The 72,089-nt window shown below is 39.2% G+C and overlaps 4 protein-coding genes and 1 long non-coding RNA gene across 5 annotated transcripts; all 5 read left to right on the forward strand.

Annotated features, from left to right (window-relative positions):
- The first annotated feature begins 18,336 nt into the window (after positions 1 to 18,336).
- LOC110910867 (cytochrome P450 716B1) lies at positions 18,337 to 29,099 on the forward strand. The gene is made up of 5 exons (XM_022155447.2): positions 18,337 to 19,411; positions 27,219 to 27,712; positions 27,789 to 28,236; positions 28,442 to 28,629; positions 28,722 to 29,099. The coding sequence occupies exons 1-5, from the start codon at positions 18,337 to 18,339 to the stop codon at positions 29,046 to 29,048; spliced, it is 2,532 nt and encodes an 843-aa protein (XP_022011139.2). The 3' UTR covers positions 29,049 to 29,099.
- A 1,736-nt stretch (positions 29,100 to 30,835) lies between these two features.
- Positions 30,836 to 32,255, forward strand: LOC110910868. Its single transcript, XR_002576535.1, has 2 exons — positions 30,836 to 31,332; positions 31,816 to 32,255. It is a non-coding gene; the product is annotated as an uncharacterized LOC110910868 (long non-coding RNA).
- A 2,118-nt stretch (positions 32,256 to 34,373) lies between these two features.
- LOC110914837 (cytochrome P450 716B1) lies at positions 34,374 to 36,247 on the forward strand. The gene is made up of 4 exons (XM_022159526.2): positions 34,374 to 34,860; positions 34,940 to 35,387; positions 35,533 to 35,720; positions 35,811 to 36,247. Exons 1-4 carry the CDS (start codon positions 34,711 to 34,713, stop codon positions 36,132 to 36,134), a joined length of 1,110 nt encoding a protein of 369 aa, XP_022015218.2. The 5' UTR covers positions 34,374 to 34,710; the 3' UTR covers positions 36,135 to 36,247.
- A 5,033-nt stretch (positions 36,248 to 41,280) lies between these two features.
- LOC110913351 (cytochrome P450 716B1) lies at positions 41,281 to 43,530 on the forward strand. The gene is made up of 4 exons (XM_022158187.2): positions 41,281 to 41,749; positions 41,834 to 42,281; positions 42,659 to 42,846; positions 42,942 to 43,530. Exons 1-4 carry the CDS (start codon positions 41,372 to 41,374, stop codon positions 43,272 to 43,274), a joined length of 1,347 nt encoding a protein of 448 aa, XP_022013879.2. The 5' UTR covers positions 41,281 to 41,371; the 3' UTR covers positions 43,275 to 43,530.
- Positions 43,531 to 46,107: 2,577 nt separating this feature from the next.
- Positions 46,108 to 51,945, forward strand: LOC110910869 (taxadiene 5-alpha hydroxylase). Its single transcript, XM_022155449.2, has 4 exons — positions 46,108 to 46,597; positions 46,673 to 47,120; positions 47,254 to 47,441; positions 51,506 to 51,945. The coding sequence occupies exons 1-4, from the start codon at positions 46,115 to 46,117 to the stop codon at positions 51,830 to 51,832; spliced, it is 1,446 nt and encodes a 481-aa protein (XP_022011141.2). The 5' UTR covers positions 46,108 to 46,114; the 3' UTR covers positions 51,833 to 51,945.
- Positions 51,946 to 72,089: the final 20,144 nt, after the last annotated feature.

A 72,089-nucleotide genomic window follows, 5' to 3' on the forward strand; every position in this document is an offset into this window, starting at 1 on the left:
CTGTTTCCTAAGAGCGTCCACTATAGTCTCGCAAGCTCGGACGACAAATAAACTGTTGAACAATATATCTTATTTTATTTGATCCGCCTGTGGATCCGTTTCAACTACTTGTGATATTTATTATTGCATTTTAATTAAAGTTGAAATGAATCTATTTCTGCTTCTGCTGTGCATTATTATATTGTGTTGTTTGTCTATGACGATGCCAACCACGTCACTGTACCCCACACCGGGCCCACCGGTGACACGTGGAGATCGGGGTGTGACAGGTTGGTATCAGAGCCAACGCTGAGTGAATTAAACACTAGTCTTTTGCGTTTAATCTCAGTTACACAATTGCACATTCCTCGATTTTCGAGTCTAGACAAAGAACTTAGGAAATGTTCAAAATTTCGTTTATTTTTATTTTCATTTTCTAACTTTGTCTCATATATATATTTTTGTTGTGCAACTTGTTTGATTTTTGACAGGTTCAACATGCCGCCACGAGTTCGAGGAAGGGGACGAGGAGGATTCGCCACCTCACATGACCACGAGGCAGGGCCTTCGCATAGGCGGACCCCATCAGCATCCCACAACACTGCTGCCCACGATCTTTGGAGATCATTTGCTGAACCAGCCAGGCACTCGGTATCACTGAGTACCTCACCATCCCTACCTCACTCCTTTGGGCCACATTCTGAAAATGGGCCCCATGACTCCCATGGATCTTTCATACCTCTTCACCAGTCACCTCACAACTACCCAGCACCCGTTCATCAGGGCATGTAGAACCCTGATGCCTACTTGGATGAACCAGTGGGTCATAACCCACTAGGACCTGAAGACCACTTCTCTGGTGGCAACGAGATGGAGGTCGACGAGGACACCGATCCCTCCATGCCACCGTCCGGCACTCCCAACCATCCCATTGAGATATCGGATGGGTCACCATACAGGGGATCACCTTTCAATGGCGTTGACAGCTACGAGGAGAGGTTTAAGCAGCACGACTGGGTCTATACCCCCAGCTACCATAACTCCCCCATGCACCAGTCTTACCACGGTTCTCCCGTGCACTCTCAGCACCACTCCCAGCAGTAGCAGCTTCAGCAGCAGCCTCAGCAGCAGGACCCATCTGAGGCCTTCTGGCGCGACGTGGTCACTCCGTCGCCACCACCACCACCGGTTTTGCCTCCTCCGCCTCAGAGGCCAAGGAGGAACGCGCGTATGTCTACGCGAGGAGGGATTCGCATTGGCACCCCTCCGCATGTTGGTAGCAGTCGCTACTCGCCGCTCCACGAGGAGTCAGAGATGGGAGAGTCCCCGCATCCCGTCTCAGAGGTTTCTTCTGCACCTATTGCGCCACCGCCACCACAGAACTTTGGAGAGCCAATCCCTGCGTATGTTAGCGCAGCACAGTTCAACCCTTTCGAGCCGACTTTTCCTCCCGGTTATGATTATACGGGAGATCCCTACTGGTTAGCTTCAGGCTACAACCCTCTCAACCAGGAGAGTGCTTTTGGAGGTCCCTGGGCTACGGGACAATCAGCTTTTGGGTACTTACCGCAAGGGTACCAGCAGCCGCAGCCTCCACAGCCACCGCAGTATCAGCCACCGCCGCCGGCGCCGATGATGTCGCCACCGCAAGTCCAAGAAATCCTGCAAGGGATACACGACGTGCGACGGGAATTGCAACAGGAAATGTGACATGATCGCCGACACAACCGCGGTATGTTCAAGAAGATGGTTGACTTGATTAAGGGTAAGAGTAAGAAGGATTATTAAATCCTTTGGTTGTTAGCTCATTTACTCATGTCCCTGCGAGGACATTTATTCCTGTACTCTACCCCTGCGTGGGTATATTTCTCTTATTCTACCCCTGTGTGGGTATGTTAGTTCTGTTTTACCCCTGCGTGGGTTTGTTTTGTTTTAATTGTTTGTTATTTGGTTTAGCCCCTGCGTGGGTATGCTATTTGAGAAAAGTCCCGTTTAGGGCAAAGTTGTACTAGTTTACTTTATTTAAAATGGTTAATTTAAGTTTTTCATTTTATCTATGTGCATGAATTTAATATTCAAATAAATGGAAAATATCAATTTTTATTTGATTTGCCATTTAATAAGGATCTTATTAAGGTAAAACCTAGCTTGAATGTCTTATTAACAGGCCTGGCCAATATGGTAAAACCTGGTTGAAAAGATTCAAATCTCTGTTAACATCTGTAAACATGTTAACATTCCTGGCTAAGCGTGATCTGCAAAAATCACACAAGCCACCCTTTTAATAAATTATCTACAGACTATATCTGTATACAAGTCTGATTATGACTTGATACCTACGGGTTATGACTATGTCATATAAAGCAAAAAGGCAGTTGTGGTTTATAAATCCCTGCCGAGTAAAGGATTATTTGTTTAACTATACAATTTTTAATCCTATAAAAATCTAAATTTAAAAATTTAGAAGTTGTCCGAAGTGACTAGGCTTATTGTGCCAATATATATATTTCATTCCATTATAGTTGCTAATAAGAGCCCTGAATGAAATTAATTAAATTAACTATTATGGTTATTAATACCATGGTTAATAAATCGTCTAGAACGATAATACTGTTAGGTTCTAAATAGACCTTGTCCTTACTTTTATGTAGCTTAAAGCTACATGGCCAAATCGGAAGAAACCAACAGTCATTCTGGGGAGCACCCAGATAATACAAGGATTCACGTCACTGGTGCGGAACTGCAAGCACTGGTAGAAAACGCTGTTGCCAAGGCTATGGATAGGCAATTCAGAGAATCTAGCGGGACTCGGAGTAGGACCCGAACCGTATCGCATGTCAAGCCCAAGACTCATTCAGAGGCTCATAGTAAGTCGCCTTCTAAAAAGAATGAGCCGAAGAAGGATGAGGAGGATAATCACTCCTCCAACCACAGCAGCATCCCAAAGCAAGAAGTCAAGCTGAAGCATGATACGCACAGCAAGTCCTGTACGTACAAGTATTTCGTTTCTTGCAAACCCAGAGATTTTACTGGGGAAAAAGGAGCAGTTGATTGCATGACGTGGATTGATGAGATGGATACAGTGGTTGATATCAGCGGGTGTGCTGATAGGGACGTTGTGAAGTACGTGTCCCAGTCATTTAAAGGAGATGCTCTAGCATGGTGGAAATCACTCCTTCAAGCTGCCGGTAAGGCCACTTTGTACAGCATGACATGGGATCAGTTTGTAGCCCTGATCAAGGAAAATTTCTGTCCGCAACACGAAGTCGAAAGGATCGAATCGGATTTCGTATCCCTGGTAATGAAGAACCTCGATTGTCAGGCATATCTTACCACCTTCAACACCTTATCTCGATTAGTGCCATATCTGGTGACCCCGGAGCCGCGAAGGATCGCCCGTTTCATTGGGGGACTGGCACCAGATATCAAGGCGAGCGTCAAGGCATCAAGGCCTACGACGTTCAGATCAGTAGCTGATCTATCCCTCTCCCTCACTCAAGATGTGGTCAGATTGAGAGCTATTAAGAGCTCGGAGGAAAACAAAAGGAAACGTGAGGACGACACCTCGCGAAGATCGGAGAAACGACACAGAGGGAACAACGACCATAGGAAAGGGTCGGGATCCAGGAAAGGAGATCATCAGTCAGGTGAGAAACCCAGATGCAAGACCTGCAAGAGACACCATTTTGGGAAATGTCGTTTGGAAGCGAAATCCCAGTCTCACGAAAAACGATGTGGAATCTGCAAGTCCACAGACCATAAAGCCTTAGATTGCAAGAAGATTAAGGATGCAACTTGTTTTGGTTGCAACGAGAAAGGGCACATCCTGCCAAACTGCCCAAAGAATGCAAAGAAAGCTGATGAGGGAAAGAAGACTAATGCGAGAGTCTTCAGAATGGACGCCAAGGAGGCAGTTCTTGACGACAACGTCATTACAGGTACGTTTCTTGTAAATGATGTTTTTGCTAGAGTCTTGTTTGATTCAGGAGCTGATAAGTCATTTGTAGATGATAAGTTTTGTAAGTTGTTAAACCTTCCTGTTAAAACCTTAAGTGTGAAATATGAGGTGGAATTAGCCGATGGAACCATAGAAACCGCCTCAACTGTTCTAGATGGATGTGTTATATCCATTAGGAATCATTCTTTCCCATTATCCTTGCTTCCCTTTAAGCTAGCTGGATTCGATATAGTGATAGGCATGGATTGGTTATCGCATAACCAAGCCCAGATTGTGTGCAACAGAAAGCAAGTGGTAGTGAAGACTCCGTCTTGTGAGTCACTCACTATCCAGGGAGATACCTAACATGGATTGCCGGAGCAAGTGTCCATGCTCAAGGCATCCAGATGCCTGCAGAAGGGATGTGTCATCTATATGGCACAAGTCACTATTGATGAACCGAAGCCGAAGATCGAAGATATCCCTGTTATCTCAGAATATCCTGAAGTATTCCCTGAAGAACTACCCGGTTTACCACCGGATAGGCAAGTGGAGTTTCGAATAGACATCATTCCAGGTGCAGCGCCTATAGCAAGAGCACCATATAGATTGGCACCAACGGAGATGAAGGAGTTGAGGACGTAATTGGATGACCTGTTAGCTAAAGGTTTTATTAGACCTAGTTCGTCTCCTTGGGGAGCGCCAATCTTGTTCGTTAAAAAGAAGGATGGGTCGATGCGTCTGTGCATCGATTACCGTGAGCTTAATAAAGTCACTATCAAGAATAGATATCTGTTACCCAGGATCGACGATCTGTTCGATCAGTTGCAAGGAGCAAGCTATTTCTCAATGATCGACCTGAGGTCAGGTTATCATCAGTTGAGGGTCAAGGATGAAGACGTGCACAAGACAGCGTTTAGGACTCGTTATGGACATTACGAGTTCCTAGTGATGCCATTTGGGCTCACTAACGCACCGGCCGCATTCATGGATCTCATGAATCGTGTCTGCAAGCCTTATTTAGATAAATTCGTCATCGTCTTTATTGACGACATCCTTATCTACTCGAAAGAGCCAAGCTGACCACGAGAAACACCTTCGTTGTATTCTCAAACTTCTGCATCAGGAGAAACTTTATGCCAAATTTTCGAAGTGCGAATTTTGGCTTCGAGAAGTCCAATTCCTTGGACATGTGGTAAGCGAGCGTGGTATCCAAGTAGATCCCGCTAAAGTAGAAGCAGTCATGAATTGGCAGGAGCCGAAGACGCCTACTGAGATTCGCAGTTTCCTTGGATTGGCAGGATATTATAGGCGATTTATCGAGAACTTTTCGACGATTGCTGCGCCCCTAACTTCGTTGACCCGTAAGAAGATTAAGTTCGATTGGGGCCCTAAGCAGCAGGAATCCTTCGACATCCTGAAAAAGAAGTTAAGCAATGCTCCAGTGTTGACATTGCCTGATGGAATAGAAGAATTTGTAGTGTATTGCGATGCATCTCACACTGGTATGGGCTGTGTACTCATGCAGAAAGGCAAAGTCATTGCCTACGCTTCTCGTCAGTTAAAGGTGCACGAGAAGAACTACACCACCCACGATTTGGAATTGGGTGCTGTTGTGTTTGCTTTGAAGCTATGGAGACATTACTTGTACGGAACCAAGTGTATAATTTATTCGGATCACAAGAGTCTTCAACATTTGTTCAATTAGAAGGAATTGAACATGCGACAAAGGCGTTGGATGGAAACTCTCAATGATTACGACTGCGAGATACGATATCATCCAGGCAAGGCAAATGTAGTTGCCGACACCTTAAGCAGAAAGGAAAAGGTGAAACCAATCAGAATCAATGCCAAGCGCATTGAGATAAGGAATAATTTGAATGAAAGGGTGTTAGCCGCACAGAAGGAAGCTGTGCTGGAAGCTAACTATCCTGACGAGAAGTTAGGAGTAACTGAGGAGCAGTTATCCTACGACAAAGATGGAATGCTACGACTAAACGGACGAATATGGGTTCCAGTTTATGGAGGACTTCGGGATGTTATCCTCCAGGAAGCCCACAGCTCTAAATATTCCGTTCACCCTGGAGCTGATAAGATGTACCAGGATCTAAAAGCAAACTACTGGTGGATTGGTTTGAAAAAGTCAGTAGCTGAGCACGTAGCTAAATGTTTGACTTGTGCGCAAGTCAAGGCTGAGCATCAGAAGCCGTCAGGTTTGCTTCAGCAACCTGAAATTCCCAAGTGGAAATGGGAAATGGTGACAATGGATTTCATCACCAAATTTCCGAAGACGAAAAAGGGAAATGATACCATATGGGTCATAGTAGATAGACTGACGAAGTCAGCTCATTTTCTACCCATCAAGGAGACGTATAGCTCCGATATGTTAGCTCAATTATACGTTGATAAGATTGTAGCACTACATGGTATACCTATATCTATTATCTCCGATAGAGATACTAGATATACGTCGCATTTTTGGAAGAGTTTCCAACAATCATTGGGCACTCGTTTGAATTTTAGTACGGCTTATCATCCTCAGACCGATGGTCAGAGTGAGCGTACTATTCAAACTTTGGAAGACATGCTGCGTGCATGTGCGATCGACTTGGGTGGTAGTTGGGATAAGAACCTACCACTGATTGAATTCTCCTACAACAATAGCTACCATTCCAGCATAAAAACTGCGCCTTTTGAGGCCTTATACGGTAGAAAGTGTAGATCGCCCATCTGTTGGGCAGAAGTTGGAGAAGTCCAACTGTCAGGACCAGATATCGTCTTTGAGACGACAGACAAGATCGTTCAGATTCGCGATCGTTTGAAAGCTGCCAGGGATAGGCAGAAAAGTTATGCGGATGCTAAGCGCAAGGATTTTCACTTCGATGTGGGTGATAAGGTATTGCTTAAAGTATCGCCCTGGAAGGGGGTGATGCGATTTGGTAAGAAAGGCAAGCTAAGCCCAAGATACATAGGACCTTTCGAGATTATCGAACGTGTCGGGTCAGTCGCTTACAAGTTAAACTTGCCTGAAGAACATAGCGCTATTCATAATGTGTTCCACATCTGTAATTTGAAGAAGTGTTTCGCTGACGATTCACTGGTTATACCGCATACGGATATACACATAGATGAGAGTTTGAAGTTCGTGGAAAAACCATTGTCGATTGAGGATCGACAGGTTAAGAAGCTTCGAAGGAAGCATGTACCTATTGTTAAGGTCAAATGGGATGCCCGTAGAGGTCCCGAATATACGTGGGAAGTGGAATCCACGATGAAAGAGAAATATCCTCATTTGTTTCAGTAAATCTCGAGGACGAGATTTCTTTTAAGGGGATGAGGATGTAACACCTCGAAAAAATTTCGTCCATTAATGTATTGACACGTGTCATAAGGTTCCGGTATGTGAAAACAAACTTTAGAGGGACTAAAGTTGACAAACAGTGAAAACTATGGAACGTAAGGGTCCAAAGTGTCAACAATGGATAAATAGACTCTATGATAACCCTACATAATGTTCATAACCTTAAACGGATGGTTCATGGATCATACGAAGCGGAAATTGCACAAAAGTGAGGAATTACAAACTATAGGGGCCAAAAGTGTCAACATGTTGAATTTATACCTCTGAGTGAACTTTTGGCAGACCCGAAGCTTGGTAATGCTAAAATATACTCACTAGAATGTGTGGTAAAAATTTCATGAAGTTTCGATAACGTATGAGAAAGTTATGGCCAAAACCGTACTTGAGGGGTTAAAAGCGTCAACGTCGAAATTCATGGCTTTTCGGTTGAGCGCAAAGTTATCCGAGGACATTACCATGTTGGTAAATGTCCCAAGGTTCTTAGAAACCAAGTTTGGGGGTTTACGAGTCAAGATAAGTAGCCGAAACCTTGTTTGTGAAGACAAGGACCAAAACTGCCAATGTTTGGCAAAGTTTGACAGCAGCAGAAGCCAGGCGGCCCGCCTGGGCTGCCTAATGCAGGCCGCGACCCAAGCCCAGTAACAGTAAATCGCGAACTGATGTGTTTTGGGTCCGAATTTGAGTGGGAAACAGCTGCTATCACCTCCCTTTTGCACCAATTGAAGGCCTTGCATGCCTAGGACTACTGTGAGCTCTCTACAACCTCTGAATTCACCATAAAACAGATCATTCCTTCATTCTTGAGCACTTGTGTTAGTAACAAGAACTCTCTCAACTTGCAAGAACTCTCAAGGCAACTTCTGGAGCATTTCTGAACGACAAGGCAGCCTCCTAGTGTTAACTAAGCTTCATTAGGACCTTGGTAAGCCTTCATATCATTCTATAATTCGTTCTTGCTTTGATTATTAGTTAAAAGTCAAACCGTTGTTCATATAATTTGACTTTTCGATTAAACGAGTTTGGCTCTGTCATTTCTCAAATTGAAACCACTTATAAGTTGGTATTTATGTGGGGAACAAACCCTCAAAAGGGTATTCTCTGATTCCCACTTTATGCATGCTATTTGTCGAGTCAAAGATGTTCTTAAAAAGTCAACAGAAATGGTTTTTGCGAAATATAGCTTAAATGGTAATGTAGATGACATGCAATCAGTTTGATCATCAAAAATAGCTTTATAATGAATATAAGAATATGTTTTACCATGATCAACTCGACAATCTTTAGTATAAACCCGGATTGGAACCGAAAGTCTTATAAAACGACTTTTTCGTAGACTATCGATTCGGATCCGTACATGCATGTTTGAGATCTGTATTAGAGACTATTTTTGACCATTTTTATTTAGTTTAACTTTCTGGAATTTTTACATCTTGAGTCTATGCTTAACCGATTCATATGCATGTTTCCGATTATGCTTAAAAGTTGACTATTTTGCCCTTTTTGATATAAAACGTGATTTTTGGAAAAGTGAAAGAGTAGAAATCTTTATTATTAATTTATAAACTTGCACCGAAAATTTGAGATCAATTGGTGGTCCAGATTTTGAGTTATGGCCGATAGCGTAAAACTATATCTTTATGTTAAATAAACGGCGCATTTCGCGTATAACCTATTTCAGGCCACGTTTTGATATAAAACTTTTTACCCACTGATGTTATATAATATTCTGGGATTTTTGAAGATTTTTATTTAATTTTTGGTTGATCGGATCATACGTCGCTAAGTCGATTCGGTTAATGCCGGTTTTGACCGTTTAAGCCATAAAATGAGTTTCATACATTCTTTTGACCCCAAACCTTTTTCTACTGATTTTATTTGTTAAATAAATTATTTTGAGCATTCTGGAAATATAAAAATCTCAGCTTTCTTTTAAAAACCCGGAAACGGCTCTAAATCGCATTTTTAGCGTTTTTAGCGCATAGTAAGCGTTATACTCATTTTAAACATATAAGACTCATACCTACATACCTACTGATGTATTTAGTATATTTTCATATAATAACAGTAAGTATAAATGTTTTAACTCAGATTTCCAGTTTTGGCATTTTTAGCCCTTGTGAAATTACTGAAATACCCCTACGGTGCATAGTTTGATTTTAAATGATAAGTTTTGTATATGGGTCATACCCTACTGTTATAATATGTTAAATGAAGTATATTTGCTGTATAATTCAGACCTGTAACTCAGATTTCCAATTTAACCCTTTTATAACATTTTAAATGACCAAAATGCCCTTCTAAGGCATAAATTGAGTTTAAAATTATTCGGGGCATAATAGAACATAACTTGCTGATATTATATCATATTTAAAGCATATTATCTCAGGGAACTTGCATATGACTCTTTTGGTTACCCGTGACGCCCTTTTTGCGTTCGGTTCGGTTTACGTAACTAGTTTGCGTAAATTGACCGAAACGGGTCAAACGTTATTATTTTTATCTCAAAATCCAGAATGTATTTAGTATACCCATATTATACAAGTATTCAAACTTGCCGGGTCTAAATCACATTCTATCCGGTCTTTCGCTTAATCGTGCGCTTGTACCGTATCGTCCTTAAAACTAACCGGTCTAAGCTAAAGCTTAAATAAAGACCCGTTAGGAATCTAATAGGTTATTATAAACCTTTGTTCCAGAATAGGAGGCCCAGTAAAAGCTATCTACACTTACCAATTGTGATTCATACTTACTCAGGTAAATACATTTTGACTTATTTTCCCTATACGGGCTTGGGGTACGGTATATAGAATACCGCTTGATCGAGCGCACAAATCCTGCGCCCTTGGGTGTCCAGTCTTGAATAGTTTGTGCGACTCGTTTAAACAGTCTTGTTTTACTTTAAGGGTTTGGGGGGTTATTGACCGTGTCCCGGATATCCTTGGCATTATCTTACGAGATGGCCACGACCAGAGCACGGGGTGTAGGCGTACACCCGACGTGTATAACTCTTTAATGTGGTGTGTCATTTAATCTTTAGCCCGGACAGCAGATCCCGGGCCACCAAATGTACGAGTAGCATGTAATTCGTTCACAAGTTTATATTGCATAATTATCCCAAGTTAATAAAAATATTTATGCCTTGTGCATTTAAATCAATTTTCAATCATTTTCAAAATGAGTCGGTTGATTTGTATTTACCAGTGTAAACTGACGTATTTTTCCCAAAAGGTTAAGTGCAGGTACTATACGAATTAGGCTGGCTGTTTCCTAAGAGCGTCCACTATAGTCTCGCAAGCTCGGACGACAAATAAACTGTTGAACAATATATCTTATTTTATTTGATCCGCCTGTGGATCCGTTTCAACTACTTGTGATATTTATTATTGCATTTTAATTAAAGTTGAAATGAATCTATTTCTGCTTCCGCTGTGCATTATTATATTGTGTTGTTTGTCTATGACGATGCCAACCACGTCACTGTACCCCACACCGGGCCCACCGGTGACACGTGGAGATCGGGGTGTGACAGACAAGCTAGAAGGAGACTTGGACAAGGAACGGGTCAAACGGTTCGTGTATGGGAAAAAGAGCATAACCGGAGGCAAGGTAAGCGACGCTTACATCCTTTTTGTAGAATATGCATTATTTTGTAACTTACTAATGCGATAAGTGTAATATCCGAATTAAGGGTTCCGACGCTATTAACATGAGTCGGAACAAACAAAAATGATAAAAACCATGTATTATGGTAAAAAGAGGCGAAACGGTAATTTAGTCATGTAATGACTAATAACTAAGAAGTTTTCGTTAAGATTATTTTAAATGCAACTAATAACGAGAAAATGAGTAAGAATGGAAATTTAGTCAAGTATTGGCTAAAGTAAATTAGAGTTAAAAAGGGGCACCCGTGGCGTAAGCCGAATGGGTGAAAACATAAGAAAGGAGTTTAAGAGAAAAAGGGGTCTAGTAGCAAAAATCCGAAATGGGTCGGATGAACAAATTGGCAATTAATAACCATGTTTTGCTACTTATGAAAATGCCTAGTCTTATAGGCCAAACGGGTCAAATGGTGTGATAACACCATTTGACAACATCGACTAATATGGTTGTCAAGTCTTATGCTAACAGGACCGATTAGCAAATTGGATAATTTCGTCACTATTGATTGTGTGATAATGAAAACAAGGTATAAAACGGGTCTACTTGTTGATCCGGGCCAGGTACGCATATTCATGTTGTAGTTTAAATTGCTATTTTGGTCGAATAAAGGGGAGAGAGAGTCTTTCGTTGTAAAAAAGAACAAAATCGACCAAAACGCCCTTGTTGGCTAATTCGAACAAACAACCTTTAAAAGTTGTTTGGAAACGAGTTCTATGATTAGGTAAATACTTAGAATAAGTATAGGAGCTGAAAGAGGTATTATTTTTAGTCAAATGGCACTATTAGAGTTTTGCCGTAAAATATGGATTCAAGAGGTAAAATTTGGGTTATATAAGATCACCACAAGAAATCCACCTTAATATAGTCGAGGTGGGATATTATAGGGTAAGAAATGTGGTGATGGAATACTAGAAGCAATCGAAAGCGTTTTTAGGCTCGAAAGTGCTTAAATACCCTTAACGGGTCAAAATAAACATTTGAGTAATAACGGGTTCAAGAATGTATGTAAACCGGGATTTTGAACCTCTTATGATAAATAACAATGAATTTATGGAATTTATAAGAAATCGGAGTCAAATAAATATGATTGTTTGACAAATACAAGAATGGTCAAAATTGGGTAAAAGGGCGATAAGCCGAAGACTTAAAAGTCTGAATTTTTTTGTTAAACCGAATGTTGGATTTTAACCTCTTAAGGTGAGGAATCAAATTACAATCACGTAGGAAGAAACGGTAGGTCAAACGGACAAGCGGTTTGAAAGATACGAAAGTTTTCGTGTTAAAAAGCGGCAAAATGGAAAGGATGGATGCAGGGGCCACTGTAACTTACGGTGCCACCGTAAGTTACGGTGGAGCCAAAAATGCTACGGTAGGATACCCCTGATTTACGGTAGGGGAAAATGAACATTCAGGGGCCACCGTAACTTACGGTGCCAGCGTATGTTACGGTGGAGGCCAGAAATCAATTGTTTGTTGTGGATCAAGATTTAAATGTTGGATTTTCTTGATTTCCTTGTTATATTGGTTATTTAACTATCAAAACTGACATTTAAGTTAGTTTTGATCACAGGTGAATGTCGAGAGTCCTGGATGAAGATCAAGCATCAAGCAAGAACCGAACACACGTTAAACAAAGCTTCCGCAACGTTGTTTTGTCGTTATTCTAAACGGAAAATTAAATCACATTATGAATATCACTTAAATTGTAAAAGTTTTGACAAACCCGTATTTCCGATGTATATGTAATCATCAATTACACTATCATCTTCGCAAAATAGGCGTTAAACTTTGATTTATAAGAATGGGTGTTACAAATATTGCCAGAATAGGACCGCCATTGACCGCCTAGTGAATAATCCGCCATTAATCAGTGAACCTCCGATTAGTGATTAATCGGCGACTAATCGGAGACTAGGCAGGATTTTTACAACCATGAGTATGAATAAGTTTACCTTTTCTTTTAAGACCATTCATAACTATCCGTGTAGACTTTGCGATCATCGAAGTCGTAATCCCGAACTCCTTCGAGCTAAATTTCTTCCATTCCTTATGTTTATATAATGTTTTTTATGACGCCAAAAGATGACACACAAAAACAGTTTCATAAATTTATTAAATTTTGTATAACCATGACATTTTTTTCTTGATACGTATTTAAACGTCATAAAATAAGCGTGTGTCATTAATCGGATGTCAAGATTGATCTTGTTTTTTTATGACGCTAAAAGGATGACAAACAAAAAAGTGTGTAATAAACGTATTGAATTTTGTAAAACCATGACATTTTTTTCTTGACAGGCACTTTCGAATGTCATAAAATGAGTGTGTGTCATTATTTGCATGTCAAGATAAATCTTGTTTTCTTTGTGACACTAAAAACATGACACACAAAAAAGAATGTCATAGATTTATTAAATTTTGTAAACCATGACATTTTTTTCTTGACATACACTTTTGAATGTCATAAAATATGCGCGTGTCATTGTTCGCGTGTCAAGAGAAGTGTATTTTCTAGTAGTGTGAGAAGTACACTACCTACGTCAGAATCCTACACATGTATGATAACTTCTATCGGTTATGGAACTAATTGTGGAAACCGGGATCTTAAGATGCTAAACTTAAAGGATAACCGAACAGAACCCTCGACCCTTCTCGAGAAGACACCTATGACAACCTATTAAGCTGTTCTACTACCGGTTTAAAGGAATCCCCCGCGGCTTTCCTAATGTAATGATAAAGTTCCCTTATTATACAGTCTACCTCGCAGCACAAAAGTCAAGGGTAACTATGGTTTTATGATTAGACTCGATAAGCAAATAGTGAAATGGCAACTTAGGGGATCTTCTCTCAGAGTATCTAACCCTAGCAATCTAACACTAAAGACAGACCGACAACCTCTCACCTCTTAGCTATCAAGATTGGTAGAATACTTAAACCTATTCAAAATACAATTATATCCCTATGGTTCACTACATCTAGCAAACCATCTAACAGTCAAAGACATACAGTAATTGACCTAGCATGCAACTATTATTTGAAAGACATTCAACTAGCAACATGAGGGATAATAATTATTCAATGAACCAAATTAAATATGCATATACGTCAAACCATAGAAACCAAGCCTTTACTTTAATTATTAAATACATAAAATAGAATCCGTAAACCGAATAAAAATAATATGTCAAAACATGGTGTTCATCATAATCTAGGCAGTATAAAAGAACTAGCCAAGAAACATAAGCACTAAAAAGAAACAAGTTTCATACGACAAACAAAACGTAGTATCAAATCTGAAACACAAAGTCTTAACAAAACTGAACATTGATAAATTACAAACCCAGACTTAAATCTTGATCGCGACTTAAACCTTCAAACCAACTTTTTTCTTTCCTTCTTGAGCGCACCCTTTTTCTTCTCTTTTTTTATGTTCTCCCTGGTTCAAAATATAATATTCTCTTTATTTTTTTCTTTTTGTTTGGTTGCGTCCCAAAACATGATGGTAATAATAATTCAAAGTCAGCAGCCTCAAAACAAAATAGGATAATGTAGCAGCCCACTACGTCACATGATGTGCATAAAACAAATTTGTTTGATCAAAGTTTCATGCCTTCGTCAAACTTTTAAAACCCAAGAATTAGTCCATGCGTAAGCCTGTGAATTTGGTTGCACCATTCAACTCAATTAGTTAATTAAATTTAATTATAATGTAAGCACACTTATTTTATAGAAATCTATAGAAACTAACCCATGAACTAAATTAATTAGGCTTGTAAGCGCGGGCGGAACCAGAGGGGGGTCAAGAGGGTCCGTTGACCCTTCGGTTACCGGAACTTTTTGAATTTTTATTTATAAATTTTGAGTTTTTGAAGAACAAACTTAGAGATGGACCCCTAATTTGAACCAGTATATAATATAAGTTTATGATGACCCCCTAACTAAATCGTTCTAGTTCCGCCACTGCTTGTAAGTAACAACCATGATTGATAGAATTTTGCACCAGCTCTGACTGTTAACATCTTATTTATTTTCTTTTAACTACATCTTATCGGTTTAACTCCTTTTAGCTCATTTCCTCTTTAAACTTTTAAAATCCAACTATGAACCAACTAGGAGTCAAATTTAACAAAAACAACATAAAAGCTATACAAAAATTACACAATTTACACGTGACAAATATGTATATTTTACCACACATGAAATATCCCCACACTTAACCTTTTTTCGTCCCTGAAAAAGACTTATGCAAACAGCATCAGAATCAAAATCAGAAAGATATTCGGGGTTCAAAAGCTAGATTACTTATTAAAACTGAAACTTGTGTTAACCGCGATTGCAAGTATATGTGTCCACTTAAACCCAAACCCGGTTTCAAGCCCTTATCATGCAATTTAAGTTCAAGTTCGGTCAATTTACCTAGGGTCTGACACTAAAAACCATAGTTTCACCTAATCCCGCCTCAAGCTTATAGAATAAAAGGAACAGTCACTGGACTATTTCCTAACCGTTTTATACCAAAATTAAAAGAATTTAACATCAATTTCTTTCTTTCTTTTTTTTTCTTTTCTTTTGAGCACTAGACTATGCATACCTAACCCAGATGCTCTATCAACCAGAGTCATCATCCCCGAGAGGCGAGAGCGACAACATGAACGTCGGTAATTTTGCATTTTTTTTTCTAACTTAACCTAGAGGCAATCTAAATCAGAGTCACCATCCTCAATAGAGATTACATATTTTTTTTTCAATCTAGCTCTTTTTTTAATATTTTTTTCTTTTGATAAAAAATTCTAACAATTTTAACTTATAACGGCATTTCTTACACTATTTTTGGTGGTTTCGGCTATCTACTTTTCCTAGATGAGAACCCACTAGCAAACTAACAATTAGGTATTTTTATATCCAAGGAACCTAGAAACCGGATCGGGCCTACTCACATATCCCAAATTAGACACAAGTTCAACTTTTATTCTCATATTATTATTATTTGAAACCCGAACATAACTGATTTTTTTTATTTTGCAAATTTCTAAAACAAGAGACATTTTCTATTTTTTCAATTTTTTTGGATTTTTAAAATTTGTACTTTTTTGTATTTTTTTTTAAAATTTATGACTCAAACGACTCACTAACTAGACACAAAACGATAGTTTTCCATCCCCACACTTAAACTCTACATTGCCCTCAATGTAAGATGGAAATCGACTCAAAAGACTAAAATAAATAAGAAATAAAAGACAAAGGGCAAATCAGAAAGGACTTAGCTGGTTCAATTATCGTGTATGCTCCAAAACTCTCATCCAATCCAGCTCGATCGTATAGCATTTCGGTCCGATCGACTCTGACACTGACTGGTATACTTGGAAAATGCCTTGAAATTTGATTAGTAGCTCCAAAATCACCCGAATGGAGATTGAGTACGGGTGGTACATATTCAAACCTGCATAACAAAAACAATCAAAAACCAAAGCAGTACCGACTCGACAAAATAACGACTCAGAAATTACTAACTTAGACTCATAGTACAAAATAAACGACTCAATAAGCAAGTACCATAAATACTGAAAATACACCGAATATATAAATTTAACAAACTCTACAAAATCTCCCCACACTTGAACTTAATCAGGAGGTTTTTCTTTGATCTGGATCTTATCTAAACCGCTTAATTCCACCCGGTCCTCATAAACATTTAAAAATTTTGTAGTGGAATTATAAAAGAATGTTAAATATTTAACCGGGTTGAAACACCAAATTTTGAACTTACCTGGCAGGAGCCGCTGAAACACGATCCCAGGTGTTCTTCTCATTGCCTTCTCCCGTGGTTTTGAACTTTTACTTGCATTCGTTATCAATACCACGGATCAGCCGTGGTGTTCTTCCTCTTCCACCACCACTTCTTCTTGTTTGATGTCCGTAATTGGGTTTCATGTAAGTAAAGCTTCTAAGTATGCAAGGTCCCCCTCCGGATCAAACGTACCTACTTCTTCATCTTCCGGCAAACCCTCTAACTCATCCGCAAATTCTCCCTCCCAAAATAGCTCATCTTCACTTTCCTTATCCTCTTCATCTGACAAATCCCACATTGGTTCGGTGGGATAAGACTCATCATCAGAGATATCTAGTGTAACACCCCGAAAATATAAAACTTTATATTAGAATTATATAAAGTATAAATAAATGAGAATTTACCAACTAGAAATTTTAACCTAGTTGGTTAATAGTTTAGAAATAACCTATAGTAGGGTTAAAAGCCACTAAATTAAATGTTGATCAAAATGGAGGGATCTAGGTTGTCAAAATTTGAAACTTGTATTACTAAGTTAGTAAAACAAAACCAAACACCCCATTTTGAGGTGTTGGTCGATCAGGAGCAAGAAAAGGGGGCGATCCCCACTCTCAAACCCTAACTTCACCAAATTGATCAATTGAAGGTTAATCCTTGCCCCAAATCGAAATCTGAATAGAGATTTGTGATCCTCATCACAAGGGGATTACAAGGTATGTGAAATTTCATGAAATCTCTCAACTTGAAATTCTCATATAATTGGGATAATCTGAAATTAGGGTTGCATGCATATGTTATGATGAATTAGGAACAACTATAGTGTCTAGGAACAAATCCTAGACAAACACAAGCTGAAATTATGTAGAATTTTGATGGAAACTATGATCACCATTGTAGGTGATTAGTGGGTTATGTGTATTTGGAATGAACACTAGGAAATAGATTGTTAATCTAGTGTAATTTGGCAATTTTGAAATGATTCCAGAAATTAGAAGCTTACAATCATGTAAAATGGTGGATTTATGTGAAATTATGGCTAAATTATAAACTAAAGATGTGATGTATAATCATGTAAAAATCTGCTCATGAAGTGTTTGTTGAAATGCCTCTATGAAGGCTTAAAACTGAAATTTCAAGTTTAAACGCATAATCACGATGTTTGGTGTAATATGCGAATTATAATTTCAAAAGAGAGTTCTAAACATATGATAAATGAACTCTATAGGAACGGGCGCAGGAGCGTCAAGCGGACAAGCGGGCGGCGAACCACGTTTAAAAGGCCTACTTTGGTAATCAGAGCTTAAGGTTGTCAACAAAGTGTTCGTTTCAAGCTTGATCGACCGCCCGGTAAGAATTAACTTATTATGTTAATGAATCATGTCTTATGTAAGGAATGAGAAACGAGTTGATATGCATGGGAAGAGCGTGTTAACACACTCAAACCCGGAAAGTGCATTAAATGTGAACGGTTAAAGCAAGTTGAGAACTTGGCTAAACCGAAACAAACGAAGCAAGGTTATAAATGAAATGTTTAACGTTTAAATGTAAACATTTCAGTTTCAAGATGTCTGATGGGAATGATGATAATCTGGTGCAAACAAACACCGAAAAATGAAAGAAATAATTGCTGAAGAGGTAGGAAAGTCAATTGAAGGCAGTCTATCCGGGTTTATAGACAAGATTCAAAGCACGGTGTTATCGCTCGTAGAAGAACGAGTTAAAAGGTTGGAGGATACTGTCAACCTTATGAAAGACAAAACTGGAGAACGCAAAGGGTGTTCGTACAAGGAATTTATGGCGTGTAAACCGCCAATCTACAACGGGGAGGTTGACCCGATAATTTGTCAAAGATGGATAAGTGATATTGAAGGGGTGTTTGAACGGACCCATTGTGAAGTAGGCGACTTTGTCGCCTACGGAACGGGTCAATTGAGGAACCAAGCTAAAGATTGGTGGGATAACAAAAAGAAGGAAATGGGAGCCGAAGCGGCGAGGGTTATGACTTGGGACGAGTTTAAAGTACCATTCCTTAAACACCACAGTCCCAAAGCGGTTATCAATAGAATCAAAGAAGAATTCATCCAGCTGAGACAAAAGGGTGAAACAATCGATAAGATCACGGGCATCTTTATGGATAAGCTCAGATTTTGTGACGAGTTAGTCACCACTGAAGAACAAAAGATATATTACTATTACAACATGCTGAGTGCTGAGTACCGGGAATTTATGACTCCGTTAAAATACGAAACCCTCACGGAGATTATCAACACCGCCCGGGAACGGGAAATCGAGTTAAAGAAACAAGTGGAAAGAGGTGAGCGAAGGGCACATGATGTGAATCCAAGCCCTACAAAGAAAGCCCGAACGGGAGAATCGGGAAAGAAGGTGGTTGTTAAAGGTGGGTCGCCAAGTTGCAAAATCTGCGGGAAGGGACACAAGGGGGAGTGTCGATTCAAAGACAAGCCATGCCCCATATGTAATAAGACGGGGCACACGGCCTCGCTATGCCCGGGAAAAGTATCAGTGTGCTACAATTGCTATCAACCCGGCCACAAAAAGTCCGAATGCCCGGACTTAGTTGGAAAGAGAGATGCTAAGGAGTCTCCAGCAGAAGCCCCCAAAGCGAAGGCTAGGTCCTTCCAACTTACTGCAGCTGAAGCAAAAACAGAACCCGATGTGGTTTCAGGTATATTCACAATTAACTCAATTCCAGCATGTGTATTTTTTGATACGGGTGCGAATAAATCCTTCATTTCGCATGGGTTTATTCGACATCCTTCATTTGTATTGACGAAATTGCCTGTGCCCTTAGAAGTTGAAATAGGGGATAACAAAAGCTTTATAGTTTGTGATGTTTGTCGAGGCTGCAAATTAAACATCGACGATGAGGAATACTTGATAGACCTAATTCCGATGTCAATGGGGGAATTTCAAGTAATCGTCGGGATGGATTGGCTAGCCCAACACCACGCAAAAGTTGTGTGTTTTTGTAAGGAGATAAAACTAATATCTCCGAGCGGGAAACACGTCACCATTTATGGTGAAAAAGGAGGTAACCCCATAGTGTGCTCAATGTTGAAAGCTCACAAGCTTATGAAGCGAGGATGCAAGGCGTTCATGATATACGCAAATGAGCCCGAGAGAGAACCACGGAAGATTGAAGATGTACCTGTAGTACGAGATTTTGGAGATGTGTTTCCGGAGGATTTACCGGGAATACCGCCTGAACGGGAAGTAGAGTTCGGAATCGAATTGATTCCGGGCGCAAAACCCGTAGCCAAAGCTCCGTACCGACTCGCACCGTCGGAATTACAAGAGTTGATGTCCCAAATCCAAGACTTGCTTGATAAAGGGTTCATTAGGCCGAGTGTGTCTCCTTAGGGCGCACCGGTGTTGTTCGTCAGAAAGAAAGACCGAAGCATGCGTATGTGTATCGATTACCGGGAGTTAAACAAACTCACGGTAAAGAACCGATACCCGCTTCCGAGGATAGATGATTTGTTCCACCAATTACAAGGTGCGAACTGGTTTTCAAAGATTGACCTTAGATCTGGGTATCACCAACTAAGGGTCAAAGAAGAAGACGTACCGAAAACGGCTTTCCGCACAAGATACGGACATTATGAATTCCTCGTAATGTCATTTGGGCTAACAAATGCACCCGCGGCTTTCATGGACCTCATGAACCGGGTTTGCAAGCCAATGTTGGACAAGTCGGTCATCGTGTTTATCGATGATATCTTGGTGTATTCAAAAAGTGAAGCTGAACACGCAAACCACTTACGAGAAGTGTTAGAGACACTTAGACGAGAAAGGCTGTATGCGAAGTTCTCTAAGTGTGCCTTTTGGTTACGAGAGGTACAATTTCTTGGCCACGTCATAAGTGCCGACGGAGTATTGGTGGATCCGTCCAAGATTGAGGCTGTGTCAAAATGGAATCCCCCGAAGAACCCTTTGGAAATTAGAAGCTTTTTGGGGCTTGCGGGATACTATAGGAGATTCATTCAAGATTTCTCCAAGATTGCGTTACCGCTAACAAAGCTAACCCAAAAGAAAGAGAAGTTTATTTGGGGTGTCGATCAAGAAAGAGCGTTTCAGACGCTAAAAGAGAAGTTAACACAAGCTCCGGTACTGACATTGCCGGACGGGGTCGAAGATATGGTAGTTTATTCGGATGCTTCACTGTCGGGGCTCGGATGCGTTTTGATGCAACGGGGCAAAGTTATAGCTTATGCCTCGAGACAATTGAAAATACATGAGAAGAAATATCCTACACACGACCTTGAATTGGCTGCGGTGGTATTTGCCTTAAAAATATGGAGGCACTACCTATACGGGGTAAAGTGCACCATATACACGGATCAGAAGAGTTTAAAATACTTTTTCGATCAGAAAGAGTTAAATATGCGACAAAGGCGATGGCTGGAAACGGTGAAAGACTACGATTGTGAAATACATTATCACCCCGGAAAGGCTAATGTGGTGGCGGATGCTCTGAGCAGAAAAGCGGACTATGTCCCAATACGAGTAAGGTCGATGCAACTCGTGGTGACCTCGGGTATACTTGAACGTATTCGAGAGGCGCAATTAGAAGCAATGAAAGAAGAGAATTGGAAGAAAGAAAGAATAATAGGTCAGTTGAAAGATTTGTCAGATGGGAATAACGGGTTGAAGACTCGATCCGGAAGGATATGGGTCCCACATACTTGTGGAGTGAAAGCGCTTCTACTTAATGAGGCTCATAAATCCCGTTATTCAATTCATCCGGGTGCGACCAAGATGTACAATGATTTGAAACAAAATTATTGGTGGCCCGGAATGAAGAGGGATGTGGCGAAGCATGTGAAAAAATGTTTGACATGTTTACAAGTTAAGGCGGAGCACCAGAAACCATACGGCAAACTCCAACCGTTAGAAATTCCGGTTTGGAAATGGGAACATATTACAATGGACCTATTAACCAAGTTGCCTAAAACGAACCGTGGTTTCGATGCCATATGGGTAGTGGTAGATAGATTGACGAAGAGTGCTCACTTCATTCCGATCCGTGAGACTTATACGTCAGAAAAGATGTCAGAGGTTTACACGAATGAAATAATAGCACGTCATGGGGTGCCGGTATCCATTGTGTCTGATAGGGATACCCGGTTTACTTCGAAATTTTGGCGGGAATTCCAAGAACAAATGGGGACTAAATTGTTCATTAGCACTGCTTATCATCCACAAACGGATGGGCAGAGTAAAAGAACAATACAAACGTTGGGAGATATGCTGCGGGCGTGCATTATTGACTTCGGAGGTAGTTGGGATGTCCATCTACCCTTGGTCGAATTTGCATATAACAATAGCTATCACACGAGCATTAAAATGGCCTCGTATGAACTGTTATATGGCCGAAAATGTCGAACCCCGGTATGTTGGGGAGAAGTGTGTCCACGAGGGATAGCACCTACTGATATAATCCGAACTACAAATAAGAAAATCGACATAGTTCGGGCACACTTGAAAGCGGCTCAAGACAGGCAAAAGGCGTATGCGGATAAAAGGAATAAGCCAATTGAATTTCAGGTTGGAGACATGGTTATGCTGAAAGTTTCCCCATGGAAAGGCATTATTAGATTCCGAAAAAGGGGGAAACTAAGCCCGAGATTTATTGGGCCATTCAGGATCACTGAACGGGTTGGTAAAGTAGCTTATCGTCTCGAATTACCCGAGGAGTTGAGTGGGATTCATAGCACGTTCCACGTGTCGCACCTCCAAAAATGTTTGGCCGACGAAACTACTCATATCCACTATGATGATATCGAGGTGGATAACAGCCTCAACTATGCAGTAAAACCAATTGCGGTTTCAGATCGTAAAGAGAAAAGTTTGAGGAACAAGGTGATTAACCAAGTCAGGGTCAAATGGGAGCACAAGAAAGGTTCGGACACCACGTGGGAGCCCGAAGAGGAGATGCGACGTCTCCACCCAACATTATTTGGTACGTACTTCGGTTTCGGGGACGAAACCCTTTTAAGGGGGTGGACTTGTAACACCCCGAAAATATAAAACTTTATATTAGAATTATATAAAGTATAAATAAATGAGAATTTACCAACTAGAAATTTTAACCTAGTTGGTTAATAGTTTAGAAATAACCTATAGTAGGGTTAAAAGCCACTAAATTAAATGTTGATCAAAATGGAGGGACCTAGGTTGTCAAAATTTGAAACTTGTATTACTAAGTTAGTAAAACAAAACCAAACACCCCATTTTGAGGTGTTGGTCGATCAGGAGCAAGAAAAGGGGGCGATCCCTACTCTCAAACCCTAACTTCACCAAATTGATCAATTGAAGGTTAATCCTTGCCCCAAATCGAAATCTGAATAGAGATTTGTGATCCTCATCACAAGGGGATTACAAGGTATGTGAAATTTCATGAAATCTCTCAACTTGAAATTCTCATATAATTGGGATAATCTGAAATTAGGGTTGCATGCATATGTTATGATGAATTAGGAACAACTATAGTGTCTAGGAACAAATCCTAGACAAACACAAGCTGAAATTATGTAGAATTTTGATGGAAACTATGATCACCATTGTAGGTGATTAGTGGGTTATGTGTATTTGGAATGAACACTAGGAAATAGATTGTTAATCTAGTGTAATTTGGCAATTTTGAAGTGATTCCAGAAATTAGAAGCTTACAATCATGTAAAATGGTGGATTTATGTGAAATTATGGCTAAATGATAAACTAAAGATGTGATGTATAATCATGTAAAAATCTGCTCATGAAGTGTTTGTTGAAATGCCTCTATGAAGGCTTAAAACTGAAATTTCAAGTTTAAACGCATAATCACGATGTTTGGTGTAATATGCGAATTATAATTTCAAAAGAGAGTTCTAAACATATGATAAATGAACTCTATAGGAACGGGCGCAGGAGCGTCAAGCGGACAAGCGGGCGGCGAACCACGTTTAAAAGGCCTACTTTGAAGGTATGTAACTTGACCCGTTACATTAAGTAGATTTTGATAATCATATGATGCGTAATAGAAATTTTAGAATAAGAGTTGTTTGAATTAAAGCGAAGATGACGCTACATTGAATAATAGGTCAAAGTTGGTTAGAACTCGTTGGTAGTCGTTACAAAAGGAGGATTCCTTAGACGAGCCAAACGGGTCGAATAATCAAAATAAGGCATGGTTGATGTCTCGGAATATAATGGATTGATCTTTGATATTGGTTGATTGATAACATATTAGAAATACAAGAATTTAGAATATTAGTATGCTAGAAAAGCGAAACCCGAAATTTGGGGTTGAGCATAAAGAACAATTTAAACAAGATATGGATGCCCAGGGACTACCGTAAGTTACGGTAGTACCGTAACTTATGGTAGAGGTCAGATGCTTACGGTGGTTTGCCCCTGTCTTACGGTAGACCAAAAAATTTACAGGACCTACCGTAACTTACGGTGACATCGTAAGTTACGGTGGAACCTGCAAACTTGTAATTTATTATTCGTAATCAGAAGTTAGTTCTCGTGTTTATATATTATTTAATAATGTCAAAACTAATGTTTTAATGGTTTTGACCATAGGTGACGTAATGGATCTTACGGATGGCGGTCGAGCGAATAATGAAGAACCGAACACTACATTTTGATGCTTCCGCAATGTTTTAATCTTTAGTAGTCCTTGTGTATGGGTTGTAAACACTTGTTAAACTACTTTTGAAATGTTTTAACTTAGTCTTTAGTTGACTAAGGTTGACGTACTTATGAACTCTGTTAATGAATTGTCATGTTACTAAAACAATATTTTAATATAAATGGTGTATTTTATTATTATAAACAAGTGAAAAATTTAGGATGTTACATCTAGGTCAACAGGATCACCTGCCATTAAGAGAGTAGAAAGAGCAGAACAATGTAGATAGAATAAAAGAATACTAACTAAAAAAAATTACACAACTATACAAGTAGCACAAATTTTCAATTAAGTCTAATCAAAGCTAATAACGCAATCGCCAAGAGTCCCTGGCAACGGCGCCAAAAACTTGATGTGCTAAATGTTGTCACTTAAAACTAACTACTCTTAACCCTAAACTAGACACTCTAAGTTTTAAATTTATAAACTAAGACTCTCTAAAACCTAGATCACACAACCTGCAAGTGTACCGATCAATGCAGTATAGCCTAAGTAAGTCCGAGTATTGAACCCACGAGACTCTACTGACTACGTTTACTAGACTCTGACTAGACTTACTCTAACCTAACTGTACTTAACTGTTTTGTTGGTTTGTGGGGGGGGGGGGTTTCTAACAAATTACTAAATTAACTAAAATAACTAAAGCTAAAGGAAACACAAACTAAGACTGTGGACTTAAGAAACAACCAAAGATGAGAAGTACACTACCTACGTCAGAATCGTACACATGTATGACAACTTCTATCGGTTATGGAACTAATTGTGGAAACCGGGATCTTAAGATGCTAAACTTAAAGGATAACCGAACAGGACCCTCGACTCTTCTCGAGAAGACACCTATGGCAACCTATTAAGCTGTTCTAATACCGGTTTAAAGGAATCCCCCGCGGTTTTCCTAATGTAATAATAAAGTTCCCTTATTATACAGTCTACCTCGCAGCACAAAAGTCAAGGGTAACTGTGGTTTTATGATTAGATTCGATAACCCTAGCAATCTAACACTAAAGACAGACCGACAACCTCTCAGCTATCAAGATTGGTAGAGTACTTAACCCTATTCAAATTACAATTATATCCCTATGGTTCACTACGTCTATCAAACCATCTAACAGTCAAAGACACACAATAATTGACCTAGCATGCAACTATTATTTGAAAGACATTTAACTAGCAACATGAGGGATACTAATTATTCAATGAACATGATTAAACACGCATATATGTCAAACCATAAAAACCAAGTCTTTACTTTAATTATTAAACCCACAAAATAGAATCCATAAACTGAATAAAAATAACATGTCAAAATATGGTGTTCATCATAATCTAGGCAGTATAAAAGAACTAGCCAAGAAACATAACCACTAAAAAGAAACAAGTTTTATATGATAAACAAAACATAGTATGAAATCTGAAAACAGAAAGTCTTAACAAAACTGAATACGAATAAATTGCAAACCCAAACTTGAATCTTGATCGCGGCTTAAACTCTCGAACCAACTCTTTTTTTTCCTTCTTGAGCGCACCCTTTTCCTCTCTCTCTCTCTCTCTTTTTTTTCTTCTTTCTGTTCTCCCTGGTTAAAATATAATATTCTCTTTATTTTTTTCTTTTTTTTGGTTTCGTCCCACAACAACAATAATAAGGCAGATTCCTTTTATGTATTATATTTTCGTCCAGTGTAGTAACATCACGTCCAAGAATATATATGTGCGCATAGGTCTCCTTAGGGTTTAATTAAATATGCATATACATATTCAAAAATCCCCAAAACATGTAATTTACATAATATAGCTGGGCTTTTACCCTTTTGCGGCCGGTGATGGCAATAATAATTCAAAGTCAGCAGCCTCAAACAAAATAGGATAATGTAGCAGGCTAGCAGCCCACTACGTCACATGATGTGCATAAAACAAATTTGTTTGATCAAAGTATCATGCCTTGGTCAAACTTTTAAAACCCAAGAATTAGTCCATGCGTAAGCCGCCTGTGAATTTGGGAGCACCATTCAACTCAATTAGTTAACTAAATTTAATTATAATGTAAGCCCACTTATTTTATAGAAATCTATTGAAACTAACCCATGAACTAAATTAATTAGGCTTGTAAGTAACAACCGTGATTGATAAAATTTTGCACCAACTCTGACTATTAACTATCTTATTTTTTTCTTTTAACTACATCTTATCGGTTTAACTCCTTTTAGCTCATTTCCTCTTTAAACTTTTAAAATCCAACTATGAACCAACTAGGAGTTAAATTTAACAAAAACAACATAAAAGCTATAAAAAAAATTATACACTTTCCACGGGACAAATATGTGTTTTTTTAATATTTTTTTATATATCTTTTACCGGACATGCACATACTCTCTAATCCTACGTCTAAAATTACACTTTTGTTCACCATGAGGTAGAACCATCGGCCTCCTGAGGTAAAACACCTTCATATCACTTTGGAAAATGAACACAATCAAGTAGGTAGCCTCGTTGTCCCGCATCCGCCTAAATTAAATCCGAAGTCTCACATCTTATGTAAATGATTTAAAAATGTTGTCTGTTAGTAGTTGAACTTATGCACCAGAAAACGACACCATAACAGAGATGCTTAGTTGTTAGTAGTTGAACTTGTTTTGGGCATTAAACTAGATTTTGTTATGTAATTGTCAATCAATTAAATTCGTCATCAAATGATGGGGTCATTTGGAGTCATTCCCATACAACGACAACCTACCAACATTGTATAAAGTGCCAGGAGTGCATAAGGTTTTTTCTCGTACTACCTTGACTTTTCTAGCCATGGTTATAATGATTTTGTTGTTATTGCTGATTTTGGTTACAACTTATTTCCTTTTCCATCATAAGAAGTATAACAGTCAACTACCACCTGGTTCGTTGGGACCGCCGGTGATAGGGCAAAGCCTCAGCCTTTTAAAGGCCTTGAAGGCTGACAGGATCGAAAAATGGTTTCAAGAAAGAATAACAACCCATGGTCCGGCTTGGAAAGCAAGTCTTTTTGGATACCCGACGGTTGTTTTGCATGGTCCAAGTGCAAATAAGTTCATATACACTTGTGATGGGAACCTACTCTCCAACACACAACCACCATCACTCTCTAGGATCTTTGGTTCCAAAAATATATTGGAGTTGTCCGGAAATGATCACAAACGAGTCAGAGCGGCCATAGTTTCATTTCCTAAGGTTGAAGTGTTGAAGCAATATGTTGCCAAAGTAGATGAAGAAATCCGACACCATCTACAAACTCATTGGCATGGTAAACATGAGGTCCAGGTAAATAAACATTTATACGTCTTATAAACGTCTCGTTTTACCTTCACAAGTTGCATTCTAAAATACCACTGTATAGGTACAACCCTTGATGAAGACCTTAACGTTCAATATGATTTGCTCTCTTCTTTTTGGGATTGAAAGAGGACCCCAAAGAGAAAAAATGTTACCACTTTTCCAGTATATGATGGGAGGTGTGTTATCAATTCCAATCAATTTGCCTTTCACCAAATACAATCGTGCGATTATGGCAAGGAAGAAACTTGTGCCGATGATTTTGCATCTTATACACGAGAAGAGGGATGCACTTAAGGAACAAACTAAACAAGGCGATCCTCATAAAGATCTAATCACTTCGTTGCTTAGCATTCGTGATGATGATGGATCAAAAATGATGTCTGAAGAGGAGATCATAGACAACGCTATTACTGTGATGATTGCAGGACATGACACGACCTCCGTCCTTCTTACCTTCTTTGTTAGGCTTTTAGCAAACAACAAATCTATCTACTCTACTATTTTTCGAGGTAACACAATTTTGCACCCATTTATATTGTATTTTTTTTTTTTTTGGTAAAGGGTTACCCCGGTGATTTCCAATTTATATTGTAATTAATCACAAAAAACATATATTAAAATGTATGCACTAAAGTCATATATTGTTGAACCCCTTACAGCTTACTTACATGCTGTCAATACCATTATATTAATTTTTTGTATTTGAGGTCATAGAACATCAAGAAATTTCTAGTAATAAAGCATCTGAAGAGGCTTTAACATGGGAAGACCTGACTAAGATGAAGTACACGTGGAGAGTTGCAACTGAGATACTACGGATAAACCCTCCTGCGTCCTTAACCTTCCGACGAACTAATCAAGATATTGAGTATGGAGGATTCATAATTCCAAAAGGATGGCAAGTAAGGCACCAAAATAAGCAGTCAACAAAGAGTTACACAATACCATATAATTAATTTAATTACTTAATCACATTTCTATGATATGTTTACAGGTGTTGATAGCAATGTCCATGACACACATGGATGATAGTCTTTTCCAAAATCCAACCATGTTCGACCCTACTCGTTTTGAGAAACATGTACCATCACCACCACCTTTTAGTTATGTGCCATTTGGTGGTGGGCCGCGAATGTGTCCTGGTAACGAGTTTGTAAAAACGGAAACTTTGGTCCTGATTCATCGTTTGGTGACAACATTCACTTGGGAGCTACTTAAGAAAGACGAGTCCTTCAAGAGAGTTCCAATGCCAGAATTTGATCAAGGGTTGTTAGTTAAGGTCAAACCGTTAAGTGAAACCACATTGTCGTGTGAAGCATGATTGCTGTGATAATTTCTTTCATCTTAAAATAAAGAAAATATATCTTTTGAATGTCGGACAACACACAACTTAATTAAAATTCTAAGTTGAGATATTTAAGATTGTTCATGTTTTGATTAATGTTAGACTGTTAGTAAAATATAAGACCAAAATGGAGCTCATAAAGTTAATTAATGACTAAATCCATGCATACATAAAATATGTATGCCTTAGATTAAATTTGTCGTTAGAAGTTCAAGTGCAGTTGTAAATGTTAAAGCTGATGGCTTGCTTAATATATCCCATTATTCTTCATTCATCAAACAATTCTATAGATTGAATGTGTGCAACAAATGCTTCTGAGTTGTAATCTATCTTAACCATTGGTTATCATTTTATAAGATGTGACAACTAAAAACAGCAACAAACACTTCAGAGATGGAATCTATTATAATTATTGGTTATTCATGTACAGCAGAAGCACGAAAATATAAACGAGAACTTTTGAAAGAAAACCATATATAATTTAGTGAGAACGACGTTATATCTAGCACCTTTTGAAGGAATCTCTAAATTGGTAGGTAATTTCAAAACTTCGAAATAAAAAGTTGACAACTAAAGTAATTAGGGAATTTAAAGACTTACGCTTTTTACATTAAGGGCTTGTTTGGCTAAGCTTATTTAACTAAAAAAAAAACTTTTTGTTAAAAGTACTTATTAACTTATGATTTTTTGAATATTTTTAAAAAATTGTTTGGATTAGCTTATAGGGTGGGAAAAGCCAATAAGTTGTTTTTTAAAAAGTGTTTGACTTAGCTTATTCATGTAAAATTACTAAAAGGGATATTCTTTTAAAAAGTGTAGGGCATTATGTGAGATAATTTGGTAATTTTGTTTTTGAAAAGTTATAAGCAACTCAAAAAGCTACAATACCCCGACTTTTCAAAACTAACTTTTTCTTCCTATACAAAAAGTCATTTTAAAAAGTCATTTTGGGTTTGCCAAACACCTTTTCTCCTTATTAGCTTTTTGTAAAAGTCAATAAGTTATAAGTAGGTGTGAAAAAGCTTAGCCAAACACCCCCTAAAATGCTTGATTTAGAAATGGCTATAAATGGATGAAGATCTTTGATTTTGGTATGTGACATGCTTTTGCAATTTGAGACTAATATTAGTTATACCCGACCTATTACCATCCATTCTTGTATAAATCTATTCTTGTTAAGGTCACGTTTAATCACAAATGAAATTAAAACTAACATCGTAAAATATATCTTTGCTTGGTTAGTGGCAAAACTAAAACTAGTAGGCTAAACCCATGCGTTGCAGCGTGCGTGTTAAAAACTTGTAACATTCGGTTTTGACAATTTGTACATTAGTACTCCTCCCACTAAAACAATCACGGGGAAACATTAACAAAAATAATCACGCTACAACGTCAAATCCAGAATTTTATGAAACATCGTATTTTAAACGTTGTAAGAGGAAAAATGTAAAAAAAAAATGTAACTTTCAAGCAACTTTGACGAATTGTACGTTTGTGTTTCGATGACTTATACATTATCATACACAACTTAATTTTGAATAAAACTTACAAACATAGATAAAAACAAAAAGATTGCAATGGTATATTTGAAACTTTATAAAACATCAAATATTATAAGTTATAAGAGAAATATTAAACCCTATATAAAGAAGCAACATGGTTATGTATTGGTGGGTTGTAACTTGTGCTTGGGGAGTGTTTCAAAAAAAACCTTGATGTTTCTGCTATGTGGTCTTGTACATTATGGTTATGTATTGGTGGGTTGTAACGTGTCTTCCACCTGTCTTCATTCTCAACTCCTTCCACGCACAATAGAGAGAGAAAAGCTTTCACCAACCCTTGCTACACAAAGCAGATCTGTCATATGAAAGAGGGGGAGATATGGAAGTCGATTAAAAAGGATCTGAAACAAATTTTAGGCTTCCAATGAAGACGACATCTTTCCACTGCCACCACAACCCCTTTCTTTTCTCTCTGTTCGTCCAACAACATGTCATTAGTAAGGAATAGAGAGAGACTAAGAGAGAGAAAGGGTGCGCAAAGAGAGATAGAGAGGTCGGAGACGAGAATTAGAGGGACTACGCGACGGCAACAACGGTGGTTGATGGTTAGTATTCGGGGTTCAGCCACACGTGTTGGCGGAGATGGTGGAATCGGCGGCGATTTGGGAATTCTTGGAGTGGATCTTGCGGCGGCTGTGACTCAACCAGCAGCGACAACGAATTTTTGTGGTGTAATTCTGAAGTAAAATTACCCTCGAGTAAGTTTATTAGCTCGATTACAAAATGATATGTTACTTACATTTTTGGTTTGTTGTTAAATTTCTTGTAAAAGTCAAGCGTGCGTTGTTGTTGATATGAAACCGAAGCTTGATTATTTCTAAAGGTAGGGAGTTTTGTACTTTGATAGTTTGATTCGTTGCAATCCTTGCTTGGTATTTGTCGATTCTGATCAATTAATAATACCGATTTAAAGTACAAATAGCAAATCAAAGTTCTTCAAATCGTTAAGTAACTTCATTCTCCTTCTTTCTTTGCTGAATGATTTTGCCCTATCATCTGCAGGTAATTTGTGTTTTTAATCCTGCTATTTGAAATGAAAGCTTGCATGTGAAAAAATTTATTATGTAGCTGAATTTGTTGTTTGTTTGTCATTGAGTTTGATTCTATCAAACCCTAGCTGGACGAAATGATCTAGAAATGTAAATACTTGATGTATTGATCATCTGAAGTTGATAGTGCAGGACGATTCATTTTGAGAGACAAAAAGGCCTAAATCAACTCATTGCCTCATTTGAATGGTTGTATGGAAGTTATGTAAAGCATTGCTCATAGGTTTACTAGCTGAAGCCCACTGTCCTCATAGGTTTAGCATTTAGGAACACAGATCAGGGGAAAGGATTTTTATTTATTTATTTTGTTTTTGTAACTTCAAAAAACATGGTGGGAATTTAAAAAAAAATGGAAAAAGGAGGTGTTGTGTGGTGACCAAGAAGAAAGGAAAGAAAGATTACGATGGTGTTGGCAAAGTTTGATGCAACTGGAGTAGTGTGTTGCAAGTTATAAAAAATGTCATGGGAGTTGTCAGAGGACAACGTTTGTTGTTATAGAATGGATTTTATTATTATACAACTTAAAAAGTATTTGTGTTGAAAATGTTCGGTATAAAATAATATTATCGTCACGTCTCCGTTGTAACATATAGGTTGAAACATGTTCGCTAAGAAATCCCGGCCGCGTTTTGAAACATGTTCGCTAAGAAATCCCGGCCGCAACGCGGCGGGTGTTAAACCTAGTTAAAAAAAAAAAAAAAGATGATGAGTCAACTACGTGTCAAATTCTTGTTGAGCCAAAAGAAATATAACTTTTTTAAGAAGTATAGGTTTAAATGGTAAATCTACCTTTTTAGGGCCCAGATTTTAACTTCATGAGAGGGCATATGTAACTTTCATAAACTCATGCTTAAAAGGATTGTACAAATTTATGTAAACAAATTGTAGACAATAGTATGACATGGTCATCAATGAATTGTGTATATGCACTGACATCCTATTTGATGTAGACAATAGTATGACATGGTGATCAATGAATCGTGTATGTGCACTGACATCCTATTTGAGTATATATAATTTGTGTCATTAAACTCTCTCGATAAAAGTATTTTAACTTTCCCTCGTTCTCGTGAAAAAAAAATGTAAGCATATTAAGGGTGGATAAAGTGGAAGCCAGGGAGGGTCTGGTGACACTCGATCCGTCCAGGAACACCGTTTGGGAACACCGTTCCATATTCTGGGTTTTTCTTTTCACCAAAATTCTTTGAGCCAGCACAAATGACCGGGGAAGTGGGGATGTTCTCAAAATGTGATATGATCGTTGCAAATTAATTTTTTTAATATAAATACACAAATCACATAATATTTTGAGTTAATTGTTCGGATGGTCCCTGTGGTTTCACGTTTAGTCCCCACATTTTGAAAATAGCATGTATGCTCCCTATGGTTTGTCATTTTGTTACTCGGATAGTCCCCCAACATTTACTCTAACATTTACTTTGGGGACTATCCGAGTAACAAAATGACAAACCATAGGGAGCATACCTGCTATATTCAAACTAACTGACATCTACTCAGGGACTATCCGAGTAACAAAATGACAAACCATAGGGAGCATACCTGCTATTTTCAAAAGGTGGGGACTAAACATGAAAAAAGTTGAAACCACAGGGACCATCCGAGCAATTAACTCTAATATTTTTATCCTCACCACTCTCATTCTTTTCTCATACAAAAAAAATTAACCTCTCTTAAATGAGGAGGCTTTTGCATTGATTAAGAATATAGCCTTTGCTACGACTTTGGTGAATGTCATCGAGGAAATGCTGGTGCGTGGATCTATATCATTTTGGAATGCAATCTTTCACCAATTTCGTCAACATTTTGGTGATACCGATCACTCGTTAGAAAAAAATCATTCAAAGTTTTGGGATATCAACGCCAAGGCCCTTTGATTTAACCGACTCTTCAAAGAATTGATGAATGGTGATGACGGCCTAAAGTAGGAAGGAGGATCGACGCAGCCTATCGCGAGTACCAAACGCACGACACACACCGGTTTAGTCACATTTCGGCGTGGCAAATTCTAAGCAACTATCCTGAATGGGCACCAATGATTAGAATTTTAATTATGTAGTTTTTATTTAATTGTGTGGTTTTTTATTTTAATATGTAGTTTTTATTTTTTAGTTCAGCTTTTACTTTTCGTTATATTAATATGTTGATTTAAAATTAAAAATAAGTTAGTTTTGGAGAATCCTAGAAAAACTTGAGGTGACTCCATGCATTTTAGGGAAAACTAAAGAACGTGAAAGAAAAGTTGATGTAACACAGGGGAAAATCTGGAAAAAAATGAGATGACTCCTTCTACCCTAAGGTTATGTTTGGTTTGTGAAAAAATTCTTTTCGGAATTGAAATTTGTCACCAGGATTTAAAGTATAAATAAAGAACAATACAAAAAAGAAGTGTTTGTTTAAAAGCTGCTTTCTTAACGTTTTGTAGTGTTTTTTCAAGTTTATGTCTAATTTTTTATCGATATCATCTATTGGAATCTTTTAAAGTCAACCATCTATTTATCATCAACATTACCTATAATTTTGTTTTTTATGGTTATGCAAAACGGATCTTTTCGAATGATACCATTCCCATAAAATGACAACCAACTAACTTCCAACATTTATAAGGCAACAGGAATCCGTAAGGATTTTTCTCGTACCACCTTGTGTTTTCTAGCCATGGAACTGATGGTTTTAACGACATTATTGTTATTGTTAATTTTGGTCCCTATTTTTTACCTTTTCAATCATAAGAAGTATAACGGTCAACTACCACCTGGTTCGTTGGGACTGCCGGTGATAGGCCAAAGCCTCGGCCTTTTGAGGGCCTTGAAGGCTGACAAGGTCGAGAAATGGTTTCAAGAAAGAATAACAAACCATGGTCACGTCTGGAAAGCAAGTCTTTTTGGATATCCGACAGTAGTTTTGCATGGTCCAGCAGCAAATAAGTTTGTATACACTTGTGATGGGAATCTACTCGCCAATTCACAACCACCATCTCTCACTAGGATCGTTGGATGCAAAAATCTAATGGAGTTGTCGGCCAATGACCACAAACGAGTCAGAGCGGCCCTAGTCTCTTTCCTTAAGCTTGAAGTGTTGAAACAATATGTCGCGAAAGTAGATGTAGAAATCCAACACCATCTTCAAAGTCATTGGCATGGGAAGCATGAGGTCCAGGTAGTTAAATGTCTATGCATCTTATTTTGAACTTGTATACTAGAAATATTAATTAGCATTCTCTATTATAATTGTGTAGGTGCAACCCTTGATGAAGACCCTAACCTTCAACATAATTTGCTCGCTTCTTTTTGGGATTGAAAGAGGACCCCAAAGAGAGAAATTGCTACCGCTTTTCCATGCTATGATTGAAGGTGTGTTATCAGTTCCTATCAATTTGCCTTTCAGTAAATACAAGCGTGCAATCATAGCAAGGAAGAAACTTGTGCCGATGATTATACATCTTATACAAAAGAAAAAGGAGGCCCTTATGGAACAAAATCAAGGAGACATACCTCATAAAGATCTAATCACTTCATTGCTTAGCATTCGTCATGATGATAGCTCAACAATGACATCCGAAGAGGAGATCATTGACAACATCATCGTTGTGATGATAGCAGGATATGACACCACCTCCGTCCTTCTTACCTTCTTCGTTAGGCTTTTGGCTAGCAACAAATCTATCTACTCTACTATCGTTCAAGGTAACACAATTTAGCCCCTAATTATGTTGTAATCAATCAAAAACATATATTAAACTGTATGCATGTCTAAGCGTCGTAAGTCCACATGCCAATGGACCAATTTTGAATCGTCCATGAAATTGTGTTTTTATGATTGAGATCACAGAACAACAAGAAATTTCCAATAGTAAAGCGCCTGAAGAAGCTTTAACATGGGAAGACCTCACCAAGATGAAGTACACATGGAGAGTAGCAACTGAGTTAACGCGGATAAATCCTCCTGTGGCTTTGAGCTTCCGACGGGCTAAACAAGATATTGAGTATGGAGGATTCATAATTCCAAAAGGATGGCAAGTAAGGCACAAACAAACTAATTAATAAAGTGTCAGAGACAAAATACCATATAAAATAACCTCTTAATTGATTTTGTTTGATGTGTTTCAGGTGATGATATCTATGTCCATGACACATATGGATGAGAGCATTTTCCAAAATCCAACCATGTTCGACCCTACACGTTTTGAGAAACATGCACCATTACCACCACCTTTTAGTTACATGGCGTTTGGAGGTGGGCCGAGGATGTGTCCTGGCTTTGAGCTCGCAAAAATGGAAACTTTGGTCATGATTCATCGTTTGGTGACAACATTCACTTGGGAGCTACTTAAGAAAGACGAGTCCTTCAAGAGAGTTCCAATGCCAGAATTTGATCAAGGGTTGTTAGTTCGGGTCAAGCCCCTCAAATTAAGAAACCAGGGCGTCCTATGAAGCCTGGACGTTATGATAGATTTTGTAAGCATGTTAATTTATATAAGGGTACAAGTAAATTGTATGACCATCAATTGTGTCATAATAATAACATTTATCAATCGTTTATATAACTTTTTAATTGTGTCATAATAATAATATTCATGAATCGTTTATATAACTTTTTAATTAATAGTAAAATAACCTTATAAATGCAATTAAGAATTATAATTTTTCTAGGAATTTTAGATCTAACTTCTACTCTCATTTAAGTGATTTAGATCTAATCTCCTCGACAATAGAGAATTAAGAAGTTAATTATGATGAATTATTGTCTTTTTTTATTCTTCTTCTAAATGGCAATGCTTACCTACTTTAAAAATACACCAAATAAATCCTATAAAAAACTCTCTCTAGAATTCTAACAGTCACCGGAGATTTTGTACTTGTCGGAGGCTCGACGAAGAGGAGATTGTGGGGTTAGCGTGTGAGGTCGCCGATTATCTTGGCTGGACCTTCCATTCTAACTCGGCTATCAATCCTTCCATTTGCTGAAGGGAGTCTTTCGACGGAGACTTGCCATTCCTCTCTAGAATACCAACAGTCGCCGGTGAATTGAACTTGCCGGAGGCTCGACGAAGAGGAGACACTGGGGTTAGTGTGTGAGGTCGCCGATTATACTGGCTGGACCTTCCATCCCAACTCGGCTTTTCAATTCTTCCATTCGCCAACGGGGGTCTTTGCCGGAGACATAAGAACATGGCACGAGAGAGACTGGAGGATAAAGTGAATAAAGTATGGAGGGTGAAAGAAAGTAGAATGGAGGAAGATAAAGAAGAAGGACCTTGGATAGACGTACCTGAGAAGAAGTCAAAGCAGTACAATAACGAAAAAGCAACTACGTTTTACGTAGCAAATCTGCCGGAATGGACTGCAGGGAGAGATTTGTGGACTGAATGCCAGCCATGTGGGTGTATTTGCGACGCGGTGGTACCAAAAAGAAGGGACTATGCAGGCAGGGTTTTTGGTTTTGTCCGGTTTAAAAGGATCAGAGATCAGGCAAAGTTGTTGCAGGCCTTAAACGACGTCCGGTGTCGCAACCTCCGATCCCAAATCCCCGGGAACGGGCGGCCGCGAGCCAGTTTTGGTGGTATCGCGTATTGTCTAATTTGGCAGCGGAATTTTCATCAGGACCGTAGTTAGGAAATATTTGATCAGAGTAAAATACCATATTTTCATAATATTAAACACATGGGATAAAACCCAAGTTTGCAGTACACAGATTTTCATAGGAATAAATCCGATTTTATTTAATAAAAACATCTATTTTATTTTAGGTAACTTTATTGCCACTTTTTCAAGCCTTCACTGTTGTCCAGCTGGCTTCTATTTGGCTTTCACAATTTGTTACCTGAAACGCGTTTTAAAAACATTTGTCAGAGGGAAATACTGGTGAGTGAATTCCAGTTTAATCAAGTTTAATAAAAACCATTGTACAGTATTGAGGGCGGTCTCGCAATTACATTTGTTTCCAAGTTATACCAATTATCACCCGTGGTACTGTCAGACCCGACTTGTGGAAATGTTACTTCTTGACCAGTTGGTAACAAATTTTGTATACAAAACCCCAACATACCCACGATAATTGTATTCTTGCAAATACTCAATAACTACTTAATATATAATTATTCATGTGAGGTTTTGTAAAAACAGTTAACAAAAGGTTTACAAAAAGCGGATAAACTCACATTGCAACTTTACGTATTTCCTTTGTGGCTTCCTGGTTATAATCTAATAAAATAAACAATGCACACGTGTTAGTATAATAACCCATTTTAACATTAGTAATACCCTCCCCGAGACGGCATTCCAACGACTACGTCGGGCAGAACCACGACATCTGTTACGGAACCCTAGATCAATCGGGCAGCGTATCTAATACGTATCCAGGATATGATACTTACAACGAGGTAGAGCTTCGCTAATTAGGGGGTATAATGCCCGGGTATAGTGCCTACACTATAGAATTTGAGAAGAAAGTTGAGAGATTGAACGGTTTGCAACTGAAGCCTCTCGATCCAATTTATAGGGTTGTTCAGGGACTTCATCGCGCCCCGCGAAGACCACACCAAGGTCTTACGCGGCCCGCGAGGACCAGAAAAGGCGGCGGCGGTGCTGAAGCACCCCAGGGGTGTTGACGCGTGTCCTGCCACTTGGCGTCACCAGGTCTCGCCACTTATTACATCAGTTGCGGCCCGCGTAGAATGAGGAGTAGTCTGTCTCGCCCCGCGACAGACTTAAATATTTGTTTTTATTTTTATTTTATTAATTTAAATATATATCGGGCCCATTTTTCGTATACGGGGTGTATTTTAGGACGTATAGGGGTATTCTAAATATATTAGGGGTGTCGGAAATATTTTTGGAATCTAGCCACGACATCAACTATCAGTCACCGCGGCTGCTTCACCGCCTACACAGTTGTGGAGGCATGGATGGTGAGTGGGTGGGAGCCGCAACATTCGTGACCAGGTAATCAGTAATTGCGACGGGGTGGCAACAACCATTAGTGATGTCGCCATTGGTGGAAACAGTAACAGATTAAAACACAAATAATTCCAAACCAAATTTGCCCTTCATCAAATTGTAATAATACAAAACCCGATTATAGACACTACATACATAACTTATTCTTAATCAAAAGTAAAACCAACATGGGACATCATCAGTTCCATCAGAACCTAGGTTGTTGTCTAGTTCTTGTAACTACCAAAATTGAAACCAACATTTACCTTCCTTCTTGTCTATCAAGCCACTTGATCTCTAAATTCTTCTTCGATCACTGATTTAATACCCGACATCTTTTGATTTCTCTGTGAGATCATCAGTTTTGTAGAAAGTCTTTCTGACATCATTAGTTCCATCGGAACCTAGAAGATTACCATCTCATCGAGGCCAAGAAGATTTGTCTTTGTTTGAAGATCCATGTATTTTGATTGTAATTACATTGTAAGTTCCTCTCAGCCGTCTTTGTTTTTCATGCATATTGTAATTTTGTAATTTAAACGAGCAGGTTACAGCCGTAATTTGCAACGGGACTGGTCGATTTCTAATAACATTTAAATTGTAATGTAGATGCAATGGTAAAAATAATATTTATATAAGTAAACAAATTTTATATGACACGATTCGGGGCTAAATAATGTTTGATTTTCAAAATTACATAAAATATTATATATAAAAAACTATTAAAGCAAAACTAAACTGAATTTAAAATTAATAAAGGTATTAATATATTACGTGCCAAAGTCTTGCTTTTCATTAGTATTAATCCAAAAATATAAAAAACTCACGTTGAAACATTAATAAAAATAAATACGTCAAAAGCCAAATCTGGAATGTTGAACGTGGGAAAAAAGGTAAACAATAGTGAAAGCTTATATTTTGAAGCAGCTTTGATGATTTATTTTGTATATTTGTGCGTTGGTGACTTTTACATTATCACACAACTCCTTTTTTAACTAAACTTACACATAAATATAGCTAAAAATAAGTACGTTGCAATAGTGTATCCAAAAATTTATAAAATTTTGTATTTAAAAGTTGTAAGAGGATAACAAAATATGTTCGAAAATAGTTACAATATTGAAATCTTATAATTCATTCATGTGTGCACACTTGGCATTAGATATATGGACCACGCTTTAAATAGTTGTTGCTTAAACATCTTATAAATTTACATTGTTCCATAAACACTAAAGCCTCTCATAACACAAGTTGACAAAATGTTAATATATTAACAGAAATCATAAACAATGAAATAGCAAAAGTATTTGTGTCTTATATAGTTAGATAAATACATGTAATGAAACCTCACTATCTTTGCCTCGGCTCTCGCAAAGATGTCTGTCGAGTAGAATATGTGTCCAACACATTATGTAGTTAGTTGTCCAACATCGTCCTATACTAAATCTAAAGCCTCTCATATCTTATAAATATGTAAATTTTAATCTACAAAACACATTGGCAAACACATTAAACCTCGATCAAGATCTTAGACGGATACTGGTTCAACTCGGATAAAGTAGTTCTTGCAAATTCGCCGATTTGTTTTAACTTATCCACCCATTCCAAGTTGAATTGCTTGATGCTTTGGTTCCTGATCTAATTGGTCCAACAAGTTCGTCCGGTTTTAAAATATGAGTAGATCGAGGTCACGACATCATGACATATATTATGCTTAGGAGTTGAAGTTGTTAATTTTGGCCATTATATAAGACTGCTTTATGTAATTATTGATATAATGATGTGTATATATTTTAAGATTTAGAAAATGACAGCATGACATATATGCTTGGTTGTAAGTAGTTGAACTTGTTTTGGGCAATTGGGCTCTAAACAAGATTATCTTATGTAATTTTTAGTAAATAAATATTATTAAACTCGTCATCAAGTGATGCTATTTATTATGATAATTGCATACTACACTGTCAATGTAAGTCTGGCGGCTTTGTACGTACGTATACATGATAATTATGGATATGGTAGGAACTTATAATCCATCCAATAATTAATAACAAAAAAATGATTTTCATTTTTGGATCATTGTTTTAAAGTTCCACTAAGAAATATTAATTTATTTTTTATGTGAGAATAAAAGCAGTCGATATAATTAGATATGTTAGATGATCGTTCGAAGAAAGTGAAAACATCATAGACAAATCTCAAAGATGTCATAGAAACGAAGTAATCTTTACAGCGATTTATACCTTGGTTACACTTCTTGTTTCACTTAAACCAATACTTAATATGTCGGTTACTTTGACGAAGCTTAACGTTTTAGTTATTTGAGTAAGCTAGAGGCGCATCCATAATGTTTGAGGACAACTTCAATATATATACAAGAAAATGATCTATTTGGGATTTTTTCAACGTATGCTAAAATATCTAGCAATTATTACTTTCGCGTTAGGTGATATATCATTGCCTAATAAAGTAATAAGTTTAAAAAAATGTGTATATAGGATCGTTTTTCCAATAGGCCATTCTCATAAACAGACAAAACCAACACTAAAGCAACAAGAGTATGTATATATACAATAATATCCCTCATTGCTACTGCTACCTTGTGTTTTCCAGTCATGGAATTCATGGTATTTATGATATTGTTGTTATTACTGATTTTGGTTCCCATCTTTTTCCTTTTCCATCATAAGTCGTATAACGGTCAACTACCACTTGGTTCGTTGGGACTGCCAATGATAGGGCAAACCATAGGCCTATTAAAGGCCATGAAAACCGATAGGGTCGAAAAATGGATTCAAGAAAGAATAACAAACCACGGTCCTGTTTGGAAAGCAAGTCTTTTTGGACACCCGACAATTGTTTTACATGGCCCGGCCGCAAATAAGTTCATATACACTTGTGAGGGGCTCACCAACACACAACCACCATCACTTAGCAGGATCTTTGGTCCTAAAAATGTCATGGAGTTGTCCGGAAATGATCACAAACGAGTCATAGCAGCCATAGTTTCATTTCATAAGGTTGAAGTGTTGAAGCAATATGTTGCCAAAGTAGATGAAGAAAGCCGACACCATCTTCAAATGCATTGGCATGGGAAACATGAGGTCCAGGTAAAATGGTAAATAGTTTATTTGCAAAAAGTTGAGTCACATTTTGACCCTTCTTAACATTCTCTTATTTACTAAATGGTGTAGGTTCAACCCTTGATAAAGACCTTAACCTTCAACATAATTTGTTCTCTTCTTTTTGGGATTGAAAGAGGTCCCAAAAGAGAGAAATTTCTACCACTTTTCCATGATATGGTTAAAGGTCTGTTATCAATTCCAATCAATTTGCCTTTCACTAAATACAATCGCGCGATCAAAGCAAGGAAGAAACTTGTGCCGATGCTTATACATCTTATACATGAGAAAAGAGAGGCACTTAAGGAACAAAATGAACAAGGTGATCCTCATGAAGATCTAATCACTTCATTACTTAGCATCCGTGATGATAATGGCTCAACAATGATGTCCGAAGAGGAAATCATTGACAACATCATCGCTGTGATGTTTGCAGGATATGGCACAACCTCCGTCCTTGTTACCTTCTTCATTAGGCTTTTGGCTAACAACAAATCTATCTACTCTACTATAGTTCGGGGTAACACATTTTTCCCTTAGTTATCTGTAATCAATCGCAAAAATGCATATATTAAGATGTATGCATTAAAGTAGTCATATACCGCTTAGTCCCATATATATGCTGATTACATACATTGTTTTGTGCATGTGCCTAAGAGCAAGGGCGGACCCAAGCTTTAGCTTGGGTGGGCGGGCGCCCCCCTTGAAAAAAAAATTTTAGTGTATTTTCGAGGTAAAATTTCCGGATGCACCCCATGAAAATTTGGTTGAACCCTTCGTTCGCACCCCCAGAAAATAATTTCTGGGTCCGCCACTGCCTAAGAGGCTCGTATGCCACTAGACACCAAGTTATATTAATTTGTCCATCAAATTGAGTTCATCTATTTGCGACCACAGAACATCAAGAAATTTCTAGTAATAAAGTATTGGAAGAAGCATTAACATGGGAAGACCTCACCAAGATGAAGTACACATGGAAAGTAGCAACTGAGATAATGCGGGTAAACCCTCCTGTGGCTTTGAGCTTCCGACGCGCTAAACAAGATATCGAGTATGGAGGATACATAATTCCAAAAGGATGGCAAGTATGTCACAGAACTGATCAATCAATAAAGAGTTGGGGGACAAAATTCCATATATAAAATAACTGCCTAATCTCATTTGTATGTCTTGTTTTCAGGTTTTGATATCTTTATCCATGACACACATGGATGATAGCATTTTCCAAAATCCAACAATGTTCGACCCTACTCGATTTGAGAAACACGCACCATCACCATCACCACCACCTTTTAGTTATGTCCCCTTTGGAGGCGGTCCGAGAATGTGTCCTGGTGTTGAGCTTGCAAAAATCGAAACTTTGGCCATGATACATCGTTTGGTGTCAGCATTCGCTTGGGAACTAATTAAGAAGGATGAACCCTTCAAGAGAGTTCCAATGCCGGAATTTGATCATGGTTTGTTAGTTCAGGTCAAGCCCCTAAAAGAAACCATGGTGTCATGTGAAGCATGAAAGCTGTGATAATTTCTTTCATTCCAATATTCATAGACATAAAGTTTGATATATATTTTGTAAGTTTGTTCATATTATGATTAGTTCTAGTGAAAGATAAGACCAGCGATTGCTTTCTTAAAACTCACCAGAACCATACATACATCAGAAATGACAGCCTCTTTATTTATTTAAATGCTTATCAGTTATCACAATACCATTGTAATTTGTAAAATAAAAATCTCTATATATAAATGACTCTCGTGGTCTGTTTGTACGTACGCTTTTAAAATAATTATGGATACATTTAAAAGTTGTAATCCAATAATTTGCAGCAAAAATTAAGCGATATAAATCTTTAGATTGTCATTTTACGGTTGCAGTAAGAAACGTTTATTTTCGTCGTGTTAACACAACTTCATATTAGGGTTTGAAGCATATATAATAAGAGTTACGTTCATGAGAAGACCACTACTAAAAACTTATAATTTATGGTTAGTATTTTATAAACTGAGTATGATGATGATGATTTTATAAACTAAAAAACAAAAAAAACAAAAGGTGGTTCGCTAAGCTACAAATATTTAGCTCGCAAAGTTGCATGTATGTACCTCATACGCAGGGACGGACACAAGCATAGTCTAAGGTGGGCGGGCGCACCCCCGGGGAAAAAAAATTAGTGCTAAGTTCCGTCGAAAATCTGGTCCGCATCCCTTGGAATTTTTCGTCCGCACCCCTTGGAATTTTTCGACCGCACCCTTGAAATTTTTCGTCCGCACCCCTTGGAATTTTTCGACCGCAACCTTGAAATTTTTCGTCCGCACCCCTTAGGTAAAAAGTGTTATCAATTTATATTTTAAATTTTTTTAGTAAACTCTTATTTTAAAAAAAAAAAAATACTACCTAAATTATATAACTTTTAATACCTAACTAACTAAACCCAAATACCCATACCTTTACCCCCTTATAATTTTCCTAACTAGCTAGCTCACTAAGTCTTAGCCATTAACCAAACCCAACAATATTTCAAACTATAATAAAATAATTAAAACCCAAAACCTTTAGAAAATCTCTCCCGCTCTCTCTCTCTTGCGGCCCTGCACTGCCAACGAACAACATCACCCAGCGACCACGTAATCAACCACCATACCACCGTTGTTTGACGTTAAATCTAACCGGAATCCGAACACGAGTAAGTTTCTTTGTTATTTTGATGATTTTGGTTGATATTATAGGAGAAAAAAGGATAATAAAGTTGTTAAATAGGTTTGAAATTTTGTGTGTTTTGACGTTGTTTATGGTTGTTTAGATGATTTTTAGGGTGATTATGTTGTTTATATATTTTTAGTGTGATTACAACTTACGTTATGATTTCTAAGGCTTGAATAGTTGAAAATTAAAATTAAAATTGAAACATTATATTATGGAGCGATGAACTTATGTTATATAGAGAAAGAATTGCTTAAGAAATTAGCTTTAGATGATGTTTTGGATAGATTTTAAAAAATGAAAACCCGTAGGGCGTCGACGTTTTAATTATGTTTGTAACAAGGTTTGACATGTTTTTGATGATTATATAAATTTAGTTTGATGTTCGTCTGTTTTACATGACCCGACCCGATACGAACCGATTTTTTACTTATATACCTAGGGGCCTAAAATTTTTAAAAATGTTCCGCACCCCCATGGAAAAATTCCTGGGTTCGCCACTGCTCATACGAGGTGTGTGTATTTATATGCATGTATGTAGTTTACTAGCTACATGTATGTACCTCGTCAACTATGTACACAGAGGTGTACGAAACCTGGTTTTGGGCCCAATCCGGTTCAGTTTAAACCGACCTGGTTTTTAGTTTGGTCTTAAACCGGTTTGCTCCAAAGCGGTTCGGGTTAAGAAACTGGTTTTAGGATTGAAAATCCCAACCCACCCAAAATGATTTGAATCGGGTTCAAAACCGGTTTTAGCATTTAAACCAGTTTTTTTTTATCAATTTCAACAGGCTTGAAACTGGTTCGGGTGAAACTGAAGTGAATGGATAAGTAATGACCAAATTAAGAATGGAATCGTGATGTTTCTACTGATATTGGAGAATGACTACAATGAAAATTAAAGAACAATTAACATAGAGGGATGGGAAGAACAGATAACATATTTGGGGATGGGAAGATGAAGCTAAACAACATTCACAATATTCATTCATACCCTTATTTTCTACTCTCGTTGTGCTTATAAACTACGCCGGTTGTCCCTAAACATGTGGGCCTTTTACTAACACTGAATTGGGCTGGATAGTTGGATCTATTTGGGTTGGGCCAAATGTGTTCATAACAGAAACCGCTTTTCAACACCAAAATCTCAATCTTGTACCAAACCGTCAGGTCCAGTTGGATCCAAACCGGTTTTTTACCAGGTCAATGGCAGGTCGCACAGCCCAAACTGGTTTTTTTTACACCTCTACAACTACAAATTTTTTTTGTTTACAAAAATCAATAACATATAAAGTTCATGAAAAAAAATAGAAAAAAGAAGTGTTTGTTTAAAAGCTGCTTTCTTAACGTTTTGTAGTATTTTTTCAAGTTTATGTCTATTTTTTTATCGATATCATCTATTGGAATCTTTTAAAGTCAACCATCTATTTATTATCAACATTACCTATAATTTTGTTTTTTATGGTTATGCAAAACGGATCTTTTCGAATGATTTTGTTTTTTTATGGTTATGCAAAACGAATCTTTTCGAATGATACCATTTCCCATAAGATGACAACCAACTAACTTCCAACATTTATAAGGCAACAGGAATCCGTAAGGATTTTTCTCGTACCACCTTGTGTTTTCTAGCCATGGAACTGATGGTTTTTATGACATTATTGTTATTGTTAATTTTGGTCCCCATTTTTTACCTTTTCAATCATAAGAAGTATAACGGTCGACTACCACCTGGTTCATTGGGACTGCCGGTGATAGGGCAAAGCCTCAGCCTTTTGAGGGCCTTGAAGGCTGACAAGGTCGAGAAATGGTTTCAAGAAAGAATAACAAACCATGGTCACGTCTGGAAAGCAAGTCTTTTTGGATATCCGACAGTAGTTTTGCATGGTCCAGCAGCAAATAAGTTTGTATACACTTGTGATGGGAATCTACTCGCCAACTCACAACCACCATCTCTCACTAGGATCGTTGGTTGCAAAAATCTAATGGAGTTGTCCGCCAATGACCACAAACGAGTCAGAGCGGCCCTAGTCTCTTTCCTTAAGCTTGAAGTGTTGAAACAATATGTCGCGAAAGTAGATGTAGAAATCCAACACCATCTTCAAAGTCATTGGCATGGGAAGCATGAGGTCCAGGTAGATAAATGTCTATGCATCTTATTTTGAACTTGTATACTAGAAATATTAGCATTCTCTATTATAATTGTGTAGGTGCAACCTTTGATGAAGACCTTAACCTTCAACATAATTTGCTCGCTTCTTTTTGGGATTGAAAGAGGAACCCAAAGAGAGAAATTGTTACCGCTTTTCCATGATATGATTGAAGGTGTGTTATCAGTTCCTATCAATTTGCCTTTCAGTAAATACAATCGTGCAATCATAGCAAGGAAGAAACTTGTACCGATGATTATACATCTTATACAAAAGAAAAAGGAGGCCCTTATGGAACAAAATCAAGGAGACATACCTCATAAAGATCTAATCACTTCATTGCTTAGCATTCGTCATGATGATAGCTCAACAATGATATCCGAAGAGGAGATCATTGACAACATCATCGTTGTGATGATAGCAGGATATGACACCACCTCCGTCCTTCTTACCTTCTTCCTTAGGCTTTTGGCTAGCAACAAATCTATCTACTCTACTATAGTTCAAGGTAACACAAATATGTTGTAACCAATCAAAAACATATATTAAACTGTATGCATGTCTACGCGTCGTAAGTCCAAATGCCAATGGACCAATTTTGAATCATCCATGAAATTGTGTTTTTATGATTGAGATCACAGAACAACAAGAAATTTCCAATAGTAAAGCGCCTAAAGAAGCTTTAACATGGGAAGACCTCACCAAGATGAAGTACACATGGAGAGTAGCAACTGAGTTAACGCGGATAAATCCTCCTGTGGCTTTGAGCTTCCGAAGGGCTAAACAAGATATTGAGTATGGAGGATTCATAATTCCAAAAGGATGGCAAGTAAGTCAAGTCCTAGTCGATAATCAAACCAAATAGAAAAGATGAAGAAGTGAATTTAGATCGAATAACTCTCAATCTTATTAATCAGAAAATAACTCAAAAGTGATTACAGACTCTCAAACCATAACTCGGTTTCTCTCTAGTCTTGTCTCTTATATTAATAATGTCTAACCCTAACATGGTTTATATAGGCTTACCCTAACTTGGTGACCAAGACATTACCAAATAACCTTAACTTGGTGATCAAGACATTACCAAATATAATTATAATGTAATTAGGAAACTTAACCTATTATGACCAACTTGTCAACATTGATCCCTCAAGTTCACCAACTTGTGACTTGAACTCATTTGTCACCCTTTCACATCACCGACTTGTGATGAATCGGGAATTACCGCCAACAATCACCCCCTTAATTTCCGACTCGAAATAGGTAGGCTCTAACATGTCTTCTTTGTCTTGATTCTTATAGAACACATCTTGATCTCTAGCTGTGTTGTTCGGCTCCTTCCTAGCTTGAATATTCTTGCGACCTTGTACTCGACTAGTCCTTCCACGACTCGTCCTTTGGTCATAAGAACTCGCACCAGCATTGACTCGGCTGCGATCTTGAGCAAACACCCGCTTTTTTGGATCATTGAATGTACCTCCTTGGGTTTGAATCCCTTTCTTAACCTTTTCTTTGAATTCTTGAACATTTTTCTTTGGAATTTGAATTTTGGGTTTCTTCATTAAACTTGGATCTTTGAGAAGATTTTGACTCGTACTTTGCGTATCATCTTTCAGTTCAACTCTTTGTAGATCCCTACCCGCAAAATTCTTTATTCCAGTCATGTTATCTTGTGTACCGGGACTTGCTATCTTGAGGTTGATCTTGTACAGACGGTTCTTGGTCCTTGTCACCTTCATCATAAGTTCTCCTGTATCATCATGAATGGTTAGCAAATCACGTTTCATGTGAATGTCGCATCCACCTTCCGTTGCTTGACCAAGACTTATGATTTTTCTTTGCAAACTCGGTATGTAGTAAACATCGGTTAACAGGCGCTTCTCCCCCGTTTTCCCTTCAAGTAATACCGATCCCTTTCCCCATATGTCTTCGAACGTCTTCAGTCTACCGATCGCTTCCTGAAAGGTCATGGCCTTCAAATCTGCGAATTGTTCAATTGAAGCTAAAATTGGAACATACTTCATTGGAACAGAGCCTAATAACTTCTGGTAAGCTTTCTGTTTTCATAGGTGGTTCCCAAACTGGCCGCCATGGTAACCAACTGACTTATTCTGCCCGCGAAAGAATCAACTATCTCTGTTTCTTTCATCTTCAAGGATCGAACTCATTTTCCAGTTGCTCAAGCTTTGCCTCTCGAACCCGTTCAACCCCAACATACCGTGTCTTCAACGCTTCCTAAATTTCCTTTGCAGTCTGAAACTGAGCTACTTGAAACACGAGCTCTTCGGGTATTGCTTGAAGTAGAAGTGCAACCGCCATGTTATCCTTTTTGGCTTCTACCTCTTCTTCACCTGGTTCTAAAGCTCTCTGTATTCCATAAACCTTGAATATCGCTTTGATACAAATCGCCCAGATGCTGTAATTTGTTTCGGTTAACATTGGACATTGTAAAGTTGTGGTACTCTGATCCTTAACCACAACCGGTGGTGGTCTGTTCCCGTCCGTCATTGATTTCTGAACAACTTTTCAGAACCGAACGCGTTTGCTCGCAGAAACCCAATCACAAATGCCTCTCGAAAACCGAATAACAATCAAACCTTGAATTGAACCCACTTGTTCAACTCAAATAAAAATCAGCATTTAATGGTTAAACTCAAACTTGTTGAACCAAATAAAAAAATATAAATAACTAAACCAACTTCTTAATTATTTTTAAAAGCTGTTTTATAAAATAAAATCAAACTAAATTGACGTCTTTTTCTTTTCTTTAATCCACTTTTGTTAACTGTTTTTTCAACAAGGCAAACAAAAGTTAACAGTTTATAAAAATCTTATGTTTTCTATTCGTAGCTTACATGGGAAAAAGAAAACACACTTTTTTTTTTCTTTTGGGTCTCCTTGCTCTTTAATTTGCTTCTCACAAAACCATCGCAATTCGATGATTAATTCTTAAAAGGTTCCAACTTGAAACCCAACAACAACTGTAAATTATTATACCATACCGATCGGAAAACTCCACTTGATACGTTTGCTTTAATCGCCGGGAACGATGACTCCGTTGCCGCCGATAAAACTTGCAATCCAATCACCGACTCGTAACTCCTTAGTCGTTGATCACCTCAAGTAGTCGTTTGATATCGACGATTGAACTTGGCTTTGATACCAATTCAAGTCCCAGTCGATAATCAAACCAAATAGAAAAGATGAAGAAGAGAATTTAGATCGAATAACTCTCAATCTTATTAATCAGAAAATAACTCGAAACTGATTACAGACTCTCAAACCATAACTCGGTTTCTTTCTAGTCTTGTCTCTTATATTGATAATGTCTAACCCTAACATGGTTTATATAGGCTTACCCTAACTTAGTGACCAAGACATTACCAAATAACCTTAACTTGGTGACCAAGACATTACCAAATATATAATTATAATGTAATTAGGAAACTTAACCAATTATGACCAACTTGTAAACATTGATCCCTCAAGTTCACCAACTTGTGACTTGAACTCCTTCACATCACCGACTTGTGATGAGTCGGGAATTATCGCCAACAGTAAGGCACAAAACCAACTAATTAATAAAGTGTCAGAGACAAAATACCATATAAAATAGAGTAAATTGCACAAAACGTCCTTTATGTTTCTTCAAACTTGGAGGTTCCAGCCTTAATGTTTAAAACTTGCTGAAAACAGCCTTTACGTTATTTTTGTTGCAGGTTCAATCCTTTACCACTAACCAAATTAATTATCTCAATTAAATTCCCTCACATGCCTAACATGTGAGGATATATTTGTCATTTTAATTCTATTTCTTATAAAACTTCAAAAAAACTACAGTACAATTTTAATAAACGGTCACTTGTTCTTTATTTTAAAACCTGTTTGATGGAGACTGCCTTCGATTCTTCGAATAATGGTTAAGCGGTTTCCGAATTACCTAACGGTTCAATTTTTCTGCCCGCTGATCGATGATTATCCGATTCCACTTCCTTTCCTTAATGAATTGATCGCCTTCTCTTGTCGGGGAATCTTTTGTCACAAAAAAAAAAAAAAAAAAAAAAAAAAAAAAAAAAAAAAAAAAACCTTTCACTTGATTGTCTATGTTTTCTGGACAATCCAATTTACATGATTTCTTATCAATGTCTTCAAAATAACCCTCTGCGTTGGGCTATTAAATCAATGTCTCTCTTGCCCCTTGCCTACATCGATTAATTCTCTTCTCGTTTTGAATTTCTCCTTGGCATTCTGCCGGAAAACGAGGATCGTAGTTCTGCAATTTCTTCACTATTTGTTTTTGGTTCTTCTTTGTAAAACGAGGATCAATTCAATTTCTTATGTAGAACACGGGTGCGCCAATTTCGTGTTTTTCATGATCGACTCACTCGATCGTCTTCTCCGTTTTGACAGACTCACTCGGTCTTTTTCTTCACAGGGGCTACTCCCAGGAGCGTCACGCTCTGATACCAATTGAAGGCGCACCAGATCGATTTATTATAGATCAATTATGTTGGATATCTTTGGATGAACAATATTATGTATATATATTACGAGTATGCACAGATTTGTGCAGTGACTCTTGATGAACAGAGGTTGGGAAAACAATATGCAAGCTCAATTTAATATGGTCCATTTTTTGGGGTTTTATAAGAAGTAAAATTAAAATGACAAATATACCCTCACATGTTAGGCATGTGAAGGAATTTAATTGAGATAATTAACTTAGTTAGTGGTAAAGGATTGAACGTGCAACAAAAATAAACGTAAAGGCTGTTTTCAGCAAGTTTTAAACATTAAGGCTGGAACGTGCAAGTTTGAAGAAACATAAAGGACGTTTTGTGCAATTTACTCTATAAAATAACCTCTTAATTGATTTTGTTTGATGTGTTTCAGGTAATGATATCTATGTCCATGACACACATGGATGAGAGCATTTTCCAAAATCCAACCATGTTCGACCCTACTCGTTTTGAGAAACATGCACCATCACCACCACCTTTTAGTTACACGGCGTTTGGAGGTGGGCCGAGGATGTGTCCTGGCTTTGAGCTCGCAAAAATGGAAACTTTGGTCATGATGCATCGTTTGGTGACAACATTCACTTGGGAGCTACTTAAGAAAGATGAGTCCTTCAAAAGAGTTCCAATGCCAGAATTTGATCAAGGGTTGTTAGTTCGGGTCAAGCCCCTCAAAGAAACCAGGGCGTCCTATGAAGCTTGAACGTTATGATAGAATTTGTAAGCTTGTTAATTTATATAAGGGTACGAGTAAATTATAAGACCATCAATTGTGTCATAATAATAATATTCATCAATCGTTATATAAGTTTCTAATTGTGTCATAATAATAATATTGATCAATCGTTTATAAAACTTTTTTTTGAACGGCCAACAAAATATTTTATTATACCAACTAGCAAGATGCTAGACACCACATTTACAATATTCGACACCAAAATACAATACAAAAACGCCACCAAGACTTACAGTACTACATTTCCACGTTAAAATTACACCATTCACTCCAAGACCAATGAGAGGACTTCGACCGGTTCTTAACCCAGTGATAAGACATCGATTTGGTCTCTTCCACAACCTTCGACACACTCGGATTAGCTTGACCAAATAAGACTTCATTTCTCATCTTCCATAAACTCCAAATAACGACCTGGGAGATAGCACCAAAAACTTTCTTTTTCTTTTTACTACCTGGAACAAACTTATGAGCATCCAGAATATCGCTAAGGCTGAAAGCAATCACAGGAGGAGATTTACACCATTGCGCCATAACTAGCCAAACCGATTGAGCGAATTGGCATGAAACGAACAGGTGCTCACTGGACTCATCATAGTCGCCACAAAGAACACATTTTGTGTCACCGATATCCACATTCCTTGATGCCAATGCAATCCTTGTTGGGATCCGCTCCATAAGTGCTCGCCAAGGGACGATCCCAACTTTTTTGGGAACATAATTATTCCAAACAAACTGGTACTCCGGGACAGCCCTCCCAACCGAAGCCGAAATTCGTTTAATACTTGCCACAGTGAAATTTCCTGAATTGTCATGTCCCCAAACCCACCTATCTGGAGCTTCACATGGGCCGAAATCACATAACAGAAGAGATAGGGCCAGCAGCTCATTCGTTTCACCTTCAGACAAAACCGGACGCTTCCAGCTCCAATTCAAAGTGACCGAGTCGGACCCCCAACCTACTCGTTCAGAAACATGACAAAGTTTATCCCTCTCTAAAGCGAATAAAAGCGGAAACTCACAATACAGAGGTTTGCTTCCCATCCAATAATCCAGCCAAAAGATCGTCTTCGAGCCACAGCCAATTTTACACCATATTGAATCTGAAAGATGGATACCCACTCGATCCAGTTGTGCTCGAATGCCCACTATTTGTTTCCATGGGCCAGCCACAGAAACTTTTGCCGGAATTGATGTCCAAGACCAACTATTATGATGAATCGCCCACACTACCCTTCTCCATAAACCTTCTCTATCCGTTTTAAACCTCCACCACCACTTCGACAACATAGCAAGGTTGGCGTCTCGTAAAGATCCAAATCCTAGGACGATATATTCGATTGGAGCTATAACCTTTTCCGAAGCCAACCAACTCATGGGAGAATTATCATCCGAACCGCCCCAAAAGAAAACCCTCCTAAACCTTTCTAAAATATCAAGAACTTTAGCCGGGGCTTTATACAAGGAGAAGAAGTAAGTAGGTAACGCGTTCAAGACCGATTTAAGCAAGGTGATTCTACCACCATAGGAAAGATTTTTGGCTTTCCAAAGTGATAGCCGATTTTTAAATACATCTATAACCGGTTTCCAATTACGAATAAGGTTCATATTGGCCCCCACCACCAATCCCAAATGCTTGAAAGGAAAAGTGCCTTTTTTACATCCCATAGAATTCGCCATTTGTTGCACCTCAAACTCATCTATACCAATCCCAAACAAGGAACACTAGGCGAGATTAACTTTCAAGCCCGAAACCAAATGAAAACATCTCAATAATCTACGAAGATTATTTACATTCTCGCTCGACCACTCCCCTAGAAAAACTACATCGTCCGCATAAATAAGATGGGACAATACCGGGCCATTTGACGTGCAACGCAACCCATTAAATATACCTTCCGACACGGATTTCTTCATAATACCCGTAAGAGCCTCCATGGCTAAAACAAATAAGAACTGTGATAACGGGTCTCCTTGGCGCAACCCACGGGAATACTCGAACTCCATGGTTGGAGAACCATTCACCAACACCGATGCCCTAGAAGTGACAAGAGTCGTCATAATCCAGCCTCTCCAACGGACCAGGAAGTTCATTTGAGACATAATCGAGTCCAAGTAATTCCAATTTAGGGAGTCATACGCTTTGTTTATATCAACTTTAAAAATCATACCAGACTTCTTCGCTTTCTTCATCCAAGCTATAGCTTCATTGAGGATTATAGGACCGTCCGAAATATTTCTCCCAGCCAAGAAGGCAGATTGTTCCTCTGACACTAGCCTCCCTATCACTCTTCTAAGCCGATTAACCAAAACCTTCGAGATTGCTTTATTTACTACTCCAATCAAACTAATAGGGCGAAAGTTCGAAGGAGACGATGGATCTTTAACTTTCGGTATAAGTGCAATAAACGATGACGATCAGCATTTATTAATGGACCCATTATCATAAAATTCCTAGAATAACCTGATAAAGTCACCTTGAAAAAGACCCCAATTCTTTTTGATGAACTTAAAATTGAACCCATCCGGGCCTGGCGCCCGATCGCCTACACATCCCCAAATTGCTTCCTTGATTTCGGTTACTGAGAAAGGTTCCACCAGGATATCAGCTTCTACTGTCGAAAGTGTAGCCAGATTATGGCCCATAATGGAAGGCCGAGAACTCATGGGTTCCACAAATTGTTTCGAGAAAAAATCAAAGAAAGCTTGTTTTATTATCACCGGGTTCGAGTTCCAAACGCCATCAATCAGGAGGCCATTGATGCGATTATTACTTAAATTGGAATTAATGATATTGTGGAAAAAAGCAGAATTCTCATCGCCATCAAGAGCCCACCTAGCTCTAGATTTCTGCCTTGCATCCAATTGTTTCCTACGATCCACATCCAATACCATGTTTATACATTCGGCTCTTTCATGAAGTTCTTCCTCCTCCAAAGCTCTTTCCTCAGCTAGCCACTCCAACATATTAATCCGTTTCTTAGTATCCAAATAAACACCGTCCGAATTCTCTCGAACAACTTTGAGTCAGGCCTTAATATGGTTTTTCAACCATCTCAGCTTAACTGACAGGGCCATGTCCGCAGGCCCATCAAAGACAAAGTTCGTGCACAATTGTTTCACCAACTCCATAAAACCCGGAATTTCCATCCAAGAATTATAGCACCTGAACGGGATATGACCAAAGTCCGATGGAATAGTGACAGGAGAATAGGCCTATGATCAGATACATCCCGATTAAGTGCTAATACCGTCGTCGTTGGCCATCTTTCCATGAAACCCAACCAAACAAGAAACCGATCCAACTTGCTTAACTTGTCCCCACGATCCGAAATATACGTATATCTACCGCCTCCCATTTGATACTCACTAAGGCCCGTGGCCAGAATAAACTGGTTGAAAGCCTCCGCATTAGACGCAATGAACTTAGAATTGAATCTTTCCGTTTCATCTCTAACTTCATTAAAGTCCCCCATGAAGACCCATAAACCTTGCAGTGAATTCTTTAAAACCACCAAACTATCCCAAATTGATGCGAATGCCAACTTGATTCAAAGAGCCAGATAAAGCCAAAAAATAACGGTTCTTAATGACGTTATCACAAGTAAACATACCCGGATTCCATAGGCAGGCTAGCCCTCCGGATCTACCCTCTGCACTAACTACTTCCAATTGATACGCTGATCTGCCCCAGAATCCATTGAATAAAAAATTAGACGCATCCCCCAGTTTTGTTTCTTGGATAGCTAAAAAATGAACTCCATAAGAAGTGATAATCCCCCTGATCCGATCAGCTTTACGGGAATCCCGTACCCCCCTTAAATTTACCGATAAGATATTCATTGAAAACCAGTAGTAGCACCTTCACCAATAATCAGCGATTCAGTTGCTTCTTCAAAACCTTGCAAATCGATACCTACCTTCAACCCAATTACAGATGTAGCTAGAACCTCGTCTCTAACGGAAGGATTTACCGGAGTGTTATCTCTAAGTTCCAAAGAATAATCCCCAGCCCCCGTCGGTTCCCCAGTCGGCGCCTCCTGATACGTGCCATCGGAGGGATGAGCTGACCGATAATCATCGCCGACATATTCACCATTCCTTGACCAAACTCCGAAGTAGAGCGATTAAGGTCAACGGAGACGTCACATGGATTTGGATCTTGGTAGAATCCTCTAGTAGGTGGGCCTTGCATCGAACCGGAGGAAGGTGGGCTTCTATTAGCCTGGTTTCTTTTGCCAAGCCCAACACTGGGGGTGGGGCCTTCCTGGTTTGAATAATTTATGTTTCCAATTCTATTTTCTTCCGTAAAGTGGGGACCACTGTAACAACCCGCACTTTCGTGCGTTGTTACTACTCGATACACTCGTTACGCCTAGCACCAGAGATTCGGATCATAATGTAACTATATCAGACATATCGCTAAATCGAAGTATAATCGACTAATTACGCATATTCTATCGCTATTACAAACCTATTTTCATAAATTATAACACTCACGATGATGTGAGTGAGGGCTTAATTTACCCTCCTCGATAACCGTGAGGTGTCAAAACGTAAACAAGCAACGCTAACAAAGACTATCGGTTGAGTACCATGTCTCCAGCCATCGTGACGATGACGGCAACACGAGCAAGTAGTGCCCCGATAATCATTGTGGCACATCACATCGAAGAACGCACTCGAAGGCACGCGTAACTCGATCACCGCACCGAATATTGGTTATATTGATACGTATATACGACCCTTTTGTGAGTAATTATGATAAATAATTTAATAATAATATAAATATATGAAAATATGGCCCAAACAGTCGTAAACGCACCAAAAACGAGGATCGAAAGGCTTCCATACGGACGGGCCAGCCAAACGGCTGGGCCAGTCGATCGAACGGACCAGCTGAACGGCTGGGCCGCCCGATCGAACGGGCCAGCTGATCGGCTGGGCCGGCCGATCGGACAGGACAGCCAACCGGCTGGGCCACCCAATCGAACGGACCAGCCGATCGGCTGGGCCGCCCGATAGGACAGGCCAGCCGATCGGTTGGGCCAACCGATCCGGGCCACCTTTCCTCTTTTTCCCTCCTTCCTTGCCTATAAATACCCCCCCCCCTTTTCAACCCAAACACTTGTTGCTGCTGCTGCTACTCGACCAAGACGTTCCAGCCCCTTAGTCTCTCGATTTCTCGCGATTCTTGTAAGTTTTCAACTCAAATCTTGTACTTCCTTGATCTCTATGCATTCTTTCATCTTCCTACCTTTCGATTTTCGACTTTTAACCGTGAAATCAACGGATTTGGAGTGTTTTAGGGTGATATCACCATGGAGTTCTTCAAGAGTGATGTCATCCTATGAAGAACAACCCAGATCCGAATGGTTTCCATATGATTTTACATAAATCTCGTCTAAATCCATGTTTTCTAACCAAGAAGTTACGGATTTGAGATGTTCTAGAGTGATGTCATCATGAAGTTCTTATGAACTTCAAGTGTTGGCCTCATTCCACCAAGAACAACTCAGATCTAAGAAACTCCATAAGGATAATCAAGGTTTTCACATCATATCTATACATAAAAACGGTAGAACCAGAGCTTAGATCGACCTGCTACTCATTCCTAGTAACGTGTTGGTCAAAGATCAGATTCCTAGCAATGTAACCACCAAGTACGGGTTAAACAAAGGAAAACCGTCAAGAACGGCAAGTCCTGATGGAACGGGGTGATTCCCGGCCGTTAGAACAGGTCGGAAATTGATGGGATTTCAGTTGTTCAACACGTCACAACAACGTCCCGACCAAACCACCGAAAACACGCGAAAATCATCGAAAAACAGCTGGACAGGCTGGCGGATCGAGCGGCCCAGCCGATCGAGCGGCCCAGTCGACCGAGCGGTCCAGCCGATCGGCCAGGCGAGCCGATCGGACGGGCTGGCCGATCGAGCAGCCCACTCGATCGAGCTGACCATCCGATCGAACAGCCTATCCGATCGGACGGCCCAACCGAATGGGCCAACTTTCTATCTAACTTTCGTCCAATTTCGTGTAATCCGATACCAATTAACACGTAATTCGATACTCATTTAATCAGCCTGAAATCAGGGCATTCTCAGGCATCATCCCGCCAATCCAACCAAATACGTACTGTGAGTATACTTGACCCCTTTTTATCGAATTTTGGGTGTAACATACGTTCCTTAAAAATCGAACTTATCAAACGAATGATTCAAATTGTCAATTTATCACTTGCGAATAACTGTTTGCATAGATATACGTGATGCTAGTTGCATGTATGCTAGGACTTATACTCGTGACGTCCCACCACGACTAGTATAGTACTATTGCGCCCGACGGGGTCTAGTTATGCCATCGAAGAATCGAGCATCGAGGACTTAGCTGGTAGTATCAGCTTTGTGAGTATATATGTCGTGTATTACGTTTATGCATGTGGAAATTCGAAGCACTTTAATCTATTATACTATTACATATAAAATGTGACAACTCGAAATTTAGAACCTTTCGTTGTATCTTGATGTAACTTGCTTGAAACACTTTGTGACTAATTAACTTGTTATTCTAGTAATATAAGTGAACCTTATGTGATTATGTGTGTGCTTGTATGTATATATATGTATAAGTGGGCCGAGAACCAAGAACCCGACTTGTTGGTGCATGTTTGTGACAACAGCTTAGATTTGGTCTTTGGATATCTTGTAATTAGTTAAACGATAAACAGTTAGCGGGTTTAGCTTTGTAATAGTTAGTTGAAATGTTTGGGCTAACTAAACCCAAGGATTGGGTGATGGGGGCGAATTGGGCCTGTCCAATTCGCAGCCCAAGAGTCTTGACCTAGCCCACTTGTAAACCTTGTGTTATATAAACAAGGTTAGACATTAGGGTTTAAGTTAATCAGCCAAAACAGTGTTTGTGAGAGGATTTTCGTGAGAGTTCTAGCAATTTCGTGTAAGGGTTAGAGCTTGGACGAATTAGGGTTTGATTGATTGTAATACGTTTGTTTGATAATCAATAGAAACCCGGTTGAAAGTGATTTGCTGTTTCTACACTTTTCTGCTACAATCTGATCTAGAGGATTCCGCACTCTAGGTTAGATAGACGATTCTGTGACGATCCATAGACTCAAGGGGACCTACAATTGGTATCAGAGCATTAGGCTCTTGATTGCTCGGTTCAGAATTGTTTGCTGCAGAAACAGGAAGTGATTTCGAAATTTTTGTTAAACCTGAAAATTAGGGTTTAAAAAATTTTCGAAATTTTTTGTGTTTGGTTGATAAAATTTTCGAAATTTTTAGGTATTTTGATCTTTTGGTTTGCTTGTTTGCTGTTTTGCAGGTGTTGGAGAAAGTTCTGGTTGGTTGTGTTGAAGAATTTTGGTTGAAAGACTTGAAGATTCGAAGACTGTTCTTCGTGTTCTTCGTGGTTTTTAATCTGTTCTTCACAATTTTCGAAATTATTGTTCTGATTAGGTTTTCTGATTTTGCAGATTTGTGTTAGCAGAATCCAGAAAATCATCAAAATTTCAAAAAGATCAACTTTCCATAGATACCTAGCGAATTTGAGCAATTTCGCAGCAGGACCAGCGAAATTACACTGACCAGCAGATTCACCAGCAAATTTAACAGTCTGCTTAGCGAAATTGTTGTTTAACCCAGCAAACTTACCGGCGAAGCTAAATCCAAAGGCGACTTTGGTGACCGTGTAAATTTTCCACAGCGAAATTAACACGGTTTCTCGGCAAATTTACTGGTCGTCGTAATAGCGAAATTGACCAGCGAATTTGACGATTTTGGAGCGAAGTTGTCAGCGAATTTGACCTGCGAAGTTGACCTGATTTTCCAGCGAAATTGAACTTGGACTGACCTAGCGAAATTAACTTAAAACCAGCGAAATTAAGAGAGAACCAAGTGGTGAAATTTCAGTTGGCAAGCGTCGGAAATTTTTCGGTGTTTTGCAAATAGAAATTGATCCGTAACTCGTTAGACAGAACCGTTTGCACCGTTGAACTCGTGTGATTTTTAGGACAAAAAAAAAAAAAAAAAAAAAAATTTGACATTATATATCATTGGATTCGTCTTTTCGAGACGATTCTAACGGTGTAATTTGATAACCACTGTTTTCGGAAAAATTTTGTACGGTTTTCTCAGTCTGCAACGTTTAAAATGTCGAACACGGCCAACTTGAATGCTCCTAAGATGATGAAGGTGGAGAACTATCTTACATGGAAGAACAGCTTCAAATTCTTCATTAAATCTCAGGATGCACGCATGTGGATATGTATTGAAGATGGGTACATAAACCCAGTACATGCTTTTGAGGGCAGACAACGTAGAACAGACTACGTGAACATGAATGAGGCTGATAAGAAAGTGTATGAAGCTGAAAAGAGAGCTTTAGCTGCAATAAAGTCATCCTTACCTGATAGCATCAAGCATACCTTCTCAAAGTACACAAACTCGAAAGATATGTGGGATGCATTACAGAAGCGATATCAGGGAAATGAGAGTGCTACTCAGGCATTCATGGCAGAGATAGTGCCAGTTGATGAGGCTGAAACTACTGTGAGTGATGCTGAATCAGAAGTGAAAAGTAATGACGCTAAAGTGGAGGCTGAAGTAGAGAAAGAGAGTGAAGCTGAAAAGGTTGTTGCTGATGAAACCACAGAAGTTCATGAGAAAGAGGTACAATCTAATTCTGTGTGTTTGAGGTGTCGTGAACTACAGGGTGAAGTTGACAGGTTGTCTGCTCAAAATCAAAGTCTGGTGAGTGAGATGTCTAGCATAAAAGAGTCAAACTTTTTTGCAAAAAGAAACGAATCTTTATACTTGAAGAAGATAAAGGGCTATGAAAGTGAAATTGAAGCCTTAACATGCAAGTTAAACGAAAAACTTCAAGTAATAGACTTAGCTCACGAAATGATGGCTGAAAAAACAAAAGAGATTTCTGATAAAAACAAAGAGTTGTCAGATGCACAACTCAAAATTATTGAACTTGAACAGAAATTAAGTCAATTCAGAGATTCTTCTTTTGTTATGAAACACATGATGGGTGGGTTAAAGAAAAGTAATGACAAGACCACTGTGGGCTTCCAGGGCTTTCATGAAGTCCCACCTCCTCTTAGTCATGACTATTCTTTCCTGCCTGGTGAAGATGAGCTAGCAGCCTATATGTCAACTCCACCAAGTAGTTTCGGATCGACATCAAGTCAAGGTGAAGGGTCTGAGAATGGTGATGCTAGGAAGAACAATAACAGCAAACCAGTTTTGAAAAAGAAAACTTCACAACCTAAGAATAAAAATTCGACTTTTGCTAAAAAGATAAATTTTGTTCAAGGTAGTGATATGAAAAATGAAACTGCTGTTATTGAAAAGGAATCAAATGTAGAGTTTGCTAAGAATAAGAGCATAGAAAAATCTGAAATTAAGCAAACTGAACAAAATTCTTCCAAGGGATCATCACCTTCTGATAAAGGATCTACCTCAGAGACTCCTGCTAAGAAGTCTTTGAAAAGGAGATCGTGCTTCCGGTGTCACATAAAGGGACATGTAGCTAGCTGCTGTCCTAACAAAAATAGTGAAGCACAAATGAGTGACAAACAGAGAGGAAAATTACCAGTGAAGAGTGGTGATAGTGAGGAGAAAGGTTCAAATTCTCCAAAGAAATCTGCTCCCAAGCAACCACAGAATGTTGCTGTTGGTGTAGATAGGGCTGAAAAAGGAACTCCTCAAGTTCCTCGTTTTCAAAGAAATCAACAAAGATTTCAGCCTAGATCTCCACCAGGCAGATATCAGAGACCTAGAAGCAGTTCACCTAGAATGAACAATTTTAATGGAAATACAAATAATTTCAGAAGTCAAGGTCAATATCAAAATCGATACCAGAATAATGGTGGTCGAATTTTCTATAACAATGGCTTTAGAAATTATAACAATCAAGCTTCTTGGAATCAAAATGTAAGGTTTCAAAATCAAAATTTCCAAAGGTCAAATAGTCCAAATGTATATAGGAACCCTCAGGACCAAAGGCCTAGTGGAAATCAAAATCAAATTCCAACAGGTCTGAGATCCAAGACTCCAGTTAGGAGTAATGGATATTGGATGGATGTTCCGGTGGTTGGTGAATTTGGACGACCCAAGACCATTAAGGCTTGGGTCCCCCAATCTACCTAATTTCTAAGTTAGTGTGTGCAGGAGCTGCTAAGGAGGATTATCAACTTATGTTGAAAGTGGCTGCTCTAGGCACATAAAGGGGGGTGTAAGATTGATGATTGATATATATTAAATGATTTAATTTGTGGTTCAAAGTGTTGAGTCGACACAGAGGATAACCTGGCAGATCTTTATACTAAAGCATTTGTCAGGGCTCGCTTTGAACACTTAGTCGAACTCAACGGGATGAGGAATCCTGAATAACTGGTTTTTCATAAGAATTTTTTTTTAAATAGTTTACTGCTTTTCTTAAAAAATCAAAAACACAAAAAAAAAAATTGAAAAATCAAAAACATAAAAAAATAGAAAATCAAAAATTAGTTATCACTGTGTGAAAAGAAGAAATGATAGTACATCAGCAAGTTAGACTGTCACACTGAACTTGAACCTAAATTGCTTAAGTGTGATAGCAGCTTCATCATATGATGTACCAGTAGGCAAAAGCATGAAATAATCAACTTACCAATGTGATATAAACTTAAATGAACTGAATATGAGTGGGGAACACATTAGTGGTGTATGGTTTAATGACCTTAATTCTTGCGTTGATAGATTGCCAAAATCTGAAGTTTTGGGTCTTTATACTGTTGTTTTATCTAGGGATATCTTGGCTGTCTGTCTGTTAGAACTAAAATTGTACATGACCCCAGGAAAGATAGTCACTTGGAATTAGCTCATTTCTATTTGAATGTCTGTATATTTCCCGATACACACAATTTTGATCTGATTCTGAAATCTTATCTGAAAAAAGTCGTGTACCTCCTCTGCTGCATCCAGATATATGCTGACCTGGAGGTGCTAGGCAACGACAGCTTCTGCTGCATCCAGATACATGCTGACCTAGCTGTTCGTTGTCGCGCTATAGATCTAATACACCTGAAAGAGGCCCTCTAGTGCCCAAAAGAAACCCAATAAACCTATATCAAACTGAGAAAATCTCATTTGATTTGTATATTATACCATCTCTACTAAGATCTATTCTCTTCTCTTCTCAACCTAATCCCAGTTAAGATTTCAGAACTCTGGATTGGACTTGTGAAATATGTGGTAGGGAAGATACTTGCATGATAGAGTGTGCTGTTTTTATTTCCAGGATTTGATTGATATTTATTTGGGTGTTCATGGTTACGAAATCAAAACATGATAAAACAGTTTAAATGCAGACCTAGACACAGTCAGGATATCTTAAAGGATGAATTCAGTATACTCACCTACTACGATGAATCTTTGTGCATACCTTGATCGCGGGGGTATATCCTGAAGTGGGACACACTAATATATCAGTAATTAAAATTACCTTAACGTATCATACGGTAATGGTACTTGAAATGTTCATGCATTTTGTTTAAGTGGACAAACATACTGGTAATCGTCTTGAACTGCTTTTCACGAAAAATTAAATAAAGAATTATATGATTGTGTGAAACAGTTTGCTTGTGCTGATATGATCTTCTTTCCAGTGATTCTCACAAAAATAGAGTGTTTATTGTTTTTGTTTATTTACTTGCTTTCAGAAAAATATAAAAATCCAAAAATAGTGTCTTTTTCTGTTTGAAATTCTTAACGTACGGAAAACTGTTATTCTTGGAAGAATTGTTACCGATAGGGGGAGACGGTGTTAGAAAGTGAGTTCAAAATTTTCAATCAGGCAGGTCCTTGTGTGTTGAACAAAAAGTTTTGCGTGTTGGTGATGAAATTGAAAAGGCTTAATCTGTGATACAGTTTAACTGTCTCTTGAAAAATAATAATTTGTTTAACTTATGTTGAAAAATTCTTATGGTTTCTCGAGATGTTTGTTTTATAGTATACAGATTGAAGCAATTTGTTGCTGAGAAGTTGCTGTGAAGTGTGAAGATGAGAGTTTGATTGGCTGCATGGTAGAACCTCCTTTCTATATTGCAGACAATGTTGAAGGTTTGAAGATTACTGTGCAAATGCTGAACTGGAGTTTACTCAAGTGCTAACGTGTTGAAGATTTGGTGATTGGATGCATCAGCTTAGGGGGAGTCATCTGTTGCTGACAGAAGCTGTTGAAGCTGAAGCTATCCAAAGACCAAAGACAGTGCAAGATTACTTGAAGATTGCAAGAAGACTGAAGACAAAGTTTTGACTCAAGACAAAGTTTTTATGAAGCTATTGTCAAGGGGGAGTTTGTTGGTGCATGTTTGTGACAACAGCTTAGATTTGGTCTTTGGATATCTTGTAATTAGTTAAACGATAAACAGTTAGCGGGTTTAGCTTTGTAATAGTTAGTTGAAATGTTTGGGCTAACTAAACCCAAGGATTGGGTGATGGGGGCGAATTGGGCCTGTCCAATTCGCAGCCCAAGAGTCTTGACCTAGCCCACTTGTAAACCTTGTGTTATATAAACAAGGTTAGACATTAGGGTTTAAGTTAATCAGCCAAAACAGTGTTTGTGAGAGGATTTTCGTGAGAGTTCTAGCAATTTCGTGTAAGGGTTAGAGCTTGGACGAATTAGGGTTTGATTGATTGTAATACGTTTGTTTGATAATCAATAGAAACCCGGTTGAAAGTGATTTGCTGTTTCTACACTTTTCTGCTACAATCTGATCTAGAGGATTCCGCACTCTAGGTTAGATAGACGATTCTGTGACGATCCATAGACTCAAGGGGACCTACACGACTCGAGACCATGCGGTCTCGAGTGAACAGTAACTGTTGGGCCGGTTGGGCCATTTAACCACACCCGAAACCCATTAGGGTGCACCTCCTTAGCTCACTAGTATATAACCTTGGTGGATAGCCAACTTTGCCATTCTTTGGACAACACACTCACTCTCCTACACACACACTCTCCCTTTCCCTCACAAAAACCCTAGTCTCAACATCCATCTCCTCTCACCCTCTCGGATTCTAACCGGCAACACTAGGATCTTCGGTTCAAGCTTGGAATCGACATTGGAGTTCACCTTTCCTATCCCCTAACCGGTTAGTGATTCTTGTTGTGTTTTGTGTTGGGTTGATGATTATGATAGTATGTTTGCTTGCTAAGCTTACACATGAGAAATGATTGTTTATCTATGATAAGGATGTTTGCTTGATAGAAAATAGCTACTTGTTGTCAAATGATGATATTATGTGATGATGAAATGATAGAAATCGGCTTTATATGGGTTTAAATCCGAATGGCTTGGTTATGTTTAGGAGGTTTGTGTTCATGAAATCGGACTAGCATATGTTGATGATAAATCTTATTTAAGAATGTTTTGCTTGCAAGATGAGCTTGATATCTAGTTTAGGTATTATAACCTTTGTCCGTAAAATGCAAGATGTGTTTGAATAAGGGTTGTTTGTGTTATGAATATATATGATGAACAAGCTTGATGATGAACATGAACTACTTGAATATATGAAGAACTTGTTGAATGTGCTATGAATGTGCCTTGAATATTTGAAATCTGATTTGTTTGATCCATTTTGGTTAAGTGTTAAACAAGAAAACATGTTTAAATGGATAGTACACAAATGTTGCATGAAATCAAAATCCCATTGGATAGTACAACTGTACAGAATCACCAGTTGCTGGGGGGTCGAGACCCCTGGTTCCGACTCGAGACCATGACCATGACACCTCGAGACCACAGATTGCGACACAGGTTGCGAGTCGAGAATCCCTAGTCTCGACTCGAGACCACACATGATCAACACATAAACATCATGACCCGAGACCATGCTTGCGAGTCCGGTTGCGACTCGAGACCAATACATGCATGACCCGAGACCTCCTCAGGTTGCGACTCGAGACCCTGTAAGCTACACTCGAGACCGCACAGTCTTGACTAGAGACCGCACAGTCTCGACTCGAGACCACGCTTGTTGGACTTGCATAATTACGGGCCTAAGTTAGTGGGCCGGACTTATGGACTTCTTGTGTTACTGTTTAATACGTGAATGTTACTGTGGAACTTGTTGCGAACTATTGAACTGTCATGCTAGACTTGTATGCCATGATTGTTACTTGTGTGCAATACGTGAAGAACATACGTGCACTACTTGGGTTGAACCTGACTTGAATGGTATCTATGTTAGGACATAGTTGACCACCTACAACTTGATTGACTTTTCTGTGTATCCGCCGAGCAAACCAAGGTGAGTTCACACCCTCTACAAAGCATGGGATTCCCTGGGTTGGGAATGGGGTTAAGGAACGTGGATTCCTCGTCCTCCTTGGGTAGGACAGCAATGGTTCAGGAATGTGATTCCTCGTCCTTATGGACAGATAACTCGTACTAGACCAAAACTCTATCACGAAGTCCCTCCTTTTATATCGACTTAATCGCCGGGCCAATGGCGAGCGGGTCATTAGTTAGATAGCGCTATTTAGGTCTGACAAACCTCACACCGTGCCGCAGAGGACGGGCGTGAACTAATGGATCTGGGGCACGTCAATGATGATAGACATTGACAGTTTCAGGGCACATAAACATGACTACAGTCAGCAGTCGATATGGTAACGAGTCTAGTGTATACATGGGGTAGCCCCCACGGCCGAAATGCCAGATAACTAACACGGGGTAGCCCCCACGGCTGGAATGCCAGAGTAACCGGGAATAAACAAGTCACGTTTTCAACTATGGGGTAACCCCCACGGCAGGATGCCAGATAAAGGAAACTATTTTCGAAACAACTTAAAACGAACACCCAACCGTGAACTCACTCAACTAGTGGTTGACTCGTTACTACATGCTTTGCAGGACCATAGGTACTTAGCTGGAGCTTGCATGGAGGAGAGTCGTTGTGGGACATGGATAGCTGTGTGCCATGTTAAACTTGAAAACAATTGAACTTATGTTTTAATTTTAAGACTTATGCTTCCGCTTGCAACTTAAACTATGTTTTGATTGAACACCAATTGTATTGGTTAGACTTTATAACTACTTATATGCTTGTTCAATATGATTGGTGGCTGGATCCTGGTCAGTCACGCCTCCAAGCGGTAGTACTCCGCAGGTGGATTTTGGGGGTGTGACAGATTGGTATCAGAGCCATTGGTTATAGTGAACTAGGTTTTAATAAAGGAGAAACGTTTTTGTTAAAACCAGACTATAACCGGTATAGTGCTCAACGGTCCACAACGACGCTTCACTCCACATGCAAGGCTCGACATCCTAGGTGATATGATCTATGTATATTACCTACTTGTTAGTTACATAGTACATTGCCCATGGTATGCTTGATTAGTATAACTACTGTTGCTTGAACACATGTGTGCTTACTCCCTTCTACCATCGTACTTTCGCGAACCTCTCTCACTCATGTTTCCCTCTTGTATGAAGATCATGAGTGGACGCGTTAACATGACACAAGCCCAGTTGACGGCTCTGATTAACGAACGAGTTGCCGCAGCACTTGCAGCTGCATACGCAGGAGGTATATCCTGCAGTCCGAACTCATCCAAGGATCTTTAGAATCCTACTCTCGTGAACCAACCTTTGTGTTAAACTCTGTCTTTCTTTCACCTACCTTAGGTCAACATGCTCAGCCACCGGTGTGCACCTTTAAGACCTTTATGGACTGCCGACCGACTACTTTTAGCGGAACTGAAGGAGCAGTAGGTCTCCTCCACTGGTTTGAGAAACTAGAATCTGTGTTCGAAATGTGTGAATGCCCTGAAGCGCGCAGGGTGAAGTATGCTACCGGTACTCTCAAGGGTTTAGCCCTCACATGGTGGAACGCTCAGGTCCAGATGCTGGGGTTGGTTGCTGCCAACGCCACCCCATGGGAAACTTTCAAGGAAATGATCAAGGAGGAATACTGCAGTCGCGATGACATTCATAAGCTGGAAGACGAGTTCTACAACCTCAAGATGACGGGGTCAGAGATTGAGGCGTATACTAAGAGATCGCATGAGCTTGCCTTATTGTGTCCTACTTTGGTGGACCCTCCATATAAGCGAATTGAACTCTATCTCAAGGGCTTGGTGCCAGAAATCCAAAGTCATGTGACTTCAGCAAACCGGGCCACTATCCAGCAGGTTGTTCAGTTGGCTCACCGTCTTACTGATCAGGCGGTGGAGCAGAACAAGTTACCAAAGCGCATAGGTGCTACAACTACTTCCGGTACCTCTAGTGACAACAAACGGAAATGGGATGGAACTTCAAGCAAGGGTTCAACTTCTGTGCAATCTCAGTCTCAGCAGAGAAAGACTGACGACCACAAGAGCCCCAGTCAGCAATCGTCTGGTGGTCAAAGTCATGGTGGGTACAAGGGGAATCACCCCAAATGCAATCGCTGCAACCTACACCACAGTGGGCCATGCACCAGGGGCAACTGTCATCGGTGCAACAAGCCTGGCCATGCTGCAAAGGATTGCAGGAGCTTATACCCCGCCAATCAGAACCGTCAGCAAGCTCAACAGAACCAGCGGCAGCAACAGGGTAACAACAAAGGGTGCTTTCAGTGTGGAGCTGAAGGCCACTTCAAGAAAGATTGTCCCCAACTGAACCCGAACTAGAACAACAACAATCAGGGGAATGGTAACAATGGGAACCACAACAACAACAATGGTGCCAGGGGGCGAGTGTTCGTGATTGGCCAAGGTGAAGCAAGGAATGACCCCAACGTGGTGACGGGTAAGTTCCTTCTCGACGACTTTTATGTTACAGTTTTATTTGATTCGGGTGCCGATACTAGCTATGTGTCACTAGAAGTTAGTAAAATGCTTAAGCGTGTTCCAACACCCCTGAGCAACAAGCACACTGTAGAGCTAGCTAATGGTAAGAGTTTGGAGGCCTCGCACGTAGTCAAAGGTTGCAAACTTATTCTCGCTAACCAGACCTTCTCTATTGACCTTATTCCTATCGTCTTGGGTAGTTTCGACGTTGTCATTGGGATGGATTGGTTATCCCAACACCGAGCAGAAATTCTTTGCAACGAGAAGATCGTTCGTATTCCTGGTTCCGGTAGTGAACCTCTCATGATTCGTGGCGACAAGAGGAGTGCTGTTGAAAACGTCATCTCTCTCCTTAAGGCCCAGAAGTGCTTACGAAAGGGCCACACTGCCGTTTTGGCTCTAGTTACTGACACCTCAGAGAAAGAGAAGAAGCTAGAAGATTTTCCAGTTGTACGTGACTATCCTGAGGTATTCCCCGAGGAATTACCTGGTCTTCCACCCCATCGCCAAGTCGAGTTTCAGATTGAACTAGCTCCTAGAGCTGCGCCTATAGCTCGTGCACCTTATCGTTTAGCTCCATCAGAGTTGGAGGAACTCTTTACGCAACTACAAGAACTCTTGGATAAGGGTTTTATTCGTCCTAGCTCATCGCCCTGGGGAGCTCCAGTACTATTTGTAAAGAAGAAGGACGGTACCTTCAGAATGTGTATCGACTATCGTGAACTCAACAAGGTGACTGTGAAGAACCGCTATCCTCTACCGCGTATTGACGACTTGTTCGACCAGTTGCAGGGGTCGAGCTACTATTCAAAGATCGATCTGAGATCGGGATATCACCAGCTGAGAGTTCGAGAAGAGGATGTCTCTAAGACAGCCTTTAGAACTCGTTATGGGCACTATGAGTTTTTGGTCATGCCGTTTGGGCTGACAAACGCACCCGCAGTTTTTATGGACTTGATGAACCGAGTGTGCAAGCCTTATCTGGACAAGTTCGTTATAGTCTTCATCGACGACATCCTGATCTATTCTAAGAGTCAGGAGGAGCACGAGCAGCATCTACGACTTATTTTGGAACTCCTACGAACAGAACAGCTTTACGCAAAGTTCTCGAAATGCGACTTCTGGCTTCGTGAGGTCCATTTCCTAGGCCACGTGGTAAACAAGGATGGGATTCACGTTGATCCATCCAAGGTAGACTCTATTAAGAACTGGCCTACACCTCGCACACCAAAGGAAATTCGCCAATTCTTGGGATTGGCAGGTTACTACAGGAGATTCATTAAGGATTTTTCTAAGATCGCACAGCCTCTCACCTCGCTAACGCAGAAAGGCGTTGTTTATCGTTGGGGAAATGCACAAGAGTTAGCTTTTCAGCACCTAAAGGATAGACTTTGTAGTGCACCTATTCTTTCACTGCCAGAGGGCACAGACGATTTTGTGGTTTACTGTGATGCATCAATTCAAGGCCTTGGTTGTGTGTTGATGCAACGAGATAAAGTCATAGCCTACGCCTCACGACAACTCAAAGTTCACGAGAAGAACTACACTACACACGATTTAGAGCTGGGAGCTGTTGTTTTCGCACTTAAGTTATGGCGACATTACCTGTACGGTACCAAGTGCGCCATCTACACCGACCACAGGAGCCTAGAGCACATATTCAAGCAGAAGGAACTGAATATGCGGCAACGACGATGGGTCGAACTACTGAATGACTACGAGTGCTCCATCAGGTATCACCCGGGCAAGGCCAATGTAGTGGCTGACGCCCTCAGTCGAAAGGACACTGCGCCTAAGCGCATGAGAGCTTTACAACTCACGATCCATTCTACTCTCCCTTCTCAAATACGAGCTGCTCAGATAGAAGCACTGAAACCGGAAAACGTCAGGGCTGAAGCCCTACGCGGGTCAAGACAACGCTTAGAACAGAAGGAAGACGGTGCTTACTACGTAACAGGACGCATTTGGGTCCCACTCTATGGCAACCTACGAGAGCTTGTGCTGGATGAAGCACACAAATCTCGCTACTCGGTACACCCTGGTTCGGATAAAATGTACCACGATATTAAAACTACGTATTGGTGGCCTAGCATGAAGGCCCACATAGCAACTTACGTCAGCAAGTGTTTGACTTGTGCTCGAGTCAAGACAGAATATCAGAAACCCTTAGGCCTACTTCAACAACCAGAGATACCACAATGGAAATGGGAGCAAATTTCCATGGATTTTGTTACTGGCTTGCCTAGATCTCAGCGCGGAAACGACACTATTTGGGTGATCGTGGATCGACTCACGAAATCCGCACACTTCTTGGCGATTAAGGAAACGGATAAATTCTCCACTCTAGCGGATATATACCTCAAGGAAGTTGTTTCGAGGCACGGGGTGCCCACCTCTATTATCTCGGATCGAGATGCACGTTTTACTTCAGAGCTGTGGCAAGCAATGCACAAGTCCTTTGGCTCACGTTTAGATATGAGCACAGCGTATCACCCTCAGACGGACGGGCAGTCCGAGCGCACTATTCAGACCTTAGAAGACATGCTTCGTGCATGTGTAATCGACTTTGGCAACAGCTGGGAAAAGCATCTGCCACTTGTGGAATTTTCGTACAATAACAGCTACCACACCAGCATTAAAGCTGCTCCGTTTGAGGCATTGTACGGACGTAAGTGCCGGTCACCTCTTTGTTGGGCAGAGGTGGGGGATAGTCAAATCACTGGTCCGGAACACGTGGTAGACACTACTGAGCGGATTGCTCAAATACGACAACGCATGGCGGCCGCTCGTGACCGTCAGAAAGCCTACGCCGATAAGGGCAGGAAACCACTTGAGCTCCAGGTTGGGGAGCGGGTATTACTCAAAGTTTCACCCTGGAAGGGTGTGGTTCGTTTTGGTAAACGAGGCAAACTTAACCCACGATACGTTGGACCTTTTGAAATCATTGAGAAAATAGGCAAAGTGGCCTACAGACTAAACTTACCAGCAGAACTCGGTGCAGTTCACAACGTTTTTCACGTGTCGAATCTGAAGAAGTGTCTGTCAGATGAGACCCACGTAGTTCCTCTGAAGGAACTCACTATTGACGAACAGTTACGATTCGTCGAGGAACCCGTAGAAATCACGGACCAGGATGTTAAGGTCCTCAAGAGCACTAGAATACCTCTCGTTCGAGTTCGTTGGAACTCACGTCGCGGCCCAGAGTTCACCTGGGAGCGCGAAGATCAGATGAAACAAAAGTATCCCCAACTGTTCGCAAACAGTACGACCACTACTGAGGCTGAAGCTACGGAATTTCGGGACGAAATTCCAGATCAACGGGGGGAGGATGTGACACCCCAGGAAAACCGGGAAAACCATACAACTTAACTAG

Source organism: Helianthus annuus, chromosome 15 (assembly GCF_002127325.2).
Source record: "Helianthus annuus cultivar XRQ/B chromosome 15, HanXRQr2.0-SUNRISE, whole genome shotgun sequence".
Taxonomy (NCBI): Eukaryota; Viridiplantae; Streptophyta; class Magnoliopsida; order Asterales; family Asteraceae; genus Helianthus; species Helianthus annuus.

Bases quoted from the DNA above. Each gene is read 5' to 3' on its own strand.
- LOC110910867 (XM_022155447.2), top strand. From the start codon at position 18,337: ATGAAAGAAATAATTGCTGAAGAGGTAGGAAAGTCAATTGAAGGCAGT. The intron at 27,713-27,788 runs GTAAATAAACAT...ACCACTGTATAG, and splicing joins ATGGTAAACATGAGGTCCAG to GTACAACCCTTGATGAAGAC. The intron at 28,237-28,441 runs GTAACACAATTT...TTGAGGTCATAG, and splicing joins CTACTCTACTATTTTTCGAG to AACATCAAGAAATTTCTAGT.
- LOC110910869 (XM_022155449.2), top strand. From the start codon at position 46,115: ATGACATTATTGTTATTGTTAATTTTGGTCCCCATTTTTTACCTTTTC. The intron at 46,598-46,672 runs GTAGATAAATGT...ATAATTGTGTAG, and splicing joins ATGGGAAGCATGAGGTCCAG to GTGCAACCTTTGATGAAGAC. The intron at 47,442-51,505 runs GTAAGTCAAGTC...GATGTGTTTCAG, and splicing joins TAATTCCAAAAGGATGGCAA to GTAATGATATCTATGTCCAT.
- LOC110913351 (XM_022158187.2), top strand. From the start codon at position 41,372: ATGATAGGGCAAACCATAGGCCTATTAAAGGCCATGAAAACCGATAGG. The intron at 41,750-41,833 runs GTAAAATGGTAA...TAAATGGTGTAG, and splicing joins ATGGGAAACATGAGGTCCAG to GTTCAACCCTTGATAAAGAC. The intron at 42,282-42,658 runs GTAACACATTTT...TTGCGACCACAG, and splicing joins CTACTCTACTATAGTTCGGG to AACATCAAGAAATTTCTAGT.
- LOC110914837 (XM_022159526.2), top strand. From the start codon at position 34,711: ATGGAGTTGTCGGCCAATGACCACAAACGAGTCAGAGCGGCCCTAGTC. The intron at 35,388-35,532 runs GTAACACAATTT...TTGAGATCACAG, and splicing joins CTACTCTACTATCGTTCAAG to AACAACAAGAAATTTCCAAT. The intron at 35,721-35,810 runs GTAAGGCACAAA...GATGTGTTTCAG, and splicing joins TAATTCCAAAAGGATGGCAA to GTGATGATATCTATGTCCAT.